The sequence below is a fragment of the Cydia splendana genome, chromosome 6, assembly GCF_910591565.1.
Source record: "Cydia splendana chromosome 6, ilCydSple1.2, whole genome shotgun sequence".
Classification (NCBI taxonomy): domain Eukaryota; kingdom Metazoa; phylum Arthropoda; class Insecta; order Lepidoptera; family Tortricidae; genus Cydia; species Cydia splendana.
Genome location: NC_085965.1, coordinates 16,247,512 through 16,319,600, shown reverse-complemented (window position 1 = coordinate 16,319,600; position 72,089 = coordinate 16,247,512). Strand labels below are relative to the sequence as shown.

At 36.3% G+C, this 72,089-nt stretch overlaps 3 protein-coding genes across 3 annotated transcripts; 2 read left to right on the top strand and 1 right to left on the bottom strand.

Annotated features, from left to right (window-relative positions):
- Positions 1 to 21,353: 21,353 nt before the first annotated feature.
- LOC134791886 (C-type mannose receptor 2-like) lies at positions 21,354 to 26,249 on the bottom strand. Its single transcript, XM_063763007.1, has 6 exons — positions 26,112 to 26,249; positions 25,087 to 25,227; positions 24,562 to 24,756; positions 23,286 to 23,419; positions 22,629 to 22,749; positions 21,354 to 21,548 (listed from the first exon to the last, which is right to left on the bottom strand). The coding sequence occupies exons 1-6, from the start codon at positions 26,170 to 26,172 to the stop codon at positions 21,367 to 21,369; spliced, it is 834 nt and encodes a 277-aa protein (XP_063619077.1). The 5' UTR covers positions 26,173 to 26,249; the 3' UTR covers positions 21,354 to 21,366.
- Positions 26,250 to 28,919: 2,670 nt separating this feature from the next.
- LOC134791885 (uncharacterized) lies at positions 28,920 to 36,739 on the top strand. Its single transcript, XM_063763005.1, has 4 exons — positions 28,920 to 29,060; positions 34,664 to 34,781; positions 35,676 to 35,844; positions 36,252 to 36,739. The coding sequence occupies exons 1-4, from the start codon at positions 29,005 to 29,007 to the stop codon at positions 36,431 to 36,433; spliced, it is 525 nt and encodes a 174-aa protein (XP_063619075.1). The 5' UTR covers positions 28,920 to 29,004; the 3' UTR covers positions 36,434 to 36,739.
- Positions 36,740 to 42,223: 5,484 nt separating this feature from the next.
- LOC134791884 (hemolymph lipopolysaccharide-binding protein-like) lies at positions 42,224 to 46,383 on the top strand. Its single transcript, XM_063763004.1, has 6 exons — positions 42,224 to 42,331; positions 42,903 to 43,016; positions 43,636 to 43,773; positions 44,976 to 45,167; positions 45,515 to 45,769; positions 46,172 to 46,383. The coding sequence occupies exons 1-6, from the start codon at positions 42,244 to 42,246 to the stop codon at positions 46,366 to 46,368; spliced, it is 984 nt and encodes a 327-aa protein (XP_063619074.1). The 5' UTR covers positions 42,224 to 42,243; the 3' UTR covers positions 46,369 to 46,383.
- Positions 46,384 to 72,089: the final 25,706 nt, after the last annotated feature.

Below are 72,089 nucleotides of genomic sequence, written 5' to 3'. Positions count from 1 at the left end.
TCAAACGAGCCCAAACACGAAGTGGTTCAGTTACATGGTAGACTGGTACCCGTGGCCACAGTTCAGCTCCATCATCAGACCCTGAGTACTATCTTAAGTCAAAGATCTTGTTGAGCCGAATAAAACGAGCCTAAACACGAAGTGGTTTAGTTGCATGGTTGATTGGTACCGGTGACCACCTTCCGGCTCCATCATCAGACCCTGAGTACTATCTTAAGTCAAAGATCCTGTTGAGACGAATAAAACGAGCCTAAACACGAAGTGGTTTAGTTGCATTGTTGATTGGTACTGGTGACCACCTTCCGGCTCCATCATCAGACCCTGAGTACTATCTTAAGTCAAAGATCTTGTTGAGCCGAATCAAACGAGCCCAAACACGAAGTGGTTTAGTTGCATGGTTGATTGGTACCGGTGACCACCTTCCGGCTCCATCATCAGACCCTGAGTACTATCTTCTGTCAAAGATCTTGTTGAGATGAATAAAACGAGCCTAAACACGAAGTGGTTTAGTTGCATGGTTGATTGGTACCGGTGACCACCTTCCGGCTCCATCATCAGACCCTGAGTACTATCTTGAGTCAAATAAATACATATAGAATGTCAGGTCGTTTCAAATATTTTTAATCCTGTCCGGTAGTTTATTAAACTGTACCATTATAAATTATAATACTATAAAAACAGTGCTAGGATCAAAGTCTCTCGTTGCGGTTTACACGCACACAGTATAGCGTTTTACACGGCGCCCGCCGCACACAATGATAAAAAACCTCGTCGTCGCCGTTGAAAATGTGCGGAGCCGACCGACACACGTCCTGCCTCTACAAGCTCTGCCGCGGCACTGAGCTGGCGCAGCGCGCGTCATCGGTAATATAGAGTAGTTTTCAAAAAATTGCCAAAAAATTATAGTAGAATTTCATAAACACTAATGTATACCAACAGTATAAGCAAACGTTGCAGATTGCTTGGGTATGAAAATGACTTCGATATTAAGTAGATTTTCGTAGGAATTGACACTTGATTCGGAGAGAAAATCGAGTTCGTTTTACTTTGATTTTCTCTTTCTCAAAGGTATGTAGGAAAAATATAGTTTGATATGCCTAAAGTACAGGGTATTAGTAATACAAAATAGCCAGGTTTAGCAGAGTAAAATTCTCAACATTTCCAAATAAGAGCTCGCCATTCAGTGCTTCACGGGGTTTTTCGGAAACGACCATCAGAAAAAAAATCATTACTAATTTAATAAGTCCTTTTTCTAATATTTACAACGATATTTATAAAGATAAGAAGACGCTTTTACTGGAACAAGTACTCATTGTTTCTAATAATGAGCGCAAAGTCCTGAATTTCGTCGACTAGTATCATCAATTTTGCATTATTTCGACTTTTCTTGTAAGAGCGCTCTTAAAGAGTTTGGCCTTGCAAAAAAATATGCAAACGATGCAAAATTCAATCTCGAAATAAAATGTCTAGTAGCGTTGAGTTACTTAAAGGAAACTGAAATTCCTATTTATTTTCAAAAATTTTTAGAAAGTTTGCAAGATGACGATACTAAGGAAATAGCAGGTTGGTTCCAAGAAAATTACATTTTTGGAACTGCTAAAAGTCAGGCTAAATTTTCACCAGAATTTTGGAGCTGTCATTTAATTAACACGATGAACATACCAAGGACCCAAAATGCAGCCGAGGCTTGGCATCTTAAAATAAATACATTGATAGATAAACACCACCCCGGCACATATGCTCTTATCAAGGAACTGATGAAAGAAACGATATCCAACTTAGCCGATATTGACAAGATTCTATGTGGTGACCCACCGCAGTGCAAAAAAAGGAGATACATCGACAAAGATACTCGAATAGATACCATTTTACAACATCAAGCGGAATATTCAGAGGTGAAGTTGCTAAAATGCATAGCAAAAAATTTAAAAGTATAATTAAAAGAATCAATAAATTAATCTCGCTCCTGCATTAAGGTGTTTTTTTGTTTTTGCATTAAGGTGTGTTTTTTGTTTTTGTAATAAACGATTTACATCAATCCCTGCATTAAGGTGTGTTTTTTTGTTTTTGCATTAAGGTGTATTTTTTTGTTTTTGTAATAAACGATTTACATCAATGATTCTTAGTTTTATTATATTACCTATTTCTATGATATAATTAAAAATAAATTCTTAAGTTCTGTAGGCACATATTATTAAATATGGTGTATTCGGGTAATACCGAATGTCGGATAATTCCGAAAATCAGATGAAAATCACCCTAATTTCCATCATAATAAAAGTCTCTTTTCGAAATTATCCGACAGTTTTCGACATTCGGCATTACCCGAGTAAACCTTAAATACTTTTATACAAAAAAAATTAAATACTTAATTTGAAAATACTTACAACAGAAAAAGTGTATAATTGTGTAGTACGACATATAAAAACGTATTCAAGTAATACGTCGAACAAATGAATTGCTATGTTTTGTAGTTGTGCCAATTAAAATAATTTGAAATTAATCAACGATCAAGTAATATTCGTTGAATAGTATTTCTACGTAGTAAGAATAATTGAAGTAAATAGTATATGAAACAAAATAACGCCAATCAATATTACGAGTACTAAAGTTTCGATGAATCGTTGTCGATGAAATAATATTCGATGAAATGTCTGTCGGCAAAACAAGGGTACACCCCTAGGACGTATAGAAAACGTATAAATTTAACTTTGACCATAACGGATTTTACATTTAATCAGCGGTTCAGAGTGAGTAAATCTACCGTCGAATATCTACTACAGACTATTGGTGGAAACCTTAGACATCCGACACGAAGAAATCATACTCTTGATCCTAAACAACAGTTACTGACTGTTTTAAGGTGGTTGGGCTCAGGATCCCAATATCACGTCACTGGCGATGCTCATGGTGTTTCAAAAATGACAATGTGTCGTTCGATTCACGCCGTATGTGCACAAATAGTGGACAAATTACTGGAAACTGAAGTTTGATGGCCAACAAATGGAAACTCAATTTCTGAAGATTTTATTGCAGCATCACATGTAAATTTTCCCAGAGTTGCAGGTATAGTAGATGGGTCATTAATACCGATAGATGCTCCACGTCAAAATGAAGCTTTCTTGATCGACATGGAGATCATTCTATAAAATATAAATGTTATGGTAATTTGTGGACCGAATTTAGCGGGTTTTAAGGTGCTCATCGTTATCTCAGCAATGGGATGACGGATGGAGATCTTTCCCCAATGCCGTAATATTGGGAGACAGTGGAAATGCTCGTAGATAGATATACAGGGTGTCCCATATGTGACACGTCACAGTGACACTGCAGGTAGACCAGGCCAAGAGGACCCAAACCAACTTAACATGACCCCGGTAAAAGTGGCACGGTTTTCGAGTTATTACCAAATTAAGGTTTTTCATGAATTTTGACCGTTTTTAACATTGTTAGTGCCTGTGTGCACTCGGAAAGGTATCGAAGTTAGTTTTTTTATGTGTACGCCATAATCTTGACCTTGAAGGTCAATAGCTTGACCTTATTTTCTCATTACTTTTCTAGTATTTTCTTTTCGCGACATGTGGTCAAAGTCAAAATCAATGTTTCGCTGTGAATTTAATTCAAGATTAAACCAGTACTTTTTTGCGTTTTACATTGTTTATCGATAAAATACCTATTCTGTTATCTTAATTAACTATTCATGATGCCGTACACATAAAAAAAACTAACTTCGAGGCCTTTTCGAGTGCACACTGGCACTAACAATGTTAAAAACGGTCAAAATTAATGAAAAACTTTAATTTGGCAATAACTTGAAAACCGTGCCACTTTTCCTGGGGTCATGTTAAGTTGGTTTGGGTCCTCTTGGCCTGGTCTACCTCCAGTGTCACTGTGACGTGTCACTTATGGGACAACCTGTATATGTAAATGCTCGTAGATAGATCACTATATAAATATAATTAATGTAGTTCTTGCGTATTGCGTATAAAGTGAAACTACCTTCAACATTAAAGAAGCAAAATAAATTGTTAAGTACATATTTGTAGTTGTAACGTTACAATTTTTCGCTTGTATATTTACAAATCAACAATTCTACAATTATGTAGCTCTGTCGTGACATACCTTTATTCTTTGTGATACTCTTTCACAAAAATGACATATTTGTATACTGCAGACTTGTAACGAATACATATTTGTAATTATTGTGGTACAGTTTTTTGTTTACAATTTAACAATTATGTCGAATTGTTCACTTGTAAAGTTTTGTGGGATAGGGCAACAGACGGACGGACGGACGGACGGACGGACGGACGGACGGACGGACGGATGGACGGATGGACGGATGGACGGATGGACGGATGGACGGATGGACGGATGGACTGACGGACGGACGGACGGACGGACGGACGGACGGACGGACGGACGGACAGCGGAGTCTTAGTAATAGGGTCCCGTTTTACCCTTTGGGTACGGAACCCTAAAAATCAGCATCCTCACTTGGCTGCGAGTTGGGAAAGAAAGACAAAAGTTAAAGTTTTACGTATGTAGTGTAGATTTTTTTTAAAGGTAAAATAAATGATAATATATAGTCATAATTTGACAGAGTCGCCGGTCAAAGGAATCGAGGTGGAAAGTTCGCAAATTAGTAATCTGATAGCCCACGTAGTGAAGAATCTAAAAAAAATACTTTGGACATCGAGGTTTGTACCACCCTGTATAGAGTAGTTAATACCACCATAACTAGTAGGTAAATATTTAAATTCATATTATAATATGTGATTTTTATGTACATACTGTATATTTACAAATTAAATTTAAAATTATTGTTTTAATTTATTTATTTTTTATTAAAGTAAATTTGAATTAAAACTAGAGATAAAATAAAAAACACAAACTGTAAATATACTTACCTACAAAAAAAATATGTGACTGTTATTACCACTCTATATAATTTCAGCCAGAAGTAGTAAAATGACGGTGTGACCCTTGTGACGTCTGACTGCTTTCAAATTCTGATTCTATTTTATGTAGATTATGACAAAAAGTCAAATCATAAGATGTATGCCTTATAAAATAAATCGCAATATAGTCATCAACCAAATATTAAGCATAACGTCATTAAATTAGGGCTTATTTTACATTGAGACCATAGGTATCCCTAACTTTTTGCGGTGAGTGAGTAAGAAAGCAGAACAGCAGTATCACCTTCGCGTGTTACCGCCGATACCCGATGTAAGTATCTTTCTAAAATCCGAAGGTCATTCTGAGAGTTAACGTACTGTAAGTATAGTTGGTCACACCAATTTGTCATTAAATAAGAACAATAAAAACTACACTCATCCTTTTCTTTTGGGTGCTAGTACTAGTGTAAGACAAAGATAGTATGTTTATCTCTGTCTATGTTTGAAATGAGACAGTCCTTTGACAAACTATATAACCTTTTTGTAGTTTCGCATTTTAAATAGAAAAAAAAATCAGCGATGTCAAATCGGCGACATGATAGATTTTTATTGACAGGCTAAAAGTACAATGTAATATGAATTTAAAAATTCACCGTGTAACCTATATAGGAAGAAAAGAAACAAATAAATTACATTAAATATATGCAGAACATGAGAACTATGAGAGTATGGATGACTCCATACGCAGAAGTGATTGATGGCTGAACATATATTCTGAAATTCGACAACGCTATGAAGAAAAAATCATTTGACGCCTATTCTCCACAGGTGACACGAGAAGAAATATTGTCTGAAACAAAACTGCAAGAGCTGATTTTATACGCAGATATCCAAAATTTACACTATCATCAGAAAAAAAGACGTTTGAGTTTATGGAGACACGACAGAAGACGCGGTATGCTGAAGAATATGTTGTCACGAAAGGAGCGGCAGTCCGTTTAAATGTAAATATGTGGGAATGACCTTCTACTGGTGTCAGCGAGCTTGCCGTGATACCTTCACCAGCTAATCACAGCGGCGAATGATAAAATCATGGTTCCTACTGTGAAACATATTGAATCGAAGCTGTTGCCGGCCTAACTCCAATCTGTGGCTAAATGTTTTGGTGCTTGTAGTTTCTATGTATTCTGAATTAAATAATCTGATTTAAACATAATTAGATTGTGTTTTTATTATTTATTTCTCTATTTTCACTTTATTGCACGAAACATAGGACGTTTTGCCAAATGGAATTCTCTACCAGTCAGGCGTAAGGCAAACAGAGATTGGTATTGGTATGTAGGAAATAAAAGCGACCGTATGTCGAACAGCTAATCTGGTTGCTGGCAGTATACATTTTTCGTGCAGGTATATTATACTGTTAAATCGTACCTATGCTAAAAAACGTGACGTACTCAGAAAGTGACGTCCTCAGAAAGTGGCGTTCTCAGAAAGTGACGTACTCAGAAAGTGGCGTTCTCAGAAAGTGACGTACTCCGAAAGTGACGTACTCAGAAAGTGACGAACTCAGAAAGTGACGTCCTCAGAAAGTGGCGTTCTCAGAAAGTGACGTACTCCGAAAGTGACGAACTCAGAAAGTGACGTCCTCAGAAAGTGGCGTTCTCATAAAGTGACGTACTCAGAAAGTGACGAACTCAGAATGTGACGTCCTCAGAATGTGACGTCCTAAGAAAGTGACATACTCCGCCTGAACCAAGCGAAGCGGCCTGTTTGTGGCTAGACCGCCGCTCACCGTGGTCTTCTTCAGACTCCTGAGGAAGACACGTGCCCCTTGTAACCTCAATGCGTTGCGAGACTTTCGGGAATGATTCGATTGTTTTCGGGAATGCATGGTAATGCGTATAAAATGCGAGTCCCAAATCATTTGACTCCGCAAACGACCAGTGCCGGATTAAGATATTTTGATGCCCTAAGCATTTCTAGACCATGGTGCCCCCTCTCCCTACGGTCATCAAGATTACATTGAATTTTTTTGGTAAATTGAGTGACGTTCATTGCCGCATTACAGCTGAGAATGGAAATTAATCACATCATTTTATCACGACAATTGACAGTGCCGCAGCAGTAACGTTGCAACAGAGTACCTAATGCTGCTGCAGTCGCCACCCGAATGTCACCTTTATTACATTTTAGAATGTCATTGAAAACGCGAGCGAAGCGCGCGCGAAAATTTTTCGATATAAAACCGCAATTTTATAGACAGTTGTACATTTTTACTTTTAGTATGGAAATCAGTCACATCATTTTATCACAAAAATTGACAGTGCTGCAGCAATAACGTTGCATCAGAGTAATACTGCTGGCGTCGCCATAGCTTAGAAAGAGATTGAAAACGCGAGCGAAGCGAGCGCGAAAATTTTTCGATATAAAAACGCAATTTGATAGACAGAATTGTACATTTTTACTTTTAGTATGGAAATCAGTCACATCATTATATCACGAAAATTGACAGTGCTACAGCAGTAACGTTGCAACAGAGTAATGCTGCTGCAGTCGCCATATCTTAGAAAGTGATCGAAAACGCGAGCGAAGCGAGCGCGAAATTTTTTCGGTATAAATAGGCAATTTGATAGACAGATTGTACATTTTTACTTTTAATATGGAAATCAGTCACATCATTATATCAAGAAAATTGACAGTGCTACAGCAGTAACGTTGCAACAGAGTAATACTGCTGCAGTCGCCATAGCTTAGAAAGTGATTGAAAAAGTGAGCGAAGCGAGCGCGAACATTTTTCGATATAAAAACGCAATTTGATAGACAGTTGTACATTTTTACTTTTAGTATGGAAATCAGTCACATCATTTTATCCGGAAATTGACAGTGCTGCAGCAGTAACGTTGCAACAGAGTAATCCTGCTGCAGTCGCCATATCTTAGACAGTGATCGAAAACGCGAGCGAAGCGAGCGTGAAATTTTTTCGGTATAAATAGGCAATTTGATAGACAGATTGTACATTTTTACTTTTAGTATGGAAATCAGTCACATCATTATATCACGAAAATTGACAGTGCTACAGCAGTAACGTTGCAACAGAGTAATACTGTTGCAGTCGCCATAGCTTAGAAAGTGATTGAAAAAGCGAGCGAAGCGAGCGCGAACATTTTTCGATATAAAAACGCAATTTGATAGACAGTTGTACATTTTTACTTTTAGTACGGAAATCAAACACATCATTTTATCACGAAAATTGACAGTGCTGCAGCAGTAACGTTGCAACAGAGCAATGCTGCTGTAGTCGCTATATATTAGAAAGTGATTAAAAACGCGAGCGAAGCGAGCGCGAAACTTTTTCGATATAAAAACGCAATTTGATAGACAGTTGAACATTTTTACTTTTAGTATGGAAATCAGTCACATCATTATATCACGAAAATTGACAGTGCTACAGCAGTAACGTTGCAACAGAGTAATACTGCTGCAGTCGCCATAGCTTAGAAAGTGATTGAAAAAGCGAGCGAAGCGAGCGCGAACATTTTTCGATATAAAAACGCAATTTGATAGACAGTTGTACATTTTTACTTTTAGTACGGAAATCAGTCACATCATTTTATCACGAAAATTGACAGTGCTGCAGCAGTAACGTTGCAACAGAGCAATGCTGCTGTAGTCGCTATATCTTAGAAAGTGATTAAAAACGCGAGCGAAGCGAGCGCGAAACTTTTTCGATATAAAAACGCAATTTGATAGACAGTTGAACATTTTTAATTTTAGTATGGAAATTAGTCACATAATTTTATCACGAAAATTGACAGTGCTACAGCAATAACGTTGCAACAGAGTAATGCTGCTGCAGTCGCCATATCTTAGAAAGTGATCGAAAACGCGAGCGAAGCGAGCGCGAAATTTTTTCGGTATAAATAGGCAATTTGATAGACAGATTGTACATTTTTACTTTTAGTATGGAAATCAGTCACATCATTATATCACGAAAATTGACAGTGCTACAGCAGTAACGTTGCAACAGAGTAATACTGCTGCAGTCGCCATAGCTTAGAAAGTGATTGAAAAAGCGAGCGAAGCGAGCGCGAACATTTTTCGATATAAAAACGCAATTTGATAGACAGTTGTACATTTTTACTTTTAGTACGGAAATCAGTCACATCATTTTATCCGGAAATTGACAGTGCTGCAGCAGTAACATTGCAACAGAGTAATGCTGCTGCAGTCGCCATATATTAGAAAGTGATTAAAAACGCGAGCGAAGCCAGCGCGAAAATTTTTCGATATAAAAACGCAATTTGATAGACAGTTGTACATTTTTACTTTTAGTATGGAAATCAGTCACATCATTTTATCACGAAAATTGACAGTGCTACAGCAGTAACGTTGCAACACAGTAATGCTGCTGCAGTCGCCATATCTTAGAAAGTAATAGAAAACGCGAGCGAAGCGAGCGCGAACATTTTTCGATATATTATTAATTTATTAAATCAACATAATTATTCAATTATTTTTGTTGATATCCGTGTCTTCTAAACTTAGAGTTAATTTGGCAAAATCTTTCCTCGGTGGCTTATTCATGTCACAATGTATTAAATTCAGCTCCATCTGTTAGTTTACCAGGGTACTCAATAGTGGTAGCACATATTTGAAAAAAGTTTGCCCCTCCTTCCTAAGTAGCGCCATAAGATTCAGGGGCAAACTTAAGTCAATCGAGTCTTGTGGCTACCCCCCCTTTTAGGGGTTGATTTTTTATAGCCTATAACCTGGCCGGGGATTTTCTCGACAGATTAGTAAAGTTTTCATCAAAATCCGTTCAGCCGTTTTCACGTGATGCGCGTTCAAATAAACAGACAAACAGATAAACAGATAAACAGACAAACAGACAAAAATTCTAAAAACTTTTGAAACGTGTTCTGTTATCGATTCTAAGTATCCCCAGCCAACTTTTTTTCAAATATCTTCCATGTACAGACTTTCGACCGTCTTCAGCTTTATTATATGTATAGATGTATAGATAGATAGATGCAGATACGATAATTGAGTCAAAGCTAAATTTTCCTTTGATACTTGCAACGTGCAGCGGTGAATATAACATAACTTACAGAACGGGGACTTCCATGAAAGGAATAAAAGAACTGAGTTTTTTGCTGATTCCTCGATTAAGCTGACACTAGATTTTCATGCGAATGTCAATATTCCCAGAATTTGAATAGTACAAGATTAAATTATTTACCAGTTCTAGTTAGAGAAATGCAATTACTAGTCGTAATTTTTTTAAATGGCTTGGTTAACGTATGGCCTACCTTGAAAGAAAAATTAAAATGCTTAAAGCTCATAACATCTATTAGTTTATAAGTAATAATATATGTCACATAATGAGTTATTTATAAGTTATAGTTGTGACAAAGCATATTTAATTCTAAGTGATTAAAATTCTGTATGTACATTCAGCATCAAAAGTAACGGAGCAGACTACCCGTCAAAAGTGTCTACCATTCTCTGATATATGTATAAGTCCCTGTATATAGAACAATTAGACTTTGAAAGATACTTTAGGACGCGAACTGTAGAGATATATTATATCTCTATTTGGAAAAGAATTCCCGGATGGCACATACTTTTGGAGTGTTCTGCGTCTGTACTACAATCTGAAGCATTTTTATATTATGTTTTCAATGTACACCACTCATTAATATTTCTATAGAAAAAGGCCAATATGTATATGTATAAAAGGTTCAACAAAGGACACTGAATACTGTACTTCACTTTTGTATCTCAATGAGATTAATTTACATTAATGATAAAATTTTCGAAAAGTATTGGCAAAGGTTTCATAAATAATACGATAAAAAAATTCAGTGAAATGATACGGGTTTATTTATTTGAATATCTATTCATCAGAGCCTTTTTTCTATGAAGAAATAAATCTACATATTAAGGAGATATTAAAATTCGATGTAAAATGTTAGACGATGAACAAATTTGACTATGTGGTGTGGTATAGGTATAAATATATATTGGCACTGAACTCAGACCTCATTTGCAAAAGAGTTGGTAGGTTTTTCATGATAAAAACGAACGTATGACAATAAAAATCTTGATATCGCGTTAAATAATATAATCTGCTACATGGAACAGCGTCATTTGTCTTACTTAACAGATTCATTAACTAAACAATGGGGGGCTATTTTTGGATTTCGAGCGCACGATTTCGTCACTGGAAAAGCTGTGGAAAACGGCGAATTGATATTTTTGAAATACGAGCATTAGAAATTGGGAATCTAGTGGTATTGATTGACCACTCGTTTTCAATTCTATAGTTCGTTTTTTTAGCATTAGAAAGAAGGTAAGCGATCTTGACATGTCCTTTAATTGAAAAACACTTTTTAAAAATCAGTAACTATTACCTATGAAAGCAGAAGGATATAAATGATCGTATTAGATTCAACATTCTTACATATTTGCCGTGACTTATTTTTAAAACGTGTTTTAAAATTAAAAGACACATCAAGATTGTTTACCTTTTTTCTAATGCTTTTTTTAATACCTAGTATTAGTAGTGGACATATTTGAGGAGAGCCACACGAAATGGAGCGCTCGAAATTTAAAAATCGGCCCCCTGTACGAATATTGTTATCCGCAGATAAATCATAAATCTCATCACGTCTAAGATTTCATCTTGTAAAATAAATATACGCTGGATCTTTGATTTATGAAAGTTAAACGAAATCTCACCCCTTTGTCATTAGGATTTTAATGTGTCCCAAATTGCGTATAACTCATCGCCCTCATGTTGCCATGAGAGATATTACGCTCGTCAGAATAGCTTCGGTTATGAGATCACATGTTCTGGGGTGTGCGTGATTTTATTAAGAAGAAAGCTATGCTTGTTATTTCGAACAAAGCCTTTTTAAAAGATAGATTAGAGGTAATCTTTCCTCTGGGAAACAAGCTGCTTGTTGCTACTGCAGTTGCACTTAGGAGCAAGCTCTTGGCAAGATTACATCACCTTTGATGTACCTGTGTGTATTGTACAGCATCTCCTTTTGCTCTAGATATTCTTACACCTTTTGTAAAAATATCCTCAAACGTTGCCCACGCATCATTTAAAGAGGGAGCGCCAGAAGGATTTCTCAACTATGTCAGAATTATAGGGAACTAAGGAAACCTTAGAACGGAATGAGCCAATTTACGATCGGTTGGAATACTTTGTCCAGCATTATAAGACGCAGGTTAGGTAACAATAGGTACATATTTGAAGCTATAATCTAATGGTTATGATAACTGCTGTGAATTTTTAAATCTTACATGTTTATTTATTTTGTTATATAGAGTCCACATTTGTTTAATCACGAAAATTGTTTAATACCCGACATAACGGAAGTAAAAAAAGTTCTAGCACAACTCAAAGTAAGGCTTTTGTGTATCACCAGAAGATTCTAATTTGCTTGACGACGACACATACATATACATACCTAGGTTAAAATTTGACGAAGGGCCTCGGGTTGAGGGATAATGGCGCTAAACTGTATATAATCGTTTTTTAAAATGTTATGCTCATGTTTCGTTTTGTTATTTCAAAAGGGTTTTCACTTTATAGGGTAATGAAGGCAATCACAGAATTGAGATTTTTATTTTTGTGATGGAATCGCTCTTGTATTCAACAAATGGGGTACACAGGGAAATATTCTGTCAAGCATAATATTGTTTTAATTTTTATATGATACCGTAATAACCCGTTTTTAGTGAAAACACGTTTTCCCTAGTATAAACTATTTTTTCCTATCACCTCAGTGAAAACGCGTTTAATTTTAACTAGTTTTCCATAATGAATGACTCACTCCAGTCCGGGTCGGGCCCGAGCCGAGGCGTCCGACATGACATTTTTTATGACGGCTGATCGGTGATCACGTGGTGCTTTCCATAGAAAACGAACGAAGCTCCGGTCTGACCTCGGCCCGGTCTAGCGTGAGTCAGCCTTAAGACATCGGTGAAAACTCAAAAAGGATTTTTTGGCAGATTAGAATACGAGTTGCTTTACAATTAACATCAATAGTCAGTTTATATGTATCATTTTAATAATTTGACCCTCAAAAACAAAGTCATCCTTAGTTTTACTAACCCTAGAGCTTTGATCGTCAATCATTGTCGTATACAATACACAAAACATAATGGTATTTATAATTCATGTCACGTTTACAGTTCCATAAGACTTTATATCCCTATAAACTTGCACTTCTGGTCCATGGTGGCATAACTGTATCGGTTACAGTTCCCATGGCATTTAAGTATTTAAAGAAAAAAGAAACGTGTTATAACGGGTCATGGTCGTATTTCAAAAGACAGTTACCTAATGCAAAAAGGACAACGTGACAAAGGATTTCATAAAGTTATTTTACGAAGGCATTGCCATGGTAACTCTTATTGTAAATGAGTTAAGGTCGAATTTCTAAACTCCTTGGGGATGACATATTTATAAATGGACTTAAGGAAACATTGAGGAATCCCTTATGAGATTATGGTAAAACTGATGTATATTTAAAACTGTCTTGATCCTTTGTACCTTTCTTGTGAGGACTCTGCACCTTTGAAGTAATATTATAGGAAATTAGGTATTAGTATAGGTATTCAACCCTTAAGTACCTATACGAAACGAGTGTCGTTCTTTTGGACGTTGAAAATATCTTTTGCGTCAAAAAGATTCTTTGCATTGTATATGTAGACAAATTAAACACCAAAAGAAGTGTTCACGGGAAAAAATCTATAGAATAATTTAGGTGTAAAGCAAAAATTACTGTTTTAAGGATTTGCGTTATAGAGATAAGTGCTCTTCTCTTGGCGCTTTTTGTTTTTATCTGGTTTTTAAATATTTATCAGCTACAGTAAATTAAATTAGTATCAATATGTTTACGAGTATTTTGTTATCTTTTTCCCTATTTTATTGTTATGAGATTTTTTATAGGTACCAAGTTGGTGGTTGGTGGCAAACAAACCCACAGCCTGTTTAGTGGAAAGCGGTCACCGCGTACTATGGATGCCTGCAATCTCAGAAGAAGTGTCACATGTATAGTAATTTTTTGAAAAACCCACTGCATTCTACAGCCGTAGTAAATTCCTCTGAGCGTCCGTCCTATCGACTTAAACACTTAGAACTAAAGCTGCCGTGGGCATCTTGTCAAACTAATTTTCTGCGAAAAATAATAATTCACTACCGAAGATTATAACATACGATACTCGTAAGTGTTTAATTATCTAAGAATTCGCGCGCCGTCTTAATAAGTCCTTAGTTCCTTACGATATCTGTATCTCGCATACAACTCTCGAATTCGATTAAGATTAATCAATAAAGATTATTTCAAGAGGTCATAATCATAAATGGTATGTTATTATATGCCTTGTTGTCGCAGGCCAACCTGTTGGTTTGACGAAATCCGCATACTCTGAACCAGTGGTGGGCAAAGTACGGCCCGCGGGCCATATGCGGCCCGCGAATGGATTTTATCCGGCCCGCCGCCGGTCGTATGGAATAATTACAATATGGGCTATATGGCATTGGGCCATTGGCCCACGATTATCACAAATCAAAATAAATTTTGGGTACAATTCTGGCCCTCCACTTAAATTTCCTAAACTTTCTGGCCCCCCATGAAGAAAGTTTGCCCACCACTGCTCTAAACTAAACAGTACATACCTATGTCGCTAACCGCACTTAGGTAATGATGCCAAAAACGGAGATAAATGGTGGGACGCCGTCAGACAGAAGATTATCCAATGTCAGGGGAATCACAACTTTGATGACAATGAGGATAACGACACAAGGTAGAGGAGTTTTGATAAACTACCGTCGTGAGGCCTTTTGGGCATTAACGGCTAAACTCAAAACATAGATCTTACTAATAGTATACTTATAGGTGGTTATAGGCGCGCACATTCTAATTTAGTATAAAAGAAGACTTGGTTTTAGTTGCGTTCATTATTAGGAAACGTATATATCTCAATTCTTGGATGAAATCTCTAAGAAAATATAGGATTTCTATGTTGCAACTGAGTAAATATGGCTCGGGGCGTAGTATTTTATGAATTAATGAGCGTATATCTATTCTGGTGACCGTGAGTCTCCGTGAACACTTTCAAAGGTTTATTCAAAGCCTCGACCTCTACCCGAAGAAAACTGTGGTTAGGGTTTCCCATCGACTATTGAAGCTTGCAATGTTTGCAAAACAATAAGGTTGAAATTCGCCTGTCACTAGAAGTTGAATCAATCACTGTCAACCCTTCTGTGACATGTTAATGCACTGTCCTCGGGCATTGACAGCTTGCCATTTGTTATCTGGCCCGTGAGTGCCCTTTTAGTTGCTAATCATTTTCAGGTTACCATGAACCATGGAATTTATTCAGTGTATGTTTTAGGCTACCTAACAAAACAAATTTAATATCATTCGGTAAGCTGACAAGAAAGCGTGGACTATGATATCGTGCAGGCAAATGTTATGTGACTTATGTGGATAACATTTGCCTGTATGTATGTATTAATAATGTACATACGTCGCGAAATACTCGTCGCGAAATACTTTGAGTAGCTAATAATATATTTTTTATTATCAACTAGCGACTCGCCCCGGCTTCGCACGGGTTAACAAATTATACACTTAAACCTTCCTCAAGAATCACTCTATTGATTGGTGAAAACCGCATGAAAATCCGTTCAGTAGTTTTTGAGTTTATCGCAAACATACAAACACACAAACAGACAGACGCGGCGGGGGACTTTCTTTTATAAGGTGTGGTGATATTAGTGATTAGGTACCAACGTGGTAAAATCCAAAATTTAATTTTAGGTAAATCAACACTTCGAATTATTTTTTTATTACCGTCAACCCTAATAAAATTGACAAATGCGATATTTCTCTTTGATCGTAGATACAGCGCCCTTATCCTCAAAATCCTGTGTTTGAGATTAGTTGCGATCTTTTTTTACGTAAAATTTATGCAGGGTTCCGGACATTAGGCCACACTTAAGTATAAAATTAGTAAAATGAATTACTTTGTATAACATGGGCGGGACACATTCCTCGTGTGACCGATGGCCAAAGGGGCAGAAAGGTTCTTGAGTGGCGACCGCGGAACGGAAAACGTAACAGGAAAAGACCCACAACAAGATGGTCCGACGATCTGTTTAAGGTCGCAGGTTGCCGATCTGCCGATGGATGGCAGCGTAAGACCTGTCGTTGTGGAGATCCCTGGGGGAGGCCTATGACCAGCAATGGACGTTTTTCGGCTGTTATGATGATTTGTATAAGTTTCCAGGCATCTATAAAACGGTTCGCTGATAGTGACTGTATATACACATTATACCTAGTATTTATAAACCCAAATTCATAAACGTTTACTAAAGTTGACAAGCCGATAATAATCGTTTGTCCCTTTCCATCATACCAATACGTCGGAAAGGGACAAACGATTATTATCGACTTGTCAACTTTAGTAAACGTTTATGAATAAGGGGGAAAATGCTTCACCTGAATTGATTTGCTCGTCAAGGGTATGATAATAACGTCCCTGTCCTATTTTTAGGACCATGAGCGTAGACTTGCGGGCAAGATAGTTTGAATGGAAAACTTTATATGCGATCACTTTAATCATATAAAAGCTTTCTACGTGTTCTTTGTTGTTCGAAAGTAATACTGTTCTTTCATTAAGTTAGGTAGACCATAAATGGACTGGGTACAAAGCGACCTTAACAAAAGTATAAGATGAAGGTGGAGGTACTTTGACTTTCTTTTCTTCTTCTTTATATTTAAGAGCTGTGCTTTTCACTTTGATTTTATAAGACCCAAACTAAAATTGTGTTTAAAAAGTTAAATCAATAAATTACGTTATAGGCACTCTTATTTATATTGAAAAATAATAAGGGCAAGGGTAAGGGTTCATTTGTCATTTGTGTGTTTATCACGAATAGTTATATATGTGTATATTAGTCTATATAAGTCTGTTTATCATAAGTAATAAGTATGCATGTACGTTGCCTAGTACCCATGGTACAAGCTTTATTTAGTTAGGGGCTAGGTCTATCTGTGTAACATTGTACCCAATATTTATTATTGCTTCATCATCATCTTCTCAGCTATAAGACGTCCACTGCTGAACATAGGTCTCCCCCTTGGACCGCCATACGTGCCGGTTGGAAGCGACCCGCATCCAGCGTCTTCCGGCGACCTTAACAAGACTTATTATTGTTTATTAAATAATAATTGTGATTCAATTTTACTGGCATAGAAAAAGTAACTGCTAAACAGAGTTGTAAATCTGTGCCTTGATATTTAAAATAAACCAGGCTCTTATTCTTCAAATTTGCTGCATGAGAACATCACATGATTCCCATATATATAAAATACTAATCCATTGATTCTGACAGTGCCATTGCTGTGTAGGTATGGTAACTTATTTCTTGCCAGCGCCCCGCGAATGGTTGAAGATATGGTTAAAATCTACTTTGCTTTAAAATGTTCCAATTTGTCAAAAGTTGAACAAACTTTTTATCGTAAAACATTGCCATTATTAATGTATCAGGTTGAAGAAACTTTTTTTCAAGCAATCCCCTTTTATCTGTCCAACTTTGCCCATTCATTTTGCATTAAACCTCCTCAAAACTGACTGACAATGTGCGTAGGTGTTATAATTATAATAAAGGTTGCCCTGTTGTCATTGGAAAAGGTGATCAAAACAAGTTGAAGGTTGTTTTTGTTTCTCGTAATAAGTAATATAAGCTCGTAATAATAGGTAGGTACCATTGACCGGGGTGACTTTCAAATGCAGGGGCGACTTTAAAATTCTAGTTTTTAAGCCATAATACTCGTATATATTTATGCGAGATTTTTTACAGTAGGTGAATATGAATATATAGTACTCTAACTAGTTACAGGAACATTTTCAGTAAATAATGAATAATGGTAATTCTATGGCCGTTTTAAATCTATCAAAGTAACCCCAAATTTTCCAAAGTCTCCCCGGTCTACGGTACCTAACTAAAACCGTTGTAGACGCACTAGTGGCCGTAGACCTTGCTAGTATGTATTTGCATTGGAGCTTATAACTGAATAAACCTATGGCATCCGCACTTTTGATAATAATTCAAAAACTGAATCTCCAAAAAAAACTAACATCCAACCTGTTCACAAAATTTTACGAAGATCGGTTGAAAAATACGACCGGTGGATGAGAACAGCCGAACTTAAGAAAACATTTTTGCCCAAACTGATCCGGACACTTCGCTCACGCTTCACGCGATTATTTCTCGTTATTTTTTTGCCTGTGTGTTACGACACGCAGTAACATTAAAATTAAACTGCTGTACCCATAACCCGTACCACGAGTCACTGACAGTGTCAACACTGACATATACACTAAAGTCTACGTAATTTACTTTCTATACATCTCGTTCGCACTAATATGCCAGTACGAGAAAGATTCGATGCATAGAAAGTTACGTTCACGCTAGGCTTTATGTCATTGCCAAACTGGTGGTAGGTAGCTGTATTGATTCCTATTACATTTCTGTATTTTGTAAATGCTTCCGACTTTGTGTTGTGAAAGTAAAGTGCTGCTAAGTGCTAGCTGTAAAGCGAAAGCGTAAATTGCTGACAGTAGGTACTTCATTCATGCATTATTCACATTATCCTGTTTCAAACTTTTGGGAAAACCTTTTTTACGCCTCCTAACCTACAAACAATAAGTGCAAAGGAGGTATCACAGCGGTTCCACTTCATTGTATATTTTTCCGTAAATATTACACCGCGTAATGTTATAATTTAATTCAGTATAATTTTCACTAACAAGGAAGGGTACCCCACTGTCCGACTCCGATTTGATTTATTTTGATATATGTTATAGAGTAGTCTAAAATAACGGACACGTATTTTAGCTGCCCAAACTCAACCTGTTAGGAGAAAATTGGCCTTCAAAGTACTGAAAATTGACCAAACCTTCTAATTTCTGAGAAGAGACATGTTCAAAAAAATTGATAATTAATTACTGGTTTCGTTATATGTTGGAGAACATGAATAAAGAATGGGGACGTGTTTTGTCATTTCACCACAAACGCATTTTTTATATAAAAATATATTTATTATATTTATTTATTATATATATTTTTTTATTTTTACACGTCCCCATTCTTTATTCATGTTCTCCAACATATAAAGAAACCAGTAATTATTTATCAATTTTTTTGAACATGTCTCTTCTCAGAAATTAGAAGGTTTGGTCAATTTTCAGTACTTTGAAGGCCATTTTCTCCTAACAGGTTGAGTTTGGGCAGCTAAAAAAAAATACGTGTCCGTTATTTTAGACTACTCTATAACATATATCAAAATAAATCAACTCGGAGTCGGACAGTTGGGTACCCTTCCTTGTAAGTAAGTCATCCTTTAAAGTGCCATATCCTTGAATAATATAATAACCCTTACACTGTTAAAAAATAAGCTATAAAATGTGAAAGGAGAAATTTTGCCTTGAAAGTATACAAATGAAAATTTGCCTTAAAATAATTGATTAAATAAATTATTTCTGTTCCCATTGAGTGGTACATCTGTTTTAACTGCTATGTTGACGCCAAACTTTTAATTGCTCACGGCCCTGCGCGTGAAGGCATCCAGTTAATAAATCGAAAAGAAAAACTTCCAGTTTAGCTTCATACTTACTATGAAATATTGAAGCAAACATTTTCTCGCATTTTTTCATTAGAGTGACATCGCTGCAGCTGCGGTGTACAACATCAAGCATTCAAGCAATGTACTTTTAAGTGATACCAAAAATATATTTAAATATTTTAAATCGTATACTTACTATATTAACTAGGTATAGTCGTACGGTTTTAAAAAGTCGGAATCCACTTGAGAGATTACCGGCCGATGAATGGCAGTGTTATCTTTTGTCAAACCAAACCGCAAATAAAGTGTGCAAAATAAAAAGCAATAACAACAAAAGATTCCATACAGATAACAACTTTACCGCTTAAAGAATAGAGTTAGAATTACAATAGCAGGTACTCGATGCCTATAGGACCTTTTGGAATTTAGAGCCGTGGTCGCCCAGGTGTTTGCTTATCGGCTCTTAAAAATGAATTAGATTACAAGTTACGATACGGATAATTTAAAGATATTTGTAAAATAGATGTCAAATTTGACGTTTCCGCGATTCTGGAGGTCCTCTTGAACGATTTCGACAAGTTATGACTTAGATATCCAAGTCACATCTAGTCGATATCGAATGTAGATCTAGTTGATCTCTAAATCGTCTTAAGATCTTGTGATTATCTCGAAATCCGAATAGGCCTGTATGTTTCATGTTTAATTTCCAAATGGTTCTATATCGAATACTTGCTATTGAAATTTAACTCTATCCTTCAAGCGGTAAATATGTTATCTGATTAGAATCTTTTGTTGTTATTGCATTTCATTTTGCACAGGTAATTAGCGGTTTGGTTTAACAAAACATAACAATGCCATTCCTCGAGGTAAGTAGTCTCTCAAGTGGATCCCGACATTTTAAAACCATCCGACTATGCGTGGGTAATAGATGGTATGATTTGAATTTGAAAAAAAAAAACAAATACCTACACTAACCAATGCTTTACTTATCAAAATATAAGTAGCATAGGTATTAACTACGCTTTGTTTGAATTTAAATGTTTATAATTATCATACATAGTTATTTTTATCTGTATGATGAACACGACGGGGGTTTTCATGAGATGATAAAAAAATGTTGACAACAGGACGCTAGGATGATTCACGGTAATGTAATGTATGTATTGACAAATCAGAGTTATTATTATTTATTTTTGCACATTAGATTGCTAAGTTCCGTTCACCAGTTTTATTTTATTTTTGTAGTAAATAATATTATAATTGATGTTGATGTAAAAGAGTCGGGCCAAGCCAACAATGCACGGACTTGGCAATGACAAAGTTTGGAAATATCATAGTTTATAAACGTCATAAGTATTTGTATGAAATTATGGAATTGCCACACTTTGTTTTCTCAAAGTCGGCGCAGAGTTAGCCTAGACAGACTCTATCTTATACCTTTGAATTAGTTATTTATATATTTTAATCGGGGGATTTCGGAAACGGCTCTAACGATTTCTATTAAATTTTGCTAAATTTAAAAAAAAAAATTAAATCTTCTCGGGGCAGAGGTGTACGGTTGGAGCCGGTAAAGGTTTATTTGACGTTCATAAGCGCATTGTAATATGCCTACTTGAATAAACTATTTTTTATCTTTATCTTTATCTTTAAAAATCGATCTAGTTAGGTCTAGTCTCTGGGAAAAATTTTTTGAGTATTTATATTTATATGTTTTCCGAGCAAAGCTCGCTCTCCCAGATATTTTCAATAATATGGGATTAATATACTCGGTTCCAATAGATAAGCTAAGCATAAAGTATTTCTGTTCATATTTAAAAATCATCCTCAGCCAATAAGCTGTCCGGTTTCTTCTCGCAAATGAAGGGGCACGGTCGATCACACCACACGTCGTCGAGTTGGCCATTGTTAAACATGGCTCCGCAAAACTGGGAGCTGGAGTTGTCCGGCTGACCGCCTGCCCACTTGTCGTAGCCCGCCTCTTTTAAAGTTTGTCCTAGAAAATTAACCAGCATTAAGGAGGCGAAGCACTACGTGGTAACCGCTGACAAACAATGTAGCAGAGTGTAAGCAGACGAATATCTAAATTATGATACGCTTAAGCCCTTTCGCGCATCAGAGGAGGCCTGTGCCCAGCAGTGGGACTTATTGTGTACGTCTTTCCCATCACGGAACAATGGTGTTCCGGACCTTTGGGAGGCGTGCGCGGAGCCGAAGCCAACACGTAGAGGCCCTTTTGACACTTTAATGAAATGTAAGGGGTACACCGAGCGGATGTTATTATTATTATTATATATACGATACGCTTGGCTGTCAGAATGTTTCAAGCAGACAATTTAGCCAAAAAGTGGGACTTGTCACGCCGCAGTAAAAGATTAAACGGTACAGGCAGCATCAAAAGTAATGGATCAAATTACGCGCCAAATGTTTTTTTTCTGATAGCTTAACAAAAAGGTTGTAGGTGTGTCCTTGTATATGTAAAACAAGTAGTCTGTTACAGATACTTTAGAACGCGAACTGTATGGATCTCTAGTTGGAAAACAATTTCCGGATAACAGGTAGACTTATGAAGCGTTGTTTCATCCGCTACTATAGATGCTGACTGTACAAACTTGGAAAGTATAAACATAAATAAATAAATAATAAATAAATAAATATTATAGGGACATTCTTACACAAATTGACTAAGTCCCACGGTAAGCTCAAGAAAGCTTGTGTTGTGGGTACTCAGACAACGATATATATAATATATAAATACTTAAATACATAGAAACAACCATGACTCAGGAACAAATATCTGTATCATCATACAAATAAATGCCCTTACCAGGATTCGAACCCGGGACCATCGGCTTCATAGGCAGGGTCACTACCCACTAGGCCAGACCGGTCGTCAAAACAACGACAAAGCATACCTAACGTCAAACACATTAAATGGTAAAACATCGGAGTTAGGTATACTCGTAACTGTGCGTTTAATTTTTTACCTAATGCGTGATGATTGATGAAGTGAATGATACTTATTCTCAATAATTGACTTGACATTTGACTAACAATAATAGTAGATTTTACAAACCGTGAATAGTCATCCACATCCCGTGTTCTTCCCAATCAGTATGACCTATGTGAACAACGTGCTTGATGAAGTTGCCAGGCAGGCTGCCGGGCGGGTGCTGAGCATATATCTCCCTGAGGACCTGAACACGATTAAATAGTTAGGTACCTACATATCATTATCCGCATATAACTTACCTACTGACTGAATCGCCAGAAGTAGACACACAGGCCTATTCGGATTTCGAGATAATCACAAGATCTAGAGACGATTTAGAGATCAACTAGATCTACATTAGATATCGACTAGATGTGACTTGGATATCTAAGTCATAACTTGTCGAAATCGTTCAAGAGGACCTCCAGAATCGCGGAAACGTCAAATTTGACATATCTATCTTACAAATATCATAAAATTATCCATATCGTAACTTGTTGAAGTCTAGTAGAAATCTAATTCATTTTCCGAATCGAGCCAACAGTCACAATAGTTACACTCAATAAACTCTAATTAGCTGACGATGAAATATGTATGTATGAGTGGTGACAATAGGTACTAGCCACCCAAAACTATATTGTACTTCTGAAGCACAAAAAAATAAACTAATTTTTATACTGACAAACCTGTCAATTTTCCTAAGTGAGAGGAATCTTTTATGAACCTATTATGAGATCTGACCTGAGCCTCCGTCTCGCTGTTAATAATGGCAAGATGGCCGCCTTCTCCCGAGCACGCAGAGAACGCGCGCGGCCACGTTTGAGGCTCTGTATGAAACTTGTAGCAGCTGCCTGTACGGGTGTCCAAGGCGTAACCTGCGTAAATACATAAACTTTGTTATAATTATGAATAATATTTTGCCTTCCCTGGACCTGGACCCTTGGAAGCTATAGCCCATTATGAAAGATTACTTTTCACGAAAATAACTACAATTAGGTACAAATCTATTCAAAGTTTGAATGTAAAATGTTCACACGTGGACACGTATAGGTAGTCTATAAAACCAAACAATTAGCTTTGTTACTCCTGGTTTCATTCATTCATTTCAAGCCTTTCTTTCATTAGGTACCAGTGCTACAATCGTACCTATATCATTATGAAACATAAACTACAAACCGGAGCGAATAACAGACTGGATTTGAAATAAAAATGAATAGACGGGATTTTTAAACTTTCAGAATGTCCATTGTTAAAATCGCAGACAGTTTAAGAAAGCTCTGCCTTCTTTAAATCTTTCTATCGGAAATAAATTTATCTTGTGGCTTAGTATGTAATACTTAATAGAAGTTAGATTTTTGATATAATTTTTTTATCCCTTTGAAAATATAAGGTATACTAGTACAAGTGTAGTGTCAAATTAGGTTTTAGGTTTTAGCATGTCGGACGTTTAAGTATAAATTAAATAGATTGGAACTTCCAAATATAAGCTGGATACTTCCGTCAAATCTTGTAAGTTGCAAGAAAGTAAAAGTCGATGAACCTACAATATTATGGTAAACTCACTGTTCACTGACTACACTTTCACTGAACTTAATACTCATTTATTCATTTTTATTAAACATTGGTATCAGAGTCGCCGCACAAATCCGGCCCTATGTCTTTTTGCCCTACTCATTTATTGTGAAACTAAATTTTATGAGGCTGTGGGAAAAATCTTAACAGCGCGAAGTAGAGCCGATAGAACAGCGCCATCTATTGTGAAATTGGGCAACTATGTAAAACTAAACATTACTATATTCAACACTCACTTTTATCCACAGTCCCACAGTTGTTAACCGCCATGTTGAGCAGCTTCTTCTTGTAGCAAACGTATGGGAAGACGTCTGAGCAGTTGACATCCGCCATGGTGCCGTTGGGCAGCATAGGGATCCGGGCGCGGAACCGTCGAAACTTGACACCCTTCGGCCAAAACTCCTCCTTGGTGATGGTCGCTAGGTTATGATTATGGTAAACTCACTTTTATCCACAGTCCCACAGTTGTTAACCGCCATGTTGGGCAGCTTCTTCTTATAGCAAACGTATGGGAAGACGTCTGAGCAGTTGACATCCGCCATGGTGCCGTTGGGCAGCATCAGGAGACAGTCTTCGTTGTTATCCGCGTTATCTGGCTCATCGGGTGCCCAGTTGATTGGGATTCGGTTCAATGGGGTACCTAAGAATATAATGATTAATCAAAGTATTAATCAAGTATAGATAGTAACTAATTAAATAAAGTAAAGACGCTAAGCAGGAAGAATTTCGTATATTGACCCCCCCTGTTCCTATCTCTATCGCACGTGCGTAATTATATTGTTGTCCCGCTCATGTGCCAGCGGCTAATGCCACTGTACGAGCACTATGTGCACAATATGCGTGTGCGATACAGATAGATTAACGGCGGGTTAATGTACGAAATTCTTCTTGCTTAGGGTCCATAATTTAGCTCAATAGTCCTCTGACACTCGTGTCTAAACAGAGCAATGAAAAATATAAATAAGATTACCGTCAATTGTATTATAATCTCCTTTAGAGTACGTAGCATGTATCCCAGTAAAAATTCCACAAGTTATTGCTTGGTTGTTCATTAATATACCCTGCATGGCATGCCGGAGGTTTTCCGTTTCTGGTGAAGCTAGCGCGGCACCTGATGACAAAATACAGTCATCACAGTCTAGCTAGCACAAAGTGATAAGGCAATTAACGCTACTCCCGAAGAAGATTATAGTAGCCTTATTATGTTTTTCAGACGTTCGCTTCATTATCGAGTTGATTCGGCTGTCTGCAAGTATAGCGATTACCGGCTCGATTCGGAAAATGAATTAGATTTCTACTAGAGTTCAACAAGTTACGATACGGATAATTTAAAGATATTTGTAAGATAGATATGTCAAATTTGACGTTTCCGCGATACTGGAGGTCCTCTTGAACGATTTCGACAAGTTATGACTTAGATATCCAAGTCACATCTAGTCGATATCTAATGTAGATCTAGTTAATCTCTAAATCGTCTCAAGATCTTGTGATTATCTCGAAATCCGAATAGGCCTGTATAACTACGGCACAGCGAAAGTAAATCTTGAAAAGAGAGGTCTGGAGGGAAGGTAGTCCTTCTTTTACGCGACTTATTATGGTTTGTACCAGAAGTACCGATCGGAGAATCGGTGGGTGCTCAACAGCCAGGCGTCGATCTTATCCATGGATAAGCCGAGCTATATTGGACGCTGGAAGACGCTGAAAGTATGTAAAACCTGTGGTAATCGGATCCTGTGAACGCCATGTTACGGGTAAAATAGATGGACAAATTGTTGTATTATATTTTTTCATTTGACCATCACAATAATAGTAGATGACAAGTTCTAGCAAAAAAAAAGAAAACAAAGTCAAGTACTTAAGTACGTAAGTAGTTTATTTTACGAGATTATGTATAAATAATTTACTACCATACTGTTTGCATTAAATGTTTAGTCTAGGGAACATTAGAGTACCCACTCTAATATAAGAAAGGATAAATTCAGATTGTGGGCGTACCTTCTCTAAAGCATCTTAGTCTGGCATCCCGCCATGTTGCCGGGATTTGGTGTAGCTTCATCCAGCCTTCTGCCTCTTGGTAGTAGTCGTAGTCAAATCGGAATAATTTACCATCTGTCAAAATTAGAAATTACTTAATATCTAAATGCGACCACAAGACGTGACTGAATATTTCCACAAAGTCTGGAACCACTTACAAAGCGCTCAGATGGAAAGGGTTAAGACGAAACAGGAGCTGAGTTTTAAATATTTTAGGTAAATATACCCGTCTCGCTAACGGAAGCGGCACCTAAAAGTAGTGCGATAAGGACAAGGCGAAAAATCCTGCGTAAAAATCTCAAAAATCGAGGTTTCGTACTCCTCTGTTTCCTCCTCGAAAACTTAACCAATCGTAACCAAATTTGGAAATCTAAATGATTATGAAATTATCTGTGTCGGACCGTTTTGCTTTTTTGGCTAATTGATATCAGTTTTGAATGCCACGCCTCTCATTGCGGCATAGTCAATTAGGCCATTTTGGCCATTTTTGAAGGGCTCTAGCGCCTTAAAAAACAAAAATATCAAAAAAAGCAAAACGGTCCGACACAGATATTGACAATATTAATCTGTGTTAGTAAAATCATTGCTCTAGCTTCAAAACCACGGAGGAAAACGAGGAGTACGTTTGTATGGAGAAATGACCACTCCCGTTGGCAATAAGGGTAACTACCAATTAAACATTACTACTGCTTATTCTTTATATTCTATTGTTACAAAAAATATGGTCCAATTTTCGCAATCAGCTAATCACCCGAGTTGCTACTATTGAATTTATATTAAACACTAGCATTTGACGTCACAATCAAATTACCTAGGTGCTCGTTATAGTTTAATACGGGTTTTAAAATATAAATTGTGTTTAAAAATAACTGCTGTCTACGTTTCTCTATTAATCTTCTGGTACTTCATTTCATGCATAGAGTAAAATAATTCATTTTAAATACAGACAAATACCCTATTCCACGAACATTGGTGCGTAATTGACGCTTGAAAGTTTTAATTAGTTTGTCGATATATTGCACTTCATGTGTTTCTATCATTTTACTGCATACATTTCAAACTTCACCAACACTCCATACCTATACTGTATGAAAAATAAAATACTTACGTGTTAGAACTACTACGGACAAACAAAAAGCTAGGGAAATAACACTAAATAAACTCATTTTTTACTGTATGATTTGACTATAATTTTATTCTGTTGTTTAAATTAAGTAGTTAAATATGTTATTGATAAAGTTTTTCTATTCTAGGTTTAATATCACGATCTTTGCAAGCTGACACGTACGCGGTTAGTGAAATGTTTTTAAAGCGCAAATATTGTATGACTGTTATCTTAGTACATTTAACAGGAAGCTGCTTATCCTCGTTCTCTCGTCATTATTTCATTATTTTGTGGACTTAAATACCTATGTGCGTTGAGTATGCATTTGGTATGCATAGCCACCTTAGCCTACACCAGAAAATACATATAATCTATATATTTCTTATTGTACACTTAAAAATAACGTTTAGTTTAGTGTGTATCTCCATGTATCAAAAAGTGTCCGTCAAAAAACCTTAAATAGGTGGCGCTACAATAGGTACCTAGAGTCGGACCAAGAAAAGTCTGCAGCGGATTTGATAGCCCATCACGCAGTGCAAGTGTCATTTATACGTCATAATTAAATAGAAGTTTGACGTTTAAAATAACACGTGCACTGCGTGGGCTATCAAATCCGCTGCAGCCTTTTCATGGACTGACTCTAGAATTGCTCTAGAATATTTGATTAAATAATTTAAATCATTGACAGCACACTTGCTCATCAATAACGCCTACGTCCTTAGCTATAGTCGTACCAAGAAAAGTCTGCAGCGGATTTGATAGCCCATGCAGTGTAAGTGTTATTTATACGTCATAATTTCATAGAAGTTTGACGTTTAAAATGACACTTGCACTGCGTGGGCTATCAAAATCGCTGCAGACTTTTCTTGGTGTCACTCTAGGTACTCTGGAGAGATTTGGAACTATTTATTTACAGGTGACTGCTTGACACTTTAAGGCCCCATTCGCACGACAGCTTAAAAAGCGTTGCGTTAAAACCCGACGTTGGCGCTTTATTACCGTTTCCAATATTTGTGTTCATATGAACGCTTAAAAATCACTTGTGAGTCGTACTGCCACGTACGCATCTCAGCAAAGCCATACTTTATTTGCTATTACGACGTATTATTTGAATATAGCTTGAATATTTCAGGAATTTGTAAGCATAAGTTGACAGTTTTAAGGTGAAACTAATAATAATCTTGACGATTGACACCAAAAATTGACACTTGACAGCCAACTGACAGCAGCGCCGGCGCTTTTTCAACGCTTGTGAGAACAGATACACGGATTTCCGTATGGTCTATTCAATTTGACGCCAACGCTCAACGCCGAAAATCGAACAGTGCTCGATAAAAAAGCGCCGCGCTTAAAAACCGCCTTCGTGTGAATACATACATGGTTATCCATTTGTGTCATTCAAACGCTTTTTTAACGCGCGTTGAAAAAGCTGCCGTGCGAACGGGGCCTTATAACTATTCTACCATAGAGTCAGACCAAGAAACTTCTATGAAATTTTGACGTATAAATAACACTTGCACTGCGTGGGCTATCAAATCCGCTGCAGACTTTTCTTGGTCCGACTCTAAGAGATTTCGCTCCTTTTACTCTATACTGTATGGTTTAATGATATCTAAGCAAAGAGTATAGTAAGTATATGTATCTAAGTTACTCTATGGCTTAATGTCAAAATGACATTACATCAATAATGCATTTTCAAAGTGCAATATTATTACAAAATTAATTCAATGTGCGAATTTGCTAAACAAAATGATTACGTTGCCAAAAACCAAGAGGGATCCGAAAAAGGTCGAGGGTTTTTGCAAGTACGCACCTATCTAATTTTATTCATAATCATAATCGTTTATGTTTGTACCATGGTGCACTATGGTACAAACAATTTATCTCGTGTGTTTTGGGCGAACCCTACACGTCAATAAATATTGTGATAATTATCATGATATTTTACTTATGTATCTTGGGCCGGATCACAGCACACCCTACACCATCAATACGGATCGCGTCAGTACTGAAGCGTTCTTTGTAAGCGTACTGATGCGATAAATATCAAACGCGACACTACACGCTAAATAAATATCACGATCCAGGATCTAGGATCAGATCACAAGAATTTCCAGAAATCCAGCGAAATATTGTGATCCGTCAATACACTACCCTACACGTCAATAAATATCGTAATCCGACACTTTATATTGACGGATCACAATATGGATCTTTCGTGTAGGGTTTGCCCGGAGTATTTGTAAATAAATAATAAATATAAATAAATATTAGGGGATATCTTACACAGATCAACCTAGCCCCAAACTAAGCAAAGCTTGTACTATGGGTGCTAGGAGACGATATACCTACTTATATAGATAAATACATACTTATATACATAGAAAACACCCGTGACTCAGGAACAAATATTAGTGTTCATCACACAAATAAATGCCCTTACTGGGATTCGAACCCAGCACCATCGGCTTCGCAGGCAGGGTCACTATCCACTAGGCCAGACCGGTCGTCAAATGACGCGCAGTTCCGAAAATGTATCTAAAAATTATAAAAATAGGTAAGTAGAGTATTTCATAAGTTGAGAGCAGAATCCTTCCAATTAATCCAAAGAGAATAAAACTATAATCATGAATCCATTAGGTTCGTACTCGTACAGTCGCAGCCAAAATATCTTATGAAATAATGAAACAAGATGAAAAATCAAAGTTCTGGGGTGTTACGTATCTTCAGCTCATCTTGCAAATCTTGCAATATAGAATGTGACAGTACTGAGAAGGTTCTATAAAAAGGTAATTTTGATAGTTACCCAATACCCAATTACCAACGGATTTGTATGACCAAGTTTGTCTGAGGCGATAACTCCTAGAGTGGTTAAGGGAGATGATCGTGAAGCACCAGGAACGTCAGCTGCCGTTCCGTTGGAGGAATGAGTTTCTTGTTTACATTAAGATTCTTATGTGAGAGACCAAAGAGCATTACAAAGGTTAAAATTAATGTCAACATAAAACTATGTATATGTCTATAGTGTTTGTTAATTCAGTAATTTGATAACACCTATCACCAACACCGGCTCGGCAATGCCCTCGCACGATCATTAACTCCACTTCCAGTAAGTACAGTAAACGTATAGCCTGCGGCCATCGTACCACAGACAGTCAGGCCTATTCGGATTTCGAGATAATCACAAGATCTTGAGACGATTTAGAGATCAACTAGATCTACATTAGATATCGACTAGATGTGACTTGGATATCTAAGTCATAACTTGTCGAAATCGTTCAAGAGGACCTCCAGAATCGCGGAAACGTCAAATTTGAGATATCTATCTTACAAATATCTTTAAATTATCCGTATCGTAACTTGTTGAAGTCTAGTAGAAATCTAATTCATTTTTCGAATCGAGCCGAGTGACAGTTTACTTTTTCACGGCTTTGCCGCCAATACGAGGACACACGAGACAACGTATCGTCGGTGCGAATAAAAAAATCGCTATGTGTTTTTTTTACGATTTTTTGATTTTGGCATATTTGAATTCCTTTTTCAATTTCCCGTCGACCCACATAAATATTTTTGTTATATCTTTATTAGTTTTTAAAATAACAATTCCGCTATGTGAACACAGAACAACATTTGTACAAAAAAAAAATAGAACAGAAACAAAAAAAATAGCTATGTGATTTTTTAGCACATAACGAAATGAAATGACTTGTTTTCCGTCGAGGGTGATGGTGATAATGTTGGACATGGCGATTTATTGTAGAATGGATTACCCGACATAGACCCTAAAATCGCTATGTATCATCTCTCGTACTATGTTACTTTGGCAACAAATCGCTATGTGTACAAACTTCACACATGACGATTTTAAGTGAACCAAATTTAAGTCGCTATGTAGCAATATTTTGGTTAAAATAATAATATTGTACAATATTACGAAAAAAACTGTTTATTTTCTTCATGAGTTGATGTAAAAATCATTGATCTATTAGAAAAAAAATACAGGTGGAACAAATATATTACAAACAGGAAAATAAACAGTTATTATTGTCTCCTGAAAAGTAGCTTAAAAATACATGGCGATTTTTTTATTCGCACCGACTCTATGTAGGTATGCTATTTAAGCCACTCGCATAATCGCATACACTACAATGTCAAAAAAAATCGACGGACAATGGTCAAAATTACTAATTCCCATGGAAATCGGTATTTCATTAAGTCAGTACTGTTGACCAAAAATAACTTTAAAGGCAAGAAGTTTATATAAAATTGATTGAAGCGTTTAAAGTTTTACACTTCTATATGTAAGATATTATTTAAGACAGGCCGTACTTATACCGGAACAGACTTGGCCGATTTTTATTCATAAGGTCAGGTGGGGTCAGTGTTGGCCGAAAGTTAATGCGAATTGAAAATGTTGGCCATTAACCATTATAAATTGAACCTTAAACCGTAACGGACGATTACAGTTTACGATTCAATTTATAATGGTTAATGGCCAGCATTTTCAATTTGGATTAACTTTCGGCCAACACTGGGTGGGGTAATACCTACTTTATTTTTCTCGGGGGTCGGGATTAGCGGTGATGGCCGAGTGGATCTGACGTCCGACTTTCAATCCGGAGGTCGCGGGTTCAAATCCTGGCTAGTACCAATGAGTTTTTCGGCATTTATGTACGGAATATCATTTGATATTTACTACCAGCTTTTCGGTGAAGGAAACCTGCATACATCTGCAAAGATATTCAAAGGTGTATGTGTGAAGTCCCCAACCCACATTGGGCCAGCGTGGGAACTATAGCCCAAACCCTCTCGTGCTCCTATCAAGGAGGCCTGTGTCCAGCAGTGGGACGTATATAGGCAATTTTTTTTATATAAGAGAAACGGTATGAGAAAGCCCTTTTAAATAAGTATTTATATGTTAATTTTATTTATGCATTAGCTATATTTTTAGTAGTATCATTTAATTTAGTTTTTAATATGTTTAAGTATCTCTATAAGTTTTATTACCAACAATTAAGTGTCCCTCTTGCATAGTTCCTCATTCCCCCCCCCCCCCCAAACCTTATTGACTTAATTTTCCTACCAGTCCGTTAGTTGGTAATATCCGTTGCCGACATCACAGGGTCGCTTCCTTTATGTTAAAATATTACGATAGGAAATCGCGAACCCTTTTCATATGAAGAGATACATACAGTACAGGTTCTACGAAAAGGAAAGGTTAACCCTGAATGTAATTTATCGTAAAAAATGCTATTTCAATTTTGTCTGATATTTACCTAATGAACCGGGAAAAAGGATTAGTATATTGTCAAGCATCAAAAAATATTATAAATTACTATCAGTACAGATGTAGTGCATAATTGTTTTCCTTCGTATTTTCTCGGAAACGTTCGTATTGGTGATGCTACTTCAATCAACCTCAGTATTTTGTGTACCGAGACTGACTGAAATGGCAAGACACGTTCGTACGTCTCCGTGAAAATACGAAGGAAAATAATTATGCACCGCATCTGTAAGTATATATAATTGCCGACTGTACTCGGCCACAGACTGTCTTCTTCTTCTCAAGAGTTTCAAGACAAATCCAACGAACACAAACTTAATGAGGTAGCGATGATTAATTACGGCGTACAGCTGGATAAGAAAATGTAGAAATAAAATGAAATGGAACACCAGTACGGTTACCATCAGTTTGTCACTGACGTAAACGCCGTCGAGAACGTAATTTACTTTCTATACATCTCGCTCGCACTCGCATATTAGTGCAAACGGGATGTATAGAAAGTAAATTACGTTCTCGACGGCGTTTATGTCAGTGAGAAACTGATGGTAACCGTACTGTTCTCTTGCCACAACAATTAAATTACTGTGTTAAATGAGTTTTCGTTAGAAAATTAGTAGTAGTAAGTGTCAAATTGAATAAACAAAACCGTTGTTCTAGGTTGATGATGAACCTAAAAACGCGCATAAATATGCGGGTTGTAGGATTGAAATCTTATAATTTCAGGTGTCACACTGCTGCGTGCCCGTAACGTAGGTAATGCATAGTCAGGGTACTAAATCGCTAAAGGCGAATTTAAAAAGGTTATGGCTAGCAGACAAAACTTAATTTAAAGGATGTGTGCGGTATTGTAGTTTTTGTATATATGTAGGTAATATGTATTATAGAATATATATGTATTTAGTTATGTATATATTTGTTGTAGGTAAGCTGCTAACATTATAAGTAACTAAGAAATTTTCGTTTTTATTATTATTATTCTTTTCTTTTTCTTTTATTTACGCTGTTCGTACAGTACGGATGTCTACCGTCTCCAATTCTCCCTCAATTGCTCAAAGGTTAACTGGAAGAGATCCCTTGAAGGGATAAGTTCGCCTTTGTACTAATGACGAATGTTATTTTTCCTGTTTTGTTTTGATTTTTGTACAATAAAGTGTTTTACTACTACTACTACTACTACTTATTGGCCTTAAAGGTGACCTGAGACTCCTGAGTGTTCATTGATTCATTTGTTTATTGATTTGAGGGGTTTCCTATTATTACATTACCTTACGAATAGTACAATTAATTCTAAGGAACGAATTAATACTAAGCAACATTGAAACCTTTGTAGGAGCGATACCTTAAAATAGTAATAATAGCTACATCTAATTCTATTCAGAACGAAACTATTCGGTCGATGACCGTTATAAATGTCGGTGTTTTTACTAGACAAGTAAAATGTAACCTACGGATGCTTTCGTGTAAATCACACTTTAAATCGGCACGCAACCTACTATAAACAATTCACATAATTTAGGCGTATCATTTAACTTACAGCTAAAGCAGAATTGGAAATTGCATATCCGTTCGGAATACTGCCCCACCATTTATAAAAATCGTGCCTAAATATACGTTCGACATATTATGAAAATCAGTTTGACATATTATTTAGTTTTCAAGGATACACCGTATCGTTTTTAGGGTTCCCTACCCAAAGGGTAAAACGGGACCCTACTACTAAGACTCCGCTGTCCGTCCGTCCGTCTTGTCACCAGGCTGTATCTCACGAACCCATAGCTAGACAGTTGAAATTATGATGTATTTCTGTTGCCGCTATAACAACAAATACTAAAAAGTACGGAACCCTCGGTGGGCGAGTCCGACTCGCACTTGTCCGGTTTTTTGGACGTCACTTACTTGCTGTGTGTGATGAGGCAAATTTAAACTCGCAAGTCTTGAATCTCCCAAGCGCCACTTGCACTATCCCACTAACCCAGGGTTAACCGGTTAAACCGTTAACCCAGTATCAAATTGTACTGGTAACCATATTAACTCCAAGTTTAACCGGTTAATCCCGGGTTAGTGGGATGGTGCAAGTGGCCCTTTACATAGATATGTATACTGGAGTGTCTCTTCCTTTCTCAGGTGCCGCCCTATATGCAAGAGTAGAAGACGAGAATGGAAGGGTCAAGTCCAGTTGACTTCGGAAGAACTTCTCTTGGAGAGGAAGCCGATTCCTGATTGCTTCCGGCGACGTCCTAGAGTAAGGATGAGGACGATCATGCATTCTTCATTGTAGAATTCAAAACATATTTTCGACCGATATCAAAAAATGGAGACTATTGTTATATAACACTTTAAACTCTCGCGTTCTGTACACATACCTATTTAAGTACACAAACGGCTCGTACGTCGGAATTTAAGATAAAAACAATGAAATTATATCGCGGTGGACTCGTTTGTGTAATTAACCCGTGGAGCGCCCTAAACAGACACGTGTGCTGGTAACTAGTATAGGAGTTCCATACTACGGTAATTCTGGGGCGCTCCAGGGGTTAAATATGACTCTATTGTTTTTTTTTTTGCTCTATTCTATGTATGTTTTCGATTTCTCGAAGATGTCTAGACCGTGTAGATGTTTAATGTGTATTTTTAGAGTAAGTGAGTTGACGAAGCCTGTTGCGGATTTTATCGCTGTAGTTTTGTGATGATGCCTGTAGTTGTAAATTTGTGTTTACCTGACGAAGCCTGCGTTGCGGTTATAAAATTGTGGTCTCTGAATAAAGACCGAAAAAAAAAAAAAAAAATTATGTTTGAAATGTCCCCAATGTCAGAAATCATATGTTATTCATTAAAAAAAAAACCGGTCAAGTGAGAGTCGGATTCGCGCACGAAGGGTTCCGTACGATTACGCAAAAAACGGCAAAAAAATCTTGTTTATTGTATGGGAGCCCCATTTAAATATTTATTTTGTTCTGTTTTTAGTATTTGTTGTTATAGCGGCAACAGAAATACATCATCTGTGAAAATTCCAAATGTCTAGGTTCATGAGATACAGCCTGGTGACAGACAGACAGACGGACAGTGTAGTCTTAATAATAGGGTCCCGTTTTTACCCTTTGGGTACGGAACTCTAAAAATGTATGTATATTACCAGGAAGTGTTCCCTAACGGCCCGTGCCCCCTCCTCGGTCGAAGCAAACAGCTCAATATTAAGGAGCGCTATGCAGAACGCAAACCCCATGTCGTGCGCATCTGCCAGGCCCCATTGGACGTCGCTGTGGAGACGCCTTATCTGGACTTTGTCGCGCAAGCTATTAAACTTGGTTAGAATCAAAGATTAAGTAATTAGATGTGTAAAGCCCGAAATTGCTAAGAATTTGACATCTAGATGGCGCTGTTTGTGTTTGGCTCCGTGCAATTACGCGGTAACTCTAGATGTCAAAGTTTTTAGAACGTTTACTAAGTAAAAAAACTTCTCGTGTGGTGGTATAAAGCAGCTGAAGTTAAGAACCTGATTGTTATTTAATTATTATTTTTTATAGCAGGTGTGAAGGCCAAATAGGTACCTATTCTGTATCTAGCCCAAAATGCCCCTTTATGTTCCTAATGTTTAGCATAATGACACCTTAGATTTGGACTGGCAATATTTGACAGACCGCCATGACTTCTACCGGAATTATATGAGATGTGAAAAAACCTACAGCCCAACTGTCTTTTAACTTTTTTACAGGAGCCCTGCCATTGATAGGTAAAACGTGTTGCGCGTTCTGTAACTGCGGAGCTTGCTGTGACTGCAGCGGCTCAAACTATGAACCGAAAGACGCGGAACGCGCTGCTCTGCGCCGCGCACACATGCGCGAGTTCGATCGTCGCCTATGTGGGCTGCAAGAGTCGCGCATCATGTATGACTGATGGACGTACAAAGCGGGATTTTTCTTACGCATCTTTCTATGATAACCAATAAGGCTGTCATATATTTAATTGCTGCCGAATATGGGTGCTTATTAGCCAATAAGCAATCGAAAACTTCAATCGAAACTTATATGTAGGTTACATGCACCTATGGAAAGGATCATGTAATTTTTCTTCGCGTCTGTACGATATAAGTATCTAAACAATTGCAATCTTGGTTACAGCCCTGGTAGCATGGAAAAATGCGGTGACATTAAAGAACCTGTGTAAATAAATTGTTAACCTGTGTTAAAAAATAAAAACTTATCTCCGACGTAAAGCCATATCTTTGCACTTTTGATTTTATGTCTACAACTAGCTGTGCCCGCGGCTCCGCCCGCGTGGAATTCGGTCTGTGTCAGTAAGCGGCTAATTTCTCTCCCTCTCCCCTGTATGGAGGCGGAACTTGAAGTAAAGTTGACAGATGGATATGCTAGAAGACTGCAGTCCAGATAAAATATTTTACAATAAGGTACCACTAAATAAAACTACACTCCAAAATCAATAGTTTTTTTCGGCCTTATTCAAATTTTACACGTGGTTTAAACGATAGAGTAGTAGATGTATATCGGATGATACAGTCCCTCCTTATTCAAATTTTACACGTGGTTTAAACGATAGAGTAGTAGATGTATATCGGATGATACAGTAAGGTATACGCGCGCGAGCGAAAGCGAAGCCAGGCAGCCGCCTGGCTAGAGCGCCACTCACCGTGGCCTTCTTCAGACTCCTGAGGAAGACCACGTGCCCCTTGTAACCTCAATGCGTTGCGAGACTTTCGCGAATGATTGGATTTTTTTCTGGAAGGCATGGTAATGCGTATTAAATGCGAGTCTCAAATCGTTTGACTCCGCAAACGACCAGTGCCGGATTAAGATATTTTGATGCCCTAAGCATTTCTAGACCATGGTGCCCCCTCTCCCTAGGGTCATCGAGATTACATTCAATTTTTTTGGTAAGTTGAGTGACGTTCATTGCCGCACTACTTAGCGCAAATTAGTCACATCATTTGATCACGAAAATTTACAGTGCTGCAGCAGTAACGATGCAATAGAGTAATGCTGCTTCAATCGCCATATCTTAGAAACAAATTGAAAACGCGAGCGAAGCGAGCGCGAAATTTGTTCGATATAAAAACGCAATTTTATAGACAGTTGTACATTTTTACTTTTAGTATGGAAATCAGTCACATCATTTTATCACGAATATTGAGAGTGCTGCAGCAGTAACGTTGCAACAGAGTAATGCTGCTTCAATCGCCATACATTAGAAACGAATTGAAAACGCGAGCCAAGCGAGCGCGAAATTATTTCGATATAAAAACGCAATTTGATAGACAGTTGTAAATTTTTACTTTTAGTATGGAAATCAGTCACATCATTTTATAACGAAAATTGACAGTGCTGCAGCAGTAACGTTGCAACAGACTAATACTGCTGCAGTCGCCATAACTTAGAAAGTTATTGAAAACGCGAGCGAAGCGAGCGCGAAAAAATTTCGATATAAAAACGTAATTTGATAGACAGTTGTACATTTTTACTTTTAGTATGGAAATCAGTCACATCATTTTTTCACGAAAATTGATAGAGCTACAGCAGTATCGTTGCAACAGAGTAATGCTGCTGCAGTCGGCATTTCTTAGAAAGTGATTGAAAACGCGAGCGAAGCGAGCGCGAAAATTTTTCGATATAAAAACGCAATTTGATAGACAGTTGTACATATTTACTTTTAGTATGGAAATCAGTCACATCATTTTATCACGAAAATTGATAGTGCTGCAGCAGTAACGTTGCAACAGACTAATGCTGCTGCAGTCGCCATATCTTAGAAAGTTATTGAAAACGCGAGCGAAAGCGAAGCGAGCGCGAAAATTTTTCGATATAAAAACGCAATTTGATAGACAGTTGTACATTTCTACTTTTTTTAATTACACAAACGGGTCTACCGCGATATAATTTCATTGTTTTTACCTTTAATTCCGACGTTTCAGCTGAGTTGCACCAGCTGTGGTCACGGAAAGACTTACGTCCCAATAAATGTCAACGGAGATATTAATAAAACACCACTAAACTACCCGAAATTAGTTTATAAAAATGTTTGGGGTAGACAAAGAAATTGCAGCTACCCGTTAAAGTTTAGTGTTTATTGTCCACGGCACGACACGCAACACTCACAGTATCCGTACACTGGTCCGAAGATATATCCGCTGGTTTCAACATTTGAATCACTGGTCCCCAAGTAGACGATAATTTGTACCCGTCCTCACGATTGAAATTTTTAGGGTGTTTTTTAATTTCAATCGCCTCTCTCACGATCCGCGGATAATAGTGTCGCTCGTTGGAGAGGACTTTTGGTTTATGTAGCTCAATCCAGTGATTCGTTCCTGTTGTCAGCAAGTGCTCAGCTATTGCGGATTTGTTTACATGGCGATTTTTAACAGCTGCTATGTGTTCCTTCACCCTCTCTTGAACGCTGCGCTTAGTTTGGCCAATGTACGCACTTCCACAACTGCATTCTATCTTGTAGACACCGGGATTCTGGTACGGAATGACATCCTTTGGGCTGCGTAAAAGACTTGCTACTTTAGACGCGGTAGACCCGTTTGTGTAATTAAATATGTGTAATTTTTTCGATATAATAAACGCAATTTGATAGACAGTTGTACATTTTTACTTTTAGTCCCAACCAGGCGCGAATCCAGGATTTCATACAGGGATGGGACAGTTTTCTATCAGCCTAGCTTCGCATAGGGCTCGACATTTAAGGGTCTCAGTTACGGTTTAGGTGCCCCCTAGACTTGGTGCCCTAAGCAAGTGCTTAATTTGCCTAAAAGGGTTGATCCGGCACTGCAAATGACAGAAGTCAATGTTTTTTTTTTCAAAGTACCCACCTTCGTGGCCATTATTAAGTGCTTATAGGAGGCGATACGTATGAATATGGATTTGATATGGGTGCGATATAATTACGATTTGGTATAATTCATGATGGAGAAAATTAATAATTTTAAATAATTATGCAATTATACGCGTGTTGATATGTCTGTTTATTTTACCACTATGTAAACTCATTTTTAGTTTTCTTGATTACTTAATGTTTACTCAGTTCCCCAAAAGATGGCACTGTGCAGTGTGCAATGAGGGGCACTTCATTTACTGTCGTTTAATTTTGTTGTATTATTAATTTATAAAATCAACATAATTATTCAATTATTTTCCGTACTCCCTCTTCTAAACTTAGAGTTAATTTGGCAAAATCTTTCCTCGGTGGCTTATTCACGTCACAACGTATTAAATTCAGCGCCATCTGTTAGTTTACCAGGGTAGTCAATAGTGGTAGCACATATTTGAAAAAAGTTTGCCCCTCCTCCCTAAGTAGCACCATAAGATTCAGGGGCAAACTTAAGTCAATCGATTGTTGTGGCTACCCCCCCTTTTAGGGGTTGAATTTTTATAGCCTATAACCTGGCCGGGGATTTTCTCGACAGATTAGTAAAGTTTTCATCAAAATCCGTTCAGCCGTTTTCACGTGATGCGCGTTCAAATAAACAGACAAACAGATAAACAGATAAACAGACAATCAGACAAAAATTCTAAAAACTTTTGGAACGTGTACTGTTATCGATTCTAAGTATCCCCAGCCAACTTTTTTTCAAATATCTTCCATGTACAGACTTTCGACCGTCTTCAGCTTTATTATATGTATAGAAGATAATGACGCCCTTGTACGGAGATGGGAGCCCTAATTTTTTACTTTTCTTTCCGTACATTCAAGTACAAATAAAGAATATACTCCTTATCTTATCGTTATAATCCGTAAACACGGGCAATCGACAGTTATCCATCCGTTATTTAACTACAGTTCACTTTATGATACGTAATAGTAGATTGTTAACCAAGGGATGAAATGATGCCTTTGACGTTTTCGTAACACATTGGAATAAATTAGCTTAACATTCACTGCCAAGAACACGTATGTGTGTTGATTTTTTACTGGAAATGGGGCGTTCGGCACCGAAAGTGTTAAGACTAATCGCAGATCCTCCATTATTTACGCTTAAGTACAGTCGCCATCAGATATATCGGAGCGGACAAGGTGTTCACAATTTCTGGACACGCACTCTAACGCCTTGACAATAGAGGCGTGCTCAGATATTTGTGAGCGCCTTGACCACTCCGATATATCTGATGGCGACTGTACGTACAAGTTTTTTGTAATTCACCTATAAACTGTCTAAATCAGTGAAGTTGAATGCGTGAAGATTACGCGTGTGTAAATAAAATTCATAGGGTAAACTGAGGTGTAACTGGCCAGCTGTAGTAAGTAACTGGCACCTTTGTACATTATTGGCTTGAAACAAAAAATCTATTGAAGCTACGCCGTCTACAGTTAATGATTAACATTATGAGTACAAGAAGCATTACCATTACCATAATTAATTACTACCAAGCTCACGTTCTAGTTTTTTGCGCTAGAGACATTAGCGCCGGTTAGAGACGTTGACGCGAACGGTGATTTGATGATGATATCCTGTTATCCCTCATCAGGGACATAGGGCTCTCAGAAGGGATTTCCATTCTTCGCGGTCCAGCGCGGCCTCTTCCAGCTCCGCCCAGCCGAGGCCAACTGATGCCGCCTCTTTTTCCACTGTGCGCCTCCAGGTGGTACGTGGGCGACCTTGTCCTCTTTTTCCGGGAATTTTCCAGGTCAGCCCTTGCTTGGATAGGTGATTGTTTGGCCTTCGTAAAACATGTCCTATCCAGCGCCATTTCCGCAGAAGTATCTCCTTAGCTAAAGGGTTTTGGCCAGTCAGTTCCCACAGTTTAACATTGGAGATGGTCCGTGGCCAGTAGATAGGGAATTTTAATATTCTTTTTTACGTATTTGATAATAACAAACGCCCGTGTTACAGAGAATCTACAGATACTTAATGCCTTTTAATTAGTCTAGAAGTGTGGAGGATTCATTCGGGGAGCTTAGAAAGCAATTTAAAGTACCGAAAATAGTGTTCAATTTTGAAAATAAGAATCATAGCACTTTAAACAAGCATGAAGAGGCTATTAGAAGTATTAGAACAAATTAAATTATTTCTCATGAAGAGGCTGACGAAAAATAATGAACAAGGTTATTGGAAGTGAATAAGCACAAAAGCAGAATATGTTACTTTACGATAAAACAAGGTTAATCGTAATCTTTTGATTTTATTTAAAGGATTTATTAGCCTTCGTGTTGTAAGTAGAAATTGATATAATGTTAATTTGTATGAGCTTTTTAAATTTAAAGTACTTAATGTGGGTCTTCTTCATATTTTAGTTCGTACTTTGTGTTGAAATTATAAGTCAAATTATTCCAAGCGTTGAAATACTAGTTAGTTCACGTAGCCAGTTAATGATTTGGAAATAGCCGTTAAGTTTCACAAAAATATTTCAACCAAAATTGATTGCATTTATAAATTTCTCTAGAGGAATAAACATAAGAATATACCTTTTATAAATGACTATCACAAAAGTAAGAAATAAGTATCATAATTAAGTACAGACAAATTGAACTTGAACTTACAGTCTCGTAAGTGGCCGTTACTGGTGAGTTTACCCTACTTCCAAATGTCATCTGTATCAACCTTGAAATATAAGTGAGTATAAACAGTCAGTCAGTGATAAGGGGAAAAACTTCTCCGAATCGCATCAGTATATAATGGGCATCACATCAACATTTACCAAATCAGTTAGACTTCAATAAGTTTCTGTGAAAGGGTCAGTTTGTGTCTTCATTTCATGTCAACACTAATGTGTAGGTCAGTAGTAAATATGAAAGTGTTTATTATTGTCAACTTGTGCTTGCTATTTTTGCTGCATGGAACCGGTGAGTGACTGGTTTATTTGACGATTAGAAAAAAAATTCTTCAAATTTTACAAGTTTCTTTTGTATTTATTTCAAATAGAGCATTATTTAATAAACGATGTATTTTAACATAGGTACCTAATTATAGATCGGTACCAAAGTTATAATATATGGTGCATAATAACGTTATATTGAAAGTCAATTTTAGTCTACAGATGCTGAAAGCGTTATCAGGTCAAAACGAGTCGAGCACTTGACTTAATTAAGAAGAGCACCTAACTTTGAAATTCTATATAAATTTATATCTATAAAAGCCGCCATTACGAGTCACACGGACCTAGCGGCTGCCATACAATTTGACTAGCATGACATGACCAATACGAACGGTTCCGAGAAAATACGAAGGAAAACAATTATGCACTACATCTCTAATAGAAATAAATTAAAGAGAGTAATGGCGTTATTCATAAACGCGTTACTGGCCTATTTTTACCCCCTTATTCATAAAACTTTACGCCCCCCCCCCGCTCTATTTTCGGCGGCGGGTTCGTGAATCTTAATGACATAATGACTATTCTTTCTCTATTTCTAGATGGCAGAAAGTTTCGCAATGACTATTCTTACTACCCGGAGGCTGCGGGGTGGCTCAAGCTGCATGAGGTGCCTGCTACTTGGAATAATGCATGGTTAAAATGCTTTCGTGAAGGTACGTAGTACAGTCAAAAGTTTTAATTTATGTTATGACCCATTTTTTACCTTGTCACTGTGACAATAGTATGAGGTCTCTAGAGACTTTCATACCTACTCGTATTGATCACTATGACAAGGTACGAAATGGGCCATAAATTAATACTTTCGACCGTACCTGTCTACTGAATTGAACAAGTTCCATTTATTAAATCACCTAAGACAAATGTGGTTTGAAAGACTTGATTAAAATTATTAAATGCAAAACTATTTACCGGTTATAAGGCTGGTAAAGATAGAGGGTCTCTCATAAGTTTGCTTTACGTTCAATACCACTGCCTTGATTTTTAAAAAGGCAGTCATCTAACAATTGACCAAAATTTAGTTAGGTATAATAATGTATACTTTACAGTGGTCAGAAAAAGATACGCATCCACGTCTGTATTTCAGCTTCTTGAGTCTATGACTAGCATTAACTTGAACTGAAAATAAACATTGGTTAGGTACTCAAAACTTGTATCATTAAAAACGCATTTAACCGATTTACAAGACCGAAGTGATTCCATAAGAGCTCCGCGAACAGTTTTGTGCGGAGCTCTAATAATATGAGTAATTTCGAGAATGCTTAATGATTTTAGGTGCCGTCCTTGCTTCTCCCGAAACTGAGAATCTTAACAATACTATGAAGTCACTGTCAGCCAATCTGCAGAATTCCTTCGCCATATACACAGGAATCCATGCTACGTTTTCTAAAGGAGACTATTACACTATTGAAGGTTCGTATAGTATAAATTAGAAATGGTTATTTTCCCTCCTTGTACGTAACCCAATGAACGTAAGAAAATAATGCTGCTACCTGCCAAAGGCTTGTAATTTGAACTGAGTATTAATGCCACCCTATGCATAAAATTATTTATGCCTAAGGTAGAACTCGTATTATTTATTTACCCTAGATTATGTTAATTTCGAAGAAGATAAGTCTTTATATCTGCAGAGATGTCCAGGCGGTTCCCCCGATAACAGTGTATGTACACCGATTTCGTGAAGTATTCTCATTGTGAATAGTTACTCAGCAGAAATTTAATCCGCGCGCATCCGCGAATATACCACTAAACAATGTGACATTTTTGAGCAATTCTCAAAAAGTTTGTATTTTTTGATCACATCTTAGATTTTTATAAAAACTGGTATCCTGGTAGAGTATACGAAGCTGAACAACTTCCACCACATTTCCCAAAATGTCCCTGAAAGTTTCTAAGAAACATTCCTTTTTTGTTACCAAATGTGTAAGGAAATCTGGTAAGAAAACAGGAAAGTTTTATAATAACTTTCTGGGACATTTTGGGAAATATGGTGGAAGTTGTTCAGCTTCATGTACTTTCCCAGCATACCAATTTATTATAGAAATCTAAGATGTGATCGAAATGTGCAAACTTTTTGAGAATTGCTCTTTTTTTTATTAGACTTACTTACTTCTTGTAAGAATAAGACAAATTATCGGAGTGGGACGAAACATATTATTTACCATTTTCTCCCGGGTAATCAGAATGGAAAGAAGCCCTAATAATAAATGAATGGAGCCAATTATTATGATTCGATTGTAGTTCAGGGGCTGCTGTACCTATTTGTTCGCAACTCCAACAGTAGTATAAGTCATTCATTCATGCATTCATTCCGATTCGGTTACCATGTGAACCGCTTAATATAGGTACACATCAATTTCACCTACGTATTATTGCGCTTTTGATTTTATTTTTCTTAGTCTCCCACTGCTGGGCAAAGACCTCTCCCCTTGATTTCCACTACTCCCGTTGTTGTGCTTTTTCCGGCCAGTTACTGATGAAGGCGTCTAAGTCGCCGGCTTTTGATTATTAAAATATATATTGTGACCATCAAGACGGCTTTCTCTTCTTCGCCCATCTACTGAACCAGCCACGAGACCCTCCGCTTAACAGTATTAACTAGATTACACTTTCAGGTACCCCCCTCTCGAAAATCAACGTGACTTGGGCTCCTGGGGAACCTGACAATTTTGGGGACAAAGAGAACTGCCTCGCTATGTTTCACAATGGCACCCTTGCTGATGTGGACTGTACTGGCATCTACCCTTTCCTTTGCTACAAGAAAAAAACTAAGCTGGTTACTAATGCCTGCGGGACCATTGATTCTGGTAGGTACCTATTATTTAATTTAATTATTTACACAATTTGTCACTCCTACTCGTACTTCTCCAAAATGATCAAACTTATTTCCAGCGCAGTCTAAAAATATTTAAAAGTTTATTTGGTAATTGTCATTTCATTATCTACCTTAGTCCACTGCCCAACATAACTCTCTCTCACCGAACCCTTTTGTCTTTTGCCAGATAAATTGTGGAAAACGTTAAATAATTTTACGGTTAGACTCACTTGTTTTTAGTCACTCGCGCGACAAAATATGATTGTGGGGAACGTTTTTTCATATAGTCGCTTCAAATTCACTTTTTGTATATTTTGTCATTTTAATCTCATTACACAGAATACGCTTTGAATTTAAAAACTGGCAGCTGCTACAAGTTCCACCGTTTCCCCCAAAACTGGACTGAGGCCTTTGCTGCTTGCTCCGGGGAGGGTGGATACCTTGCCATCATTAATAGTAACGAGGAAGCTTCAGTAATTAGGGATTTGTACGGCAAAAATCCTGACAGCGCCATGCCAGGAAACTTTGAAAAGTCTATGGCGCATGTGGGAGTATCTGATTGGGGCCGGCGAGGATTATGGCTCACTATTCACGGTAAGATATTTAGAATACAAAATTATTCACAGTTTTCTAATTCTCCCAGTTGTAAAATACTTCCCCACGTGGAGGTATGCGTACAAAATTATATGCTAGGTGCATACCGAATGTGCTAACTGTGCTAACTTTTAAATAACCTTTTCTTTAAGGATGAGCGGCGAGTCATATTGTTTCTCCTGGCCTTGGAAAAATAAATATATATGTCTCGCTTATTCTTCTTAATAACATTTTGTGCCCAAGTGCCCTAACTTAAGTTAACTTTGCCATGCTAATTGCACAGAAAAGTGGATTTATCAGTTTCGAACCGACTGTACCTATAATTCGGTAAATTTGAATATTTTATTTCCATGTTTACTGCTCAACTACTTACAGCTACTTACTTTGTATGTTTGGTTACAGGAGAAACCCTCAGAGCCGCAGGTTACGATAAGTGGGTAAACGGTTACCCGTCAGCAGAGACGACGGCAAACTTAAACCGGCCCTGTGGAACTGTATTTAGGGACGGCCTTCTGGCTAACACGAAGTGTGAAATGGTTAGACCTTTTATTTGCGAAAAAACACCCGATAGCCTGGAAGACTACGATTATTATGAGTGAACATTGTAAAAAATACAAATACAGGGTAAACTCTATATAGCGGCACTCAAGGGACCAGACGTTTTTTGACGCTATGGAGAGTTTTCTTTATATAGAGAGAAAGTAACATGGAAGTAAAGCAACTATAGCCAACAATTGTCGACGTTATACCGAGTAAATCGTTATTTCGAGTGACGTTATGTGGAGTTTCCGCTGTAGGTATACAACGTGTTCCAAAATTCAACGATAAGCTGGCACCAAAAGATGGACCTGCTCATGACTACTCCAGGAAAAAAAATAAACAAAAATTGAAAAAGAAAAATTGAAAAATTGTAGACATGTTCGTTAAAAATACAACTAGGGGTGTCGACTTTCATTTTTTTTGTAATTCCATAATAAATTGAGATATTTTTTTTCCTCGAGTAGTCATGAGCAGGTCCATCTTCTGGTGCCAGCTTATCGTTGAGTTTTGGGATACGTGGTATAATTAAAAATTTATATCTCCAAGGCTATAACAGATTTTTCTTCAAAACTTAACTGAATACAGGTATTGGAATAATATGAAAATATAGTTATTACAATAAAATTACTACTTTAATAAATATGTCGAAAACCTCATGTATTTTCATTCTAGGTACTTAATCTAGGTCACAACGCTTGCAGTCAGGGCGAAATCATTCGGCTAAATGTCGACAAATATCATATCAACATTACGTACTTTTAAGTAATTTGATCAATATTTTGTACAGTTATTTAATAAATGTTTATTTCATTCTGTTTATTATCGCTTTGCGTGGACTTCGGCAATTGTATTGCGTCTTCACAAGATCGCCCCCACGCACGCATAGTATACACGTACACACATTCCTTACTAAAACTGCACGGGCCGAAAGATAGAAAAAACACCCGAATGTTCTCCACCATTATTTATAAAAATTAAGTACGAATACATGACGGAAAAAAAACGTGTACTTACGGCATTTTGAATGCTCGCGTCGAAATTCATAATGTCCCTCCGTGCTCAGCATTTTGATGCCAAACGGGCGGAATACTCGTATTTCACTAGATTTATCAAAAAAAAGTTTTGCACCCGTTTCAGGAAGCACGTCCGTAAACAAATCAGGGAAGTAAACAAATCAGGGAAATGCGAATTTATACCACACACCATTATTCGAAACGCGTTTTCTCAGTCGTCATCATCATATCAGCCGAAAATCGTTCACTGATAGACAGAGGCCTCTTCCGATGTGTTATAGACTGTCCAGTTTACAAGATTAAGTTCGCCATAGTTGGCCATAGTAAGTATTACTATGGCATACTTGATCTTAGAAAAGCGGACAGGCTATACACAACGATATGTCGAGCGCTGTCTATATCTAATAGTTTCCTGTGATCCAGATCTAGGATCTTTCCACAGCAATTATAATTACATGTAATAGGGAATATTAGGCAAAGCTCTGCGTAGGTGGCACCTTTGTGGCACATACAGTAAACAGACCACATTGACACATCACACGTCACGTCATTCACATGGCCTACCGCGAAACAAGAAAATCGAAATTTCGTTGTCTAATCTCTCTATCACTCTTGCATATTCGAGCGATAAAGAGGCAGATAACTAAATTTCGATTTTCGCGTTTACCGGTAGGCCCTTGTTAACAAACCGCCTTGATGCATCAATGTCATATTTTATTGTCTGTGAAAACTTGTCAAAAAACAGTTTAAGGCACAGTATGTATAAGTTAGTCTATGTATTTACTGAGTCGGTAGTGCTGCACTCTGGCGGCAGAATATTGCAGTAATATCCCCTATTGGTAAAGGTATTAATCAAGACCAGATAAGGTATTTTGTAGTTAAAATGGGAACAAGCGATCTCTATAAATGCGCTTCCTTATTATTTACGCATAGTTCTTTCTTAAAAATCTGACATACCAAAAGTGCGGGAAGACTAGGTTACGCAAGACTAGGCCCTTTCCTGATGTGTCTGTGTGATCTGCAGTGTGGCACTGAGGCGCGAGAGTACCTAAAGTTAGAGTTAGACCAAGAAAAGTCTGCAGCGATTTTGATAGCCCACGCAGTGCAAGTGTTATTTAAACGTCATAATTTCATAGAAATTTGACGTTTAAAATGAAAAAAAGTTTTCTTGGTCTAACTCTATTCCACTCGCTTGTCCTCGTCAAGCAATGGAAATACGGGACATGTGCAAGGGTTTGAGTTATGGCTTTTCATTTAAACCCTCGTACCAACTATTTGACAACGTTTAAGCGAGCAAACTACCAGACCGTTTAAGTTTCTAATAGTTGACGCTTGGCTCTGTCCTATACAAATATCGTGTGTTTTGCTTAGAATTTATGGGCCAATTCACATGAGCTAGTGTAAAACTAATGTGTGAATAGTTTGATAGACATCCTGCGCTGGCTCTTGCTCGAGCGCAAGCGAGCATTAACCTATGTACCTATTATAAAATTTATAAATATTATAACGAAAAAATAAAACCATCCAACACCACCCGTCTTCCTCTAGCACCTCTAGCGCAAAGCGTTTTTGTTTCAGCTTGGGCAGAAATGCGTTTGTATATCCGGTTGTTCTCCTCTAAACATCACATTTCTCAACGATAATAACATGTTTATTGTATTTGGTACCTTTGGTATTGCCTCGCAGACCGTTAAGAGGGAAAAACCAAGAATTTGTTGCCGAAAGGGTCCTCAATTAGCCCGGGCACTCGGCCCATAATGACCGATCTGGTTGAATAATTGGACCTACGGAAGAAACGTGTTTTATTTCACTATATACGCTTATTGAGGAACAACATGGGAACAACCGTGATTAATGAGCTTGGGGCTAAATTTCGTGATGCCAAACGTGCTTAGAAAGTATGATCCTTTGAACATACTTTGAAACAATAAGCATTTCGATAAATAAATATTAAGTAGTTAAGTATTTCTAACGCTGACAAAAATACTTGGTAGATTAACATCTTGTTTTAATAAATTTATCGTTGATAGCTAAGTTTTTACACTAATAGTTTTGTAACAACTCAGGAAGGGCAGGCATGTTGCGATCTTTGCGATCAAGCGACCACAAGACAAGCACGATCCGACGGGCGATGAAATGTTCCATGTGAATTATGTGATACATTTGGTGAAATAAAATAGCAAACACTACTACTAGAACTAGAACTAAACTCGCAAACCTCGATACTGTTCTATTATAACTAGTCGCTGCACGGCTGGCTTTTACGTAACACGTAATTTTAATTCCTATTTTAAATACTCGTCATCGAAACTCAGAATTAAGGTTATAAGACCTGAGTACATAGGTACGCAACACTGCATATCACTCGAGGCCGTGACGGGCCTGAAGACAAATAAGGAAATAATAATGCTTAAATTCAGTGTATGACACACGTGAAATAAGCAAATTTTAATAGTGTTTGCGCCAGGCATCCGGGCACATGTTTGCAGACTACTTCAAATACCACAAACATGACACGCATTCAATACCTATCTGTAATTGAATATATCTATCACGATATTTCCGATAAGGACTTGACACATGAAAATTGCTTTTTGGGGAACGCAATGGATTCTCATACGTAGAAAGTCATTGACCTTTTTCACAAAATGACCCGAAATAAATATCGGAATTCTTCGTGGCATTCAAAGATTTTCAAAGGTGGTATACTTGATTTGAAATAAATAAGGATAACTTTTTATAACTTTCATGACACATTTTCTCCTATTATATAACTTTTCTGCACTTAAATTCCTGATATTTGAGTGATAATGAACGCTTCTGTCTGGACCAACATAATAAAATAACAAAAAATTATCGATATTATTGGTAAAATTTTGCTCCATTGATGTTTGAGTGAGTAATTTGTTTTATCTTCACTCAATAGGAAAACCTTTCTTTTAAAAAACATGTTGTACTTATTTAAGACGTCAAAAGGTTAGCTTAATGCAATCGCCGTCGGAAAAGGAAATTAAACTGAGCCCCCATTCGTTTGATAAATAATGTTAGTAATTACAAAGCCAGACATAAAATGTGTACAAAAACTTAAACCTATTTTAATACAGAGTCAAGTCCCAGCTGGTGCAATAACTTTCAAGTTAGAAGGATTCAATAAATATCTGGAGAACGATTGCAATTAGGTACAGAGTCGTGCTACATTTTACACCTGAGCTCGTAATGCTAGGTCTAGACTACCGGGGGAAAACGCGAAATATCTGTAAAAACACATATTTCTATAGGTGACTGCAGCAGCATTACTGCTGCGTTATTGAGTTGCTGTCGTTGCCTCATACTGCCGCGATTCAATCTGTCACTCATTTTATCAAATAAATTTACTGACACCCCTCGTAATAGTAACGTTGTAATTATTGATGACAAAGAGTAATATCAAAGAGAATAGATAGTATAGAGGGGTCCTGTCATAGTAAATTTTGTTGTCACAGTAAATTTACTGCCATCTATCGACACACGACTAAAACTCAAAATGAAAACGTATAAATTTATCAAAAAAATGTATATATATATATGGATAAATGATTTTATTATTTTTATATCATTTTGACCCATGTTCATTCACTGATATCTATGTGTTAAAATTGTTAAATATGAAACGGTGTCGTCACGCCATCTAGCCGAGAATAGGCCAAAGGTGTGCCATCTATCCGAGAATGACTTTTTCTTGATTTCCGAGGCACGTTTTTTTCCTTAGACTTTATTCATCTTATACGAAGTTACATATGTCTTTGGTAATATTTAGAGTATAAGGCTGTAACAAAACACGTGTCGCTGACAGTGTCAACACTGACATATATAGGTACGCTAAAGAGTCTACGTAATTTATATTCTACACATCTCGCTCGCACAAATATGCGAGTACGAGCGAAAGACATTATAAGTTACGCACCCGCTATAGTTCGTTTTTTTAGCATTATAAAAAAGGTGAACATTCTTGACGTGTCTTTTTATTGAAAAAAACTTTTGAAAAATAAGTCACGACAAATATGCAACAATTATGAATCATATACGATTATTTACATTCTTTTGCTTTAATAAGTTATATTCACTGATTTTAAAAAAGCGATTTCACAAGACACGTCAAGGTGGCGTAGTCTTTTTCTAATGCTAAAAAACGAACTATAGGCTCCTGAGTTCCTGAGGCCTTTATAAAGTCCAAATCGAATTTTGAATTAAAATGTAATAAAAGGAGGTTCCAAATTCAAAACTGCATTAATGACAAGGGGGACTCAGGAGGATAGTGAAGGTATATGTCAGTGTCAAACTGGTGGTAGCCGTGCAGTACGGATATGATGGTCGTTCTTGTCTATATGATAATGTGATAAAACGGTGTCCGTCACTTTCTATCCCGTGTTTTAAGAAGTGAAGGTTATTTTATCACGTGGGTAAACCCATCTATTAATACGCCTGCTGATAGATATAGGGATTAGACAGTTAGAAGTTATTACTTTTGTATTATTAGGATGGGTTCATTAAGGTTCCAGAACTGTATTAAGCTTAGTTTTGTAAATTTAAATATCACGTAAGTATATTTACCAATTTCTGTTTGCTGCTAAGATAATGATAATTTTATTAATTTGCAAGTTAAGTGAATTGGGTGGCCGTCAAAATTAATAGGGTTTCAATGGTTTCATTGCCTATCGGACTAATGAAACATTTCGAAACAACAGACAAATGATAAATTTTATCGTTTGTCTAATATAAACAAAAACGCTCGTTATTAATTGTCGATTAGTAAGGTCGATAATAATGAAATGCGGTCTGCATCAATAGTAGGTATTTGATGAAACAACACGAAAAAGATTACTAAATAGAAATAAAAAAAAATCTCATCACTATCACATTTTAATGTGTTCTCGTTCAAAACGTTTATTAGCTCCTAGCTGTGCCCGCGGCTCCGCCTGCGTGTAATTCGGTCTGTGTCAGTAAGCGGCTAATTTCTAATCCTAATTTCTCTCCCTCTCCCCTGGAGGCGGAACTTGAAGTAAAGCTGACATATGGATATGCTAGAGGACTGAAGTCCAGATAAAATATTTTACAATTAGGTACTTTAAATAAAACTACACTCCAAAATCAATAGTTTTATTCGCCCTTATTCAAATTTTGCACTTGATTTAAACTTAGAGAATATAACCAAACGGAGTGGTCATTAATAGGCGTTCCCCTCTGTCGAAAATAGGCGGCCAATGGTCAACCGACGTTTGTCTGACATGGCTATGTTTACGTTACGTAGGTACACATTTGATGTGCCCCTCCCCCGCAAAAAACGCCAGACTATTTTGTACCGAAAATTATAGACATGGCGTCTCCGTTGGTTATATTCTCTAAGGATTTATAAATAAATAAATAAATAAAAATAATTTATTTCAGACTTTAGGTCCAAATTTAAACGACAGAGTAGTAGGTGAATATCGGACGATACAGTAAGGTATACGCGCGCGAGCGAAAGCGAAGCGGCCTGCCTGGCTAGAGCGCCACTTACCGTGGTCTTCTTCAGACTCCTGAGGAAGACCACGTGCCCCTTGTAACCTCAATCCGTTGCGAAACTTTCGCGAATGATTCGATTTTTTTCGGGAAGGCATTGCGTATAAAATGTGAGTCCCAAATCGTTTGACTCCGCAAACGACCAGTCGGTCGGATTAAGATATTTTGATGCCCTAAGTATTTCTAGACCATGGTGCCCCCTCTCCCTAGGGTCATCAAGATAACATTGAATTTTTTTGGTAAATTGAGTGACGTTCATTGTTGCATTTCAGCTGAGAATGGAAATTAGTCACATCATTTTATCACGAAAATTGACAGTGCTGGAGCAGTAACGTTGCAACAGAGTAATGCTGCTGCAGTCCCCACCCGTATGTCACCTTTATCATATCCTAGAAAGTTATTGAAAACGATATAAAAAAACGCAATTTGATAGATAGTTGTACATTTTTACTTTTAGTACGGAAATCAGTCACATCATTTAAAACAGAGTAATGCTGCTGCAGTCCCCACCCGTATGTCACCTTTATCATATCCTAGAAAGTTATTGAAAACGATATAAAAAAACGCAATTTGATAGATAGTTGTACATTTTTACTTTTAGTACGGAAATCAGTCACATCATTTTATCACGAAAATTGACAGTGCCGCAGCAGTAACGTTGCAACAGAGTACCTAATGCTGCTGCAGTCGCCAACCGAATGTCACCTTTATCATATCTTAGAATGTTATCGTAAACGCGAGCGAAGCGAGCGCGACAATTTTTCGATATAAAAAAACGCAATTCGATAGACAGTTGTACATTTTTAATTTTAGTATGGAAATCAGTCACATCATTATATCACGAAAATTGAATGTCACCTACGCATTTTGATAGACAGTTGTACATTTTTACTTTTAGTATGGAAATCAGTCACATCATTTTATCACGAAAATTGACAGTGCCGCGGCAGTAACGTTGCAACAGAGTACCTAATGCTGCTGCAGGCACCACCCGAATATCACCTTTATTATAAACAACTTAGAATGTTATTGAAAACGCGAGCGAAGCGAGCGCAAAAATTTTTCGATAAATTTTGGTGCCCCCTAGACATGGTGCCCTAAGCAAGTGCATATTTTGCTTAAAAGGGTTAATCCGGCACTGCAAATGACAGAGGTCAATGTTTTTTTTTCAAAATACCCACCTTCGTGGCCATTATTAAGTGCTTAAGGAGGCGATACGTATGAATATGGATTTGATATGGATGCGATATAATTACGATTAGGTATAAATCATGACGGAGAAAATAAATAATTTTATGCAATTCGCGCGTGTTGATATGTGTGTTTATTTTACCACTACGTAACTATGTAAACCCATTTTCAGTTTTCTTGGTTACTTCATGTTTACTCAGCTCCCCAAAAGATGGCACTGTGCAATGAGGGGCAATTAATTTACTGTCGTTTAATTTTGTTGTATTTTTAAATGAACACAATTATTCAATTAAATTTGTTGATATCCGTACAATTTGATTGAAATTTTAGAAGAGGGGTCTTCTAAACTTAGAGTTAGTTTGGCATAATCCTTCCTCGGTACTCGGTGGCTTATTTATGTCACGTCGTATTAAATTCAGCGCCATCTGTTAGTTTACCAGGGTACTCTATAGTGTTAGCACATATTTGAAAAAAGTTTGCCCCTACTTCCTTAGTAGCGCCATACGATTCAGGGGCAAACTTAAGTCAATCGAGTGTTGTAGCTACCCCCCCTTTTAGGGGTTGAATTTTTATAGCCTATAACCTGGCCGGGGATTTTCTCGACAGATTAGTAAAGTTTTCATCAAAATCCGTTCAGCCGTTTTCACGTGATGCGCGTTCAAATAAACAGACAAACAGATAAACAGATAAACAGACAAACAGACCAAAATTCTAAAAACTGTTGGAACGTGTTCTGTTATCAATTCTAAGTATCCCCAGCCAACTTTGTTTCAAATATCTTCCATGTACAGACTTTCGACCCTCTTCAGCTTAATTATATGTATAGATAGTTAAATTGTTTTACATTATTATAGAGACGTCTCTTTTTGATAGGCTATTATTTAGAGAATGGTAAGTATATATTTTTGCCGTTACTTTTGATATTGACCATACTACTTACGTAAACATTTACTAAAAATAATAATACAATAAGTATAGAAAAAAAAATATATCCGTCTAGGGTTATGCGGTATATTTTTATATCCTTAAAACCCAGTCTCTTATTAGTATTTTATCCGACGTTTGATAACAGCAAAATATATCCTAATTACCTACTTATGTGCCTTAACTTCATAATGTCTGGCAATTGCTTCATTGTTGCCGAATGACAAATTAATGTTATTTTTACAGTGTTTAATTTTGCAAAAGAATGTGATGTTTTCTAAGTATTTATTTTACCTCCTGTCTGTATGCCACCATTGCATACTTATCCTGCGGCTCATTGTCTTCATATGACAAATGAATGTGATTTTGCAATATGAGTTAAAAGTTATCCTGCACTTGCCTGAAGCGAGCAACTTTATATCAGACGTTAGGGGCGCCTATCGCTACAATGTTTGGTTCAAGTAAAAACAATAACAAGTATATCGTATCGGAAGTTAGTAGGTATTTAAATACTTTAATGGCTAAAAATGTTATTCATGAAAATCATGAATAGTCCGCAATCTCGTCGCGCTGTCAATTTGATAAGTATAGTTTGTCAAAGGACTGTCTCATTTTAAACATAGAGATAATCATACTATCTTTGTCTTAAACTAGTACTAGCACCCAAAAGAAAAGGATGAGTATAGTTTTGTTATTCTTATTTACTGACAAATTTGGTTAGTCCAACTATAGATTGAGGAGTAAATAGACGCCCTAATTTAAATACGAAAATTTATGACTTAATAAATATAAAATCTAAATAATTTTAGTTTTGTTAATATTTTTATTATTTTTATAAATGTATTTGTATAAAAAAAATAAAAATCATTTATTTACAAACAAGATTTGTATAAAAACCACTATCATCTTAAAATAGCTTTATCATCTTAAACCACTCCTTATCTTCTTCCATTAAAAATATCAGCTTGAATTTAATATACGTAGGTATAGCTTGTACGTATTTACGTATACCTACATCTTTCATAAATTCAAACTCTGTTTTATATAACTTCAAACACTTTTATTATAGCGTTGTTAGGACATTACAATTCTTTCTTTACAATCACTATTTGTTACTCCAACTAACGTTAATAATAATCTTCGGAAATATTTTCAAATCTCCCCAACATTTCAGCTTCATCGACCCGCCATAAATCAGTGTTGCCATCATGAAAATCACACAAGTTCATCCTTTTTAAATTACTTATTAAAACTATTTTACACAGGGTATCAAAACTGACTTAAACGATACTACAAATCATCAAGCGACGTTTTATTAAGATTATTACTCTCCACAATAACTAATTCAGCCTCATTTAGTAAAGAATCATCACATTCGGCCATCCGTACAAGTGCAACTCCCGGTGCATTCGTGAAAAAATAAGTCTAATACTTAGAACGTAGTTAATGTGACCGCTACACAATAAAAGGCATTATAAGAGTGTGGCTTTATGAAATGAACGAATGAACGACGTAAGAGTGCAGAATTGTTTGCCACCTACACTTAATTTCAAATAAAACGTCATCTCGACTTATATCAGAATTGCTTTGTTTCGAAATGAGCTGTTCGAAATTTGAATGTAATTAAAGTATCATTTATCGATCATTTAATATAAACATAAGATGCCACTACAGTTAACTACAGGTTTCTTGATAAACCATTAGCGTATCGTTTCTGAACATATTGTAGGAAAGTTAAGATATGGATGTATTTATGACATTCTGAAATACACTCAACTTGTCAGTAGAAAAAGGCGCGAAATTCAAACTATCTATAGGAAGTCAATTCTTTGCGCCTCCATTTCTTTTTTATTTGCTGCCCCTTTCAACCAACAAATTTCGCTGTGCCAGAGTACAAATGGTTAAATCTCTGCTACAATTTCAATTCACATTTCACTATACATATAATATTAGAAATAAGAAACAAATAATATTTTACAATAATCATCACATTCGGTCTATAACTTTAATCCCTTTTGGACATTTGACGCTGTTGTTGTACTTTAGATAAAGAAATATTAATGACTCATAATCACTGTTTCTGTTTATCAATTAATCAAAATCTTTGGGGCAATTATACCCATAGATAAAAACATAAAATAACAATGGCACATTAAAATTAAAAATTATAACTTAAAAATACATGTTTTTAAATTTAAATATAAATTAATTACAAACAAATCAGGATAAAAGTACATGTCTTAAAATGAAATTCTTTTGATAAAGTAAACAGATCAAATCTCAAAAAACTCAATAATAAATTACAATTACATTAAATTAAATTGAAATTATATTACATTACATTTAAAAATACAATTACATTACAATACATTATTATTTACGCTGTACGGCACATGTTGTAAGTAAGTATATTTATGTATAGCACTAACGCCATATCTAATTGATTTAATGTTTTTTGAACACTCATGATCACATAAAATCTTACTTAACTGGAAGAAAGCAAATAGCCAGAATAAACAAAATCTGTACTAAATCGAAAACTTGAATAAAGTTGGTCAAACCAATTTGTCAGTCAGTAAGAAACACGAAAACTATACTCATCCTTTTCTTTTGGGTGCTAGTACTAGTGTAAGAGTAAAGTAGTATGATTCTCTCTGTCTATGATTGAAATGAGACAGTCCTTTGACAAACTATATATGTCTCGTCGAAACATAAAAAAAAATTAAACACGGAGTGCCTTTAGGCAGTGTATTTAGGCCCATTACTTTTTCTAATACATATATATTATATATAAATGATTTACCACAGCTTGCACAACGTTCTATGATACTTTTCGCTGACGATAGCACGATTATATTTAGTTACTGAAAATGGCCTGCTATCTTTAGAAGTTATCATAAATAAAATTGATTGGCTGAATAAGAATAATTTGCGTATAAACTTAAACAAAACCATAATTATGAGCTTCAAATAGAGAGTTTATAAATTACTTTATGAAAACATATGTTTACAAATAAATATATGATTTATGAAAAATCATCAGCGCCAATTGCTGATTTTAACACGTTCACTACGGCATCGGGTCGAATGTAACCGTTGTAGAACTTTCCTTCGGTGCGAGAGATAATTTGCTGTTCCGTACGCTGGTGCGGGATAGATATCTCTGGATGTAGCAAGAGTAAAAAAAGGATAGGTAGTGTTTTGACAATGTCTACTGGAATATAAGCAATATAGGTAATAAAATACGTATCGGTTACTTTCGACCCCATGCCGACCAGGGCGAAAAATTTTTTCATCTGGTACGGCCATCGGGTCGTCAAGATCCGATGCCCGATGACCCGATAGCCGTACTAGATGAAAGTCTAGTTGAGCTAGTGCAGTCCAAGTGTGTGGGTGTGACAATTAGTGAATTATCGATCATGAAGCGATCGAGAAAAACATTGTTTTTTAGTGAAAAACAAGAAAACGAACATGAAACGGTTAAAAAGAAAAAAGAGGATGTAACTGCCAGGAGGATAATTATTGGTAAGCGTAAGCCAATAATATTTACACAAGCCCATCAACCGGGCAGACGTTGCAAGTACTGCAAAATGCAGCCCCTGCGACTGCGTCTACCAGCAACCCTGCCAATCGGCGTGTGCAAATATTAGAAGATAAGATTATTCAACCCTCAATCATTATTACTCCAGTAAATCAAAATCATTCTCCTATAAGCAGTGATGACGAGTTAGAGATTTTTTCGACACCGAACCGTCATGTCAGACAAAAACAGTTAAGTGTCAACTTAGCGGAAGAGAACAAAACTTCAAACCTCCCAGACTCTAATATTTTAGACAACCATACCTTTGCTACTCCGAAGAGCCGTAAGAAACTAAATTCATCCAAAAGTGCTAACTTAAGCCCTGCAATAACTACAAAGCAGCATCAGAAAAACGACGATGATCTCTTGCCATGTCAGAAAGAAGAAAAACACATGTCATCCGCACTAACAAGTCGGTGTGGATCTTTAAGTGACATTTCGACATCTAACATGGTATCTCTTAATTCATCGTTCAATGAAGAGCAGCTGTTTAATCTCTTGAACACACCTCAAAAAGTAGAACAAATACCTGCGACTAAAACTAAAATTGCATGTGATGACAATGATAATTATTTATCCCAACCATCGACCTCTGGAATGAACCTGTCTACAAAAACATCACAAAAACAAAACAAAATACCCCAAACCCTACCACCCGACTCTGACTCTGATGAAAGCAGCGATTCTTCTTCTAGTGACTCCTCTGACTCTTCATCTTAAGATACTGAAGTGAATCCCGAAATGTCGCATCCTATTTCGCGTCCCTTATTGGCTACCAATAATGAAGATGACGAATGGGAAGATATTACAGACAGCCCGATGAGTTTCGAAGAATTTCAGGGAGCAGTGAAAATTTCTATACCGCCAAATACCGAGAATCCATATGATTATTTTAAGTTGTTTGTAACTGACGAGATTATTGATAAAATTGTGCATGAAACAAATAACTTCGCTAACAAATCTGTGGGTACAAATTTATGGAAGCCAACCGATAAAGAAGAAATGCACACATTTTTCGCGATTTTGCTTGCAATGGGTCTTGTCAAAGTGCCACATATCGGTGACTATTGGTCAAAAAATAAATTGTACAGAAATGAATACATAAGTTCATTAATGCCTAGAGATCGATTTCTAGCTTTGCTGAAGTACTGGCATTTTAGTGACGACAGCAATTCAGAAAATGACAAAATACATAAATTTCGAGAAGTTTATACCATGCTTATGACTCAATTTAAAGATGTATTAAAGCCGGGTAAAGTATTGGTAGTGGATGAAAGTATGGTGCCTTGGCGAGGCAGACTACATTTTCGGCAATACATAAAAAATAAATCCCACAGATACGGTGTAAAATTATATAAAGTGTGCACGCCAGAGGGATATACATTAAACGTGATCGTTTACACCGGCAAAAATGAGGGAGAGAATCAACGGGAAATGAATCATGGTCAGAACGTCGTAATGAAACTCTTGAAAGATTATGAAAATGAGGGACGGATTGTCATTGCTGACAATTTTTATTCGTCAATCGGATTAGCAGAAGCATTGCTCGATCTTAAAACGTTCTATTGCGGGACTTTGAGATCCAATAGAAAAGGTTTACCAAAAACTGTTATCAGTACAAAGCTAAAGAAGGGCAACATTACTGGCAAGATGAACAAGAAAGGCATACGTGTACTTAAGTGGGTTGACAAACGACCTGTACTGATGATGAGTACATGCACAGATCATGATACAACATTAATAAGTACTGGAAAGAAACGAAGAGGGACAGATGAAGAAGTGTTAAAGCCTGCATGTGTACTAGCTTATAATAAATTCAAAAAAGGAATTGATCTCAGCGACCAAATGTCGTCTTACTACTCAACTTTAAAGCGTGGCCTCAAATGGTACAGAAAGGTGGTCATGGAGCTATTGTTTGGAACGTCTGTCATAAACGCTTTGATTGTTTATAATATGAAGAACGAAAATAAATAGACAAAAAAGGAGTTCATTGAACAAATTATGGAAAAATTGTCTAACACTTCTCTGAAAAAACAAAGGATAATGCCAGAAACTGATCAAATGGCAACGCCGACAGGCAATGCAAACCATAGTTTTGAAATGGGCCCAAAAAAACGAAATTACTCAGAATGCTATGACAAACTACGACTAACATTGAATAGCAAAGAAGCCGGGAATAAAGTAAAGAAGATTAAAACTATGTGCGAAGCGTGTAGAAAAACATATTGTCGTGAATGTTATAATAAATCACATAAGTCTAAGGTATAACTGCATAATAGTTATTATAATAAAAAAATACATTCAATTTGAAGTCCGTTTTTTTAAGATAGACAAATGATGGTCGATTACGTTTGTTACTTATTCTAAAAAAACGGACATTATAAAAAAATAAGATGAATATTGTGTAAAACTAAAATTAGTTTAAATAAAAAATTACAATTTATAACATATTTTAAGTAGTGTTACTACTTGTTCACTAGTTGCAATATTGTCTTTAGTAGGTATCACATAAGTCTATCACCATATTAAAATTAATATTTTTCGATATCGATGTTTTATTTCTACCCCCAACACTACAAAAATATCGACAATCTGAACAGCCAGTGCGGATATCGGGTGTAAGAGATCCGACAAATTGTTTTTTGTCCAGCAATTTCATTTTAAACTGAATCTACCTACGAATTGAATAGTGACTAGGTGGACTATCAAAGAATATGTTATTTAAAAAATATATGCATAATTCATCGTAAAAACGTAGATAATAACAATTAATTAAGAGAATACCCAACGGTTATTATCGACCCGTTAACGCCATAGAATAAAGTCATGCATCGGATCTAACAGACCCTGTGCCGTGCCTTGGGAAAGTCTTAAAAATTCTTTGCCGTTGCGAACGTGTTAATGGCCAAACCGTCTGGAAGCTTACAGACAAATAGAGCGGCCGGGCCGATGCCGTTCTTTGAGTAGTAGCATTAACAGTATTGTGAAACTGAAAGTTCAAGCGAAGAAGAAATTACCAAATTTTATTATGACCTGAAGACAGCACAAGAACAAGCTGACATACATTTTCTTGTGATTGGGGATTTTAATGCGAAAATCGGACAACCAAAACCAGAAGAAAACATGGTAATGGGAAAATATGGATTTGGGAAAAGAAATAGTAGAGGGGAACGCCTTATACGACATGCTAATGAATACAAACTGTCGATAATGAACACATTCTTCAAAAAGAAGCAAACCCGTAGATGGACATGGATATCACCCAATCAGAAAACAAGAAATGAAATCGATTATATATTAACCAACACTCCAAAGTCCATAACAAATGTGGATGTACTAAACCTAGTAAACTTCCCATCAGATCACAGAATGCTTAGATGTTCACTAACCATAGCAACACCCAAAACCAGTCGAAAATCTTACCAATCATCAACAAACCTGCTCAAGACTATAAGTGAAAAAGAAACATATATCAAGAATCTAGAACACCACTCCAAAACACTTGATGAACTTTTAAAAACTAAGAATGATGTGCAAACTATAAGCTACACAATAGAACAGGTAATAATGAAAAGTCTCGAACTGGAAAACAAGACAAAAACCCACAAACACAAAATACTAGCTAAAGAAACACTGGACCTGATAGATAGACGTGGGAAACTACTACTACTAAAAAACAAAACCAGGGAAGAGAAAGACGAATTAAAACAATTATTTAAAAAAACGAACAAAGCTATCAGAGAAGATTACAACACATACAGAAAATCGATAATTGAAAAAAACCTCATAACACTTCGAAGCTCGAAACGAGCCAACAAGGAACTGTCAACACACAAGACATGGATTCACAACCTAAAGGATGGTCAGGACAAAACAAAAAACAGAAAAGACATTCTCGAGTGTGCCACTGAATTTTACAGAGATCTCTATAAGAAATTGCCAGAAGATTCAGTAATATACGGAAGAAAAATAGAACACACCCAAGATATAACAGATCCAATAAATGAAATGGAAGTACTTAGACATATAAAGGCACTGAAAACGGAAAAAAGCCCAGGACCGGATAATCTAACCAACGAAACACTGAAAATCGGAGCACAAATACTAACCCCTTACCTGACAACATTATTTAACAAAATTGTAGAATCCGAACAAATACCACAACAATGGGGCTTATCGGACATAATATTATTATACAAGAAGGGAAACCCACAAGAAGTAGGTAACTACAGACCAATTAGTTTATTATCTGCTGTATATAAGTTATTCTCATCGATCTTGCTCAGCAGAATATCACCAATAATTAATAAAAACCAACCAATTGAACAAGCAGGGTTCCGACCGAATTACTCAACCATCGACCATATACGCACTATTGATCAACTACTAGAGAAATACCAAGAATTCGGAAAACCGTTGTATATAGCTTTTGTTGATTATTCAAAAGCCTTCGATAGCATCTCACACACATCAATGTGGGAAGCACTAAGCAACAACAATATAAACCAAAAATACATAAATATAATTAAAAATGTGTACTCAACAAGTATGAGCAGAATAAAACTGGAAAAGAGAGGAGAGGTGTTTCCTATAGAAAAAGGGGTAAAGCAAGGAGATCCACTCTCACCAACTCTGTTCATAGCAGTCCTTCAAGACATCTTCCAGAGCATAAATTGGACAAACAGAGGGGTGAAGATACTCAATAGACGTCTAACACATTTACGATTCGCTGACGATATAGCGCTATTTAGTGAAACTCCTGAAGAACTAGAAAAAATGCTTAAAAATTTAGCCAAAGAAAGCAAAAAAGTAGGACTGGGAATGAATACTGATAAAACTAAAATAATGACCAACCACAACCAAACCCCGATTACTGTAGAAGGACACAGAATAGAATATGTCAAGAATTATATATACCTCGGAAAACAAATATCGTTCGACGCCAACAGACACGAAAACGAAGTAGATAGGAGAATAAACACAACATGGAAAAAGTATTGGTCACAGAAAGAAATCCTCAAAGGAAATTACAGTCTGAACCTCAAGAAGATCATTATGGATTCATGTATCTTACCCTCCTTAACATACGGAAGTCAGACTTGGACTTATACTAATAAGATCAAAAATAAAATCCTATCATGCCAGCACGCCATGGAAAGAAGTATCCTGAAATTGAGAAGAATAGACAAAACACGAAATGTAGACATACGCAACAAAACAAAAATCAAAGATGCACTAGAACACGCCATGACACTGAAATGGAAGTGGGCAGGCCACATAGCAAGATACCAGGATAACAGATGGACATTGCAAACAACGAAGTGGCTTGGTCCCACAGGAAAAAGACGACATGGACGACAAAAGGCAAGATGGGTCGACGATGTTGTAAAAACAGCTGGTAAAAACTGGATGACCGCAGCCCAAAACAGACAAACATGGAATAAAATGGAGGAGGCTTTCTACCCTATAGGGGCCATACAATAATATTCATATACATACTATACACATAAATATTTCAAATAATGTAACTGTATGGATAAATAAAGCTATAATAATAATAATAATAATGCCCCACTGTATCTTACCCACGTGTTTTATTCCGTGAAGGTCACAAAATTTTTAAAGTCCCACGATCAGAAATAATTTGAGAAAGTTGTCTAAAATATTCTTACAAGAACATTTAAAGTACTTGGTTTTAATGCCCTTTACAGATTTTACAATTACATAAAACAACAAAACAAATACATTAGTGAAGCCATGTACCTTGTACCACATGTTTTAATAAATGGCCCCAGGTGGTCAATGTTAACAGTATGGAACCTTCTGGATGGGATGTAAAATAGCCAGACTTTGGATTTTTAGTTTTATCCTTATAAGTACACGGATTGACAAATTTGTGCAATTTAGGGAACTAATACTGCATTTCAATTACCCCTCCAATCATAATTAACATGCATTACGAGTAAATAACCAAACAAAAAAACAATTTAAATTACCATAGAATTCAATTACATGCAGTAGGTACTTTTCTTTATAGAAATTAGATTTAAAAATATATCTATATGTGCATCAAATCATACAAATATGTAGCTCTTTCAGAAAATATATCAAATTCTTACAAAAGCAAAAGAAAATAAAATTAATAAAAGAAATGAGAATATTTAAATCTGATTGTTTTACAATAGGTACCTTATATTTGATGTGCTTGTTACCTGGGATGTGTCACCTATAACTTTACGCATAATAAAATGATTTTAATTGCTACTTGTTTTTATTACAGTTTCTGGTTTGGACCATGCATGTTTGTCTGTCAAATAGTCCTCGACACTGTAATAAGCCTTCAACATTCTTTCTAAGTAATTCTTAAGAGCTGGTTAGAGTAATCTTAAAACATCGTCAGGTAAAAACTTGTTATAAAAATGAATGCATTGCCCAACGAATGACTTTTGTACTTTATGGACACGAAACTTTCTGATTCACTTCATATATAATAGACTAGAACATTCATTAACCATTCGCAGCCAAATTCCAATATTTTGTGCTTTACTATACGGATCAAACTCCGGTATTGTTATTGACATGATTATAACTTCAGGGAGCTTACATGACATTTAAGGATAAGATTTATTACTATAAATGATTATGTAATTGACTGATGTAATTTCACTTTTTTTCACTATCTCGGACACGAGCTTCAGTAATCTCATCTACCGTGAAGCCGGTAACTGGCTAGTCGTATGCAGGCGCCAGCCGTGAAGTCGTCGATTCTACCGGTGACGTTACCAGATCGGGCTGCGACGTAGCGTAGTCTGCTCAAGTCTGATGGCGCTGCGACTCAGTCGACGCTGCGCTGGGTTGAACTCAATCTATGCCCACGCTGTAGCAGCGACATCCTGGACAGTTTTGTGACAGCGTTTGGCATTGAAGAAAGGCGGCGGATCGTCACGCCCCTTCCTTTTACGATTCCGTCTTTTTCGCCTCTTGGTATCCTCATCGTTCTCCATTGTCTCGGAAAAACAAAATAACGAATTAGTTATTTGAAATGACAAATAAAATTTGTCCAATTATCGATAACAATTCTCGTACTTAATACATTTAAGTTGTAGTGGGTCTATATATAGCTCGTCCATCACGAGTCCTTTGTCACCAATTGGGTACTTGACACTAATGTTGAATATTATAGCAAAATTTAGCTAAATGGATAGAAAATGAGCCATCCAATATCAAAAAGTGGAATTTAAAGTCTCAAAAAATATATATTTTTTTACTTTCAAAAAGAAAAAGGTACTATTCGATTCCTTACATTTTATTGAAAAATAAATTGTAGAACAACTATATACATAAACGCCATATTTCAGAGTACATTTAGGACAGACTACAGTAATGTGACGTCACATCACAATATCAGTTTAATCAGAGGCGTTTCAATCGTCGAGTGCGAACATCAGACTTTAAATCTCATTTCTGACCTTTGTGCCCTCGTAAAACTTACCATAGAAAATATTTAAATTTTTAATTTGAACCTTGTTCTCTAAGTAAATTTGAATGAATTACGTTTGTTTTAAAAATCAATTAAACAACAGAAATGCTACTTTAGTGGTTCATGTAAAGTTCAAATTAGATTGCAATAAATATGTACATTGTAATATACATTTAAACTCAGGAGGTTAATGCCATGATTTAAAGACATTTGATCCTCAGGAAAATCAAGTCCAACTGACATTATTTACAAAAAACTGTCAAGTAGCCAACGACTTGGAGCAGAACGCGACGACGATGAGACACAAATGGTCTTTTAACAATTTTGGAACATACATAGCTCCACCAGACACACATGGCCTGATACAATCCTGTGACATACATATTCATATTCATTCAATCATGAATTAAAAAGTTTATATTATGTCAAAAAGGTAATAATAAGGGCGACGACAGTTGAATTACAACTCATTTAAATAATAATAAATTTAAGTAAAATTATACAATAATACACATTATTAAATTATAGTTCTGCTAAGGCACACATGGCCCAACACAATACTTATTAAGTTATTATGTTTAGCTCCGTTCAGACGCACATGGCCTGATAGTATTAGTGAACATACATGCATAGCTCCGTTCAGACACACCTGGCCTGACTATGTTATGGAACATACATAGCTCCACTCAGACACACCTGGCCTGACATTGTTATGGAACTTACATAGCTCCATTAAAGCACAAATGGCTTCCTAAACTTTGCTGTAAGTATAGAATAATTTGAAGTCAACATAATAAACTTAGACTCGACTTAGATACACTTAAGAGTTTGTTAAGACGTTATTAAAGTCGACTTAGACTAATTAAGCGTCAACTTAGAAATGAGAAAGTCAACGTGAATTAACTTAAGGTAATTTTAGTGCAACTTGAAAGTTGACTTAGACTCATTTAAATAGACTTAGATTAATTTAGAGATCTAGAAATAATAAAGTCAACATGTTACAACTTGAAGACAGTTTAAACCAACTTATAGTCAAATTATACTAGTTTAAAGTTGACTTAGAAATGATAGAGTCGACATAACAGTGATATGGTCGGTTTAGGTCAGTAAAATGTCAACTTAGGCAAACGTGGAGTCAATTTAGACTTACTTAGAACTGACTTAGAAATTATAAATGCAACTTAGATACCATAGAATCAGTTAAGAGTCAACTTATACTCATTTACAGTGGACTTAGAAATAATAACGTTGACTTAGAAAATATCGATTCAACTTAGAGACCAGAAAATCAGTTAAGAATCGATTTATACTCATTTAGAGATGAATTAGAAATAATAGCGTTCACTTAGAAATTATAGAGTCAACTTAGAAGTGATAGAATCGACTTTCTCTAACTGAGTTGATTAAAACTAACGTAGAGTCAACTTAAAACTCAATTTATAATTAATAGAGTTGACTTTGAAGTGATAGACTCGCCTTTCTATAACATTGAGCTGTTCAAACTAACTTAGAGTCAACTTAGACTTCATTTCTAATTAATGGAGTCGACTTAGAACTGATAGAGTCGACTTACTCTTACTTAGAGTTGATTTAAACTACCTTGGAGTCAACTTAGACTCAATATGAAATTAATAGAGTCGACTTAGAAGTGATAGAGACGACTTTCTCTAACAGTGAGCTGATTCAAACTAATCTAGAGTCTACTTAGACTCCATTTCTAATTAATAGAGTCGACTTAGAAGTGATAGAGTCGAGCTACTCTTACTTAGAGTTTATTTAAACTAACTTAGAGTTAACTTAGACTCAATTCGAAATTAAAAGAGTCGACTTAGAAGTGATATAGTCCACTTATACTAACTTACAATTATTTCATACTAACTTAGAGTCAACTTAGACTCAATTTCTAATTAATAGAGTAGACTCAGAAGTGATATAGGTAGTCGACTTACACTAACTTACAATTGATTTAAACTAACTAAGAGTCAATTTATAAATAAAAGAATCGGCTTAGAAATGATAGACTCGACTTACAGTAACTTAGAATTGAATTAAACGGACTTAGAGTCAACGTAGACTCAGTTTATAAATAATAGAGTCGACTTAGAAATGATAGACTCGACTTACAATACGACTCTTGTATCGACATACAAGAGTTAATTGAAGTTAACTTAGGGTCGACTTAGATTTATTTAGAATTGACTTATGAACAATAGAGCCAACTTAGACTTTATTAAAGTCAATTTAAAACAACCCCAGATTTCATTCATAATAATATACTAACACATAGAGTTCAGTTACAAATCTAATTCAAGAACCAACTTCGAACAAATTATATTAGATTTGGGACAGATGGGACCCAACTTAAAAGAACATAGATCAATTCAGTGACATCAGTACAATTCGGATAAATATGTATAATATAATATGGTCTAATAACCAGTTGCTCTCAATATAAGGTAAAATTAAATTTTTGTTTTCCCTTTTTACTTTAATATAATTAATAATGTACTTAAGTTAAACAATTATTTTAAGGATAGCCTCAACTTGCAAATTCCAATTGAGTGAAATATAAATATGAGTATAGTAAATACACACACTTCAATCATTCGCATTCAATAAGCTCTCAGAAGAAGCCAGCTTTAGTATGTGAAATGGTCCACACACTTATTACTAAATTGGTCCATACACAAAACCGAACGGTACTGTGATATTTTCTTGAAAACCCTTACAAAATCGAAATAATCCAACTATTCATCAGCAAAAAAATGTAAATTTAAGTAAAAACAGGGAAAACAACGTAATATTGCACACTTCAGCTGAATATATAAATCAAAATTCTTCATATATAAACGTACAGAACGTACCTCTTTTGCGCGTAGATCATTCCCACTGCTGATTTTTCATAAATTCAAACTCTGTTTTAAATAACTTCAAACACTTTTATTATAGCGTTGTTAGGACATTACAATTCTTTCTTTACAATCACTATTTGTTACTCCAACTAACGTTAATAATAATCTTCGGAAATATTTTCAAATCTCCCCAACATTTCAGCTTCATCGACCCGCCATAAATCAGTGTTGCCATCATGAAAATCACACAAGTTCATCCTTTTTAAATTACTTATTAAAACTATTTTACACAGATTAATTACACAGGGTATCAAAACTGACTTAAACGATACTACAAATCATCAAGCGACGTTTTATTAAGATTATTACTCTCCACAATAACTAATTCAGCCTCATTTAGTAAAGAATCATCACACATCTAATATAATCCTATTTTTACAACTATACATACATTACGTCACATCAAATTGATAGTGTTACCAAAGACATATGTAACTTCGTATAAGACGAATAAAGTCTAAGGAAAAAACGTGCCTCGGAATTCAAGTAAAAGTCATTCTCGAATAGATGGCGCACACACCTTTAGCCTATCCTCGGCTAGATGGCGTGACGACACCGTTTCATATTTAACAATTTTAACACATAGATATCAGTGAATGAACATGGATCAAAATGATATAAAAATAATAAAATCATTTATCCATATATATAAATTTTTTGATAACTTTATATTGGGAAAGCTCGGGTTCCAATGAAATACTCCCTTTAGTTTTCCTTGTTTTATTGGTTTTACATTTTCAATTCCGCTTTACACAATATCCATCCATCTAGTCTACAGCTAATGCCGACATAAGTTTAATCACAAAACTCATTAAATTATCACAGCATCGTCTACTTCATTGTCTTCTGTTTTTTTTTAATAGCCTTTCCAGTTCTGACATCTGTCACATTTCCCGCGCATCGCGCTTAAGTTTTTAAAAAGGTCTCCCACTAATAAGGCGCGTTCACATTTACTTACTTTTTGATATAAAGATAAAACATACTATTACTACTATTAACTATGGACGCGATGTCGGAACCTAACAGCTTCGGCCATCCTCTTTAAGCGAGTCCCTTCGCTTAGATTGCTATCACAACGCAAAATACTATTTTTAGAAATCAACGATAACAAATTCAACATAAGTCTAATCATTGAACTTTGCTTCTAATGACAACACGACATCAACATACAATTTGTAAGTTAAAACAAATGAAACAAAAATTCAATAAACAACAAAAATGACATCTGTTTCAGACGATATACGAGTACCTACCCAATTATACAACAGGTTGTTACAATAAGCACATCGGCCATCCTCTTTAAGCGAGTCCCTTCGCTTAGGTTGCTATCACAAAAGAAAACTACTATAATACTATAGTTGGTCAAACCAATTTGTCAGTCAGTAAGAACCAGGAAAACTATACTCTTGTCTTTTGGGTGCTAGTACTAGTGTAAGACAAAGATAGTATTATTCTCTCTGTCAACGATAACAAATTCAAGAAACTATAAAAATTAAATTTTGCGTCTAATGACAATATAACATCAACATACAATTTATAAGTTGCAACTAATGAACACAAAAATATAAATTACCATTAACCAAAATCGATGTCTATTTCAGACTATAATCATAACGACGATTATATACATAGTATAATTAGTATAACAGAAATTAACATGTACCTAAGACATACAGTTTATGAAATCTTACAAACATATATGTATTATTAGTCGATATTAGGTACAATCCAAATATTTTTGTTAATAACCTGCCTTCATGTGCAAACATGCTTACTCGCTTTCAGTATATGATTGGATGCATTCGATTATAAATCTCGAGAAAACACCATACAGGATTGTATTTTGCCAATAAATATATATTAGCCTCATACTTCCTTATCGTTACTTCGGGTCAGAAACCTATCGTTAGGAAGAACGTAGTACAGTAGTTACCAGGGTTTTATTGATATTCTCCATCGTGTGGACCCTGTCTCACTACCCGTACTAAATCACCCTCTTTATGTTGCCTTAATGATTTCCCATGTTTATTGAAATTAAGAACGTCTTTCGATTGCTGCTCTTTTAATTTTATCACCAGCGCCTATCCTAACTTTTGTAAACTTGGCGATTTTGGATGTGTTATTAATAAGAGCCCAATATACCTTCTTTCAGTGATATCAAACCCTATTAACAGTTCCAAGTGGCTCTTTTGTGCAGTCGTGTATACGCACCAGTACATCGGTGATATGTGCGTCCCAAGCTTTATCGACGTAGCCAACGCGTCCAAAGTCCAAAATGGTCTTGTTGAATCTCTCAACCTCTCTCAAGGCTCTCGGGGTTGCTACCGCGTTAACAATGAGCTTCATACCAAATGATGTAAACTCTCGAAAATACTTATTACTTGTCAAACCCAAACCTTTATCGGTGATGAGAGACGAACTGGAACACCGAAGCAGCTAATGTGCTCTTATGACTCGAACGGTTGTCCCAGGCTTGGGTTAGTCGGTTTGGGAAACTCAGACTACATCTGTATTCCTACTAACAAGCCGGATTTCCTGAGTATACTTACCCCAAAACCCAGATTGCGGAAGACTATTTGGTGAAACAGAAATAACATTTACTCAGTTTAGTATGAGACCCTTTCTTTAAGTTGCAACACCTCCGCAATCTCTGAATACCTTCGGTCAGTATCATCCACATGAACTAAAAATATCTATATGTCGATATATAAACTACTACATATATTACCTGAGCTTCTCGGAGTATCTTGTGAATAGTTCTTTTCGAGGTCCATCAAAGGTAACATCAACTCGGGGTAATGTTAATTTTGTGGTCTAATACAATACGGCCACTTGGGCCAGCTTAAGACAAGAATGCTCTAACAATACCACTGTCTGGTATAGGCCTGTATGCAACTGGTTAGAAGTCTTCTATATTAATTACCATCTCGGCACCATTGAATCCTAGAGGTCTTGAAGCCAAATAGAAAAGTCATTCTTATGTTGTACGAGTACCTGTTCCAATATTGAGCACTGCTCGTCAATCAATTCCTGGTTACAATTAATTCCTAATAAAGTGTCCAAGGTCGTTATCTGTTTTGATGAAAGGAGTGAACTTCTGGAAAAGGATCTCATTACTAAGGTTCCCTTTTTGGTAGTTACA

Coding starts and splice junctions, on each gene's coding strand:
- LOC134791886 (XM_063763007.1), bottom strand. CDS start 26,172: ATGAAGCTACACCAAATCCCGGCAACATGGCGGGATGCCAGACTAAGA. Junction 25,228..26,111: donor ACTAAGATGCTTTAGAGAAG/GTACGCCCACAA, acceptor TTTTGTCATCAG/GTGCCGCGCTAGCTTCACCA. Junction 24,757..25,086: donor AGATTATAATACAATTGACG/GTAATCTTATTT, acceptor TTATATTCTTAG/GTACCCCATTGAACCGAATC.
- LOC134791885 (XM_063763005.1), top strand. CDS start 29,005: ATGATTACGTTGCCAAAAACCAAGAGGGATCCGAAAAAGGTCGAGGGT. Junction 29,061..34,663: donor AAGGTCGAGGGTTTTTGCAA/GTACGCACCTAT, acceptor TTCCTTTCTCAG/GTGCCGCCCTATATGCAAGA. Junction 34,782..35,675: donor GCTTCCGGCGACGTCCTAGA/GTAAGGATGAGG, acceptor GTATATTACCAG/GAAGTGTTCCCTAACGGCCC.
- LOC134791884 (XM_063763004.1), top strand. CDS start 42,244: ATGTCAACACTAATGTGTAGGTCAGTAGTAAATATGAAAGTGTTTATT. Junction 42,332..42,902: donor ATTTTTGCTGCATGGAACCG/GTGAGTGACTGG, acceptor CTCTATTTCTAG/ATGGCAGAAAGTTTCGCAAT. Junction 45,770..46,171: donor ATTATGGCTCACTATTCACG/GTAAGATATTTA, acceptor GTTTGGTTACAG/GAGAAACCCTCAGAGCCGCA.